This window comes from Zea mays, chromosome 7 (genome assembly GCF_902167145.1).
Source record: "Zea mays cultivar B73 chromosome 7, Zm-B73-REFERENCE-NAM-5.0, whole genome shotgun sequence".
NCBI lineage: Eukaryota > Viridiplantae > Streptophyta > Magnoliopsida > Poales > Poaceae > Zea > Zea mays.
Window position 1 is genome coordinate 75,873,044 of NC_050102.1, and position 72,089 is coordinate 75,945,132.

General features: G+C 42.9%; 1 long non-coding RNA gene across 1 annotated transcript; it reads left to right on the forward strand.

The window, feature by feature from the left end:
* Positions 1 to 11,244: 11,244 nt before the first annotated feature.
* Positions 11,245 to 33,867, forward strand: LOC103632466 (uncharacterized). The gene is made up of 10 exons (XR_004851444.1): positions 11,245 to 11,591; positions 23,751 to 25,757; positions 26,306 to 26,470; positions 26,629 to 26,672; positions 27,199 to 27,296; positions 27,390 to 29,297; positions 30,351 to 31,853; positions 32,168 to 33,220; positions 33,316 to 33,441; positions 33,527 to 33,867. It is a non-coding gene; the product is annotated as an uncharacterized lncRNA (long non-coding RNA).
* The last annotated feature ends 38,222 nt before the right edge of the window (positions 33,868 to 72,089 follow it).

Below are 72,089 nucleotides of genomic sequence, written 5' to 3' on the forward strand. Positions count from 1 at the left end.
AATCTAAGACATTTAGCTCACTACGCAACCTGCAAAACCTTTTCTCATTTAAAGGCTTGGTGAAGATATCGGCTAGCTGGTTCTCTGTGCTAATGTGATATATATCGATATCTCCCCTTTGCTAGTGGTCTCTCAGGAAGTGATGCCGGATGTCTATGTGCTTAGTGCGGCTATGTTCAACAGGATTATCCGCCAAGCGGATTGCACTCTCATTGTCACATAGGAGTGGGACTTTGCTCAGATTGTAGCCAAAGTCCCGGAGGGTTTGCCTCATCCAAAGTAGCGTGCAACACTGTCCTGCGGCAACATATTCGGCCTCAGCGGTGGATAGGGCAACAGATGTTTGTTTCTTAGAGCTCCAAGACACCAGGGACCTTCCCAGAAACTAGCATGTCCCTAATGTGCTCTTCCTATCAACCTTGCACCCGGCATAGTCGAAATCTGAGTATCCGATTAAGTCAAAGGTAGACCCCTTTGGATACCAGATCCCGAAGCAACGCGTAGAAACTAAATATCTAAGAATTCACTTAACGGCCACAAGGTGACACTCCTTAGGGTCAGATTGAAATCTAGCACACATGCATACACTTAGCATAATATCCGGTCTACTAGCGCAAAGATAAAGCAAAGATCCTATCATAGACCGGTATGCCTTTTGATCAACGGACTTACCTCCTTTATTGAGGTATAGATGTCCGTCAGTTCCCATAGGTGTCTTTGCGTGCTTTGCGTCCTTCATCCCAAATCTCTTGAGAAGATCTTGAGTGTACTTAGTTTGGGAGATGAAGGTGCCCTCCTTGAGTTTCATCACTTGAAATCCAAGGAAGTAGTTCAACTCGCCCATCATTGACATCTCGAACTTTTGCATCATCACCCTACTAAACTCCTCACAAGACTTTTGATTAGTAGAACCAAATATAATGTCATCGACATATATTTGGCATACAAAAAGATCACCATTACAAGTATTTGTGAATAGAGTAGGATCAGCTTTCCCAACCTTGAAAGCATTAGCAATAAGAAAATCTCTAAGGCATTCATACCATGCTCTTGGGGTTTGCTTAAGTCCATAGAGCACCTTAGATAGCTTGTAGACGTGATCGGGATACCTATCATCCTCAAAGCCAGGGGGTTGTTCCATGTATACCTCCTCCTTGATTGGTCCATTGAGGAAAGCGCTCTTCACGTCCATTTGGAACAGCTTAAAGGAATGGTGAGCAGCATAGGCTAATAAAATCGGAATTGATTCTAACCTAGCCACAGGAGCAAAAGTCTCCTCAGAATCCAAACCTGTGACTTGGGCATAACCTTTTGCCACAAGTCGAGCCTTGTTTCTTGTCACCACTTCATGCCCGTCTTGCTTGTTGCGGAACACCCACTTGGTTCCCATAACATTTTGCTTTGGACGTGGCACCAGGCTCCAAACTTCATTTCTTTTGAAGTTGTTGAGCTCTTGCTGCATGGCCAACACCCAGTCCAGATCCTGCAAAGCTTCTTCTACCCTAAAAGGCTCAATAAAAGAAACAAACGAGTAATGCTCACAAGAATTAGCTAATCGTGAGCGAGTTGTTACTCCCTTGCTGATGTCACCCAAAATCTAATCCACTGGATGATTTCTTTGGATCGTTGTTCGGACTTGAGTTGGAGGGGCATGTGATGCTTCTTCCTCCTTATCATGTTCTTCATGTGCTCCCCCTTGATCCTGCCCTTCTTCTTGAGGTACCTGTTCACCATCTTGAGTTGGGGGATGCACTAGTGTAGAGGAGGAAGGTTGATCTTGCTCTTGTGGTTCCTGTGGTCGCACATCACCTATCGCCATTATTCGCATTGTGGCCGTCGAAATCTCATCTTCATCTATATCATCAACTTGCTCTTTTGGAGAGCCATTAGATTCATCAAATACAACATCGCTAGAGACTTCAACTAATCCTGATGATTTGTTGAAGACCCTATACGCTTTTGTATTCAAGTCATACCCTAGTAAAAACCTTCTATAGCTTTGGGAGTAAACTTCGAATGTCTACCTTTCTTCACCAAAATGTAACATTTGCTCCAAAATACACGAAAGTATAAAACATTGGGTTTGTTACCGGTTAGGAGTTCGTATGAGGTCTTCTTGAGGAGGTGATGCAAATAGAGCCGGTTTATGGCATGGAAAGTTGTGTTCACAGCTTCCGACCAAAATCGCTCAAGCGTCTTGTATTCCCCAAGCATCGTCCTTGCCATATCAACTAGCGACCTGTTCTTCCTCTCTAGTATACCATTTTGCTGTGGTGTGTAGGGAGCGGAGAATTCGTGCTTGATGCCTTCCTCCTCAAGATATTCTTCAACTTGAAGATTCTTGAACTCAGATCTATTATCGCTCCTTATCTTCTTTACATTTAGCTCAAATTCATTTTGAGCTCTCCTTAAGAAGTGCTTCAGTGTTCCTTGGGTTTTAGATTTATCGTGCAAAAAGAACACCCAAGTGAAGCGGGAAAAATCATCAACTATAACAAGACCATACTTACTTCCCCCGATGCTGAGATAGACAACGTGCCCGAAGAGATCCATATGTAGAAGTTCCAGCGGTCTTGACGTCGTCATCACATTTTTGCTATGATGAGTGCTTCCCACCTGCTTTCCTGCTTGGCATGCTGCATAGGGTCTGTCTTTCTCAAAACAGACATTGGTTAGTCCTAACACATGTTCTCCCTTTAGAAGCTTATGAAGGTTCTTCATCCCAACATGTTCTAGACGGTGGTGCCAAAGCTAGCCCATATTAGTCTTAGAGATTAAGCATGCATCTAGATCGGCATTCTCTTTTGAGAAATCAACTAAATAGAGCTTGTCGTCTAATACACCCTTAAAAGCTAATGAACCATCACTTCTTCTAAAGATAGATACATCAATATTTGTAAATAAACAATTATAGCCCATATGACATAATTGACTTACAGACAATAAATTATACCCGAGCGATTCTACTAGAAACACATTTGAAATTGAATGCTCGGTCGTGATGGCTATTTTTCCTAAACCCTTAATGTTGGTCACTTGTTCTCAAATGCTACGAGTCAAGAACAAGGCAACACAAATGTTAATGGTTAAAGACCTTCATCCTTCGAAGCATTATCTCCCTTAGGATATAATGATCATCAGACGAAGGTTATGAAGGACATACCTTCATCATCTCAATATGTTATGAAAAGCATGAACATATGTTACATACAAAGAATATGAATAGTCATATTAAATCATTAGATCATTTATATTTTCATTATGTGATCATGAACAAACATTAACGATATTGAGTTACATTTATACCTTTGGCTTGAAAGAAGGTAAGAATCCAAGATTGACATGCAGGTGAATACAAGTCAGCGTGAACAGTACATGGGTACGATTCACCTATTTATAGGCACGGTACGCAACCTGGTCAAAATTACATTTATATCCTTGATATCTAATTATAATCATGACACAAATTATCAGGGACTAAACGGTCTTTTCCTCTTTAAGTCGGTGTTGCCCTTCATCTCAGACGTGTCATCATGCCAAAGCTCCCTTGATTACAACTTCGGCATATACCTTCGTGTTGCGCCTGCTTGCATATAGCCTTGCTGAAGGTGTTTTTTCTTAGAGGACCTTCGGCGGAGAAGAAGGCCCCCAACAGTAGCCCCTTCGCGGTGCTAGATTGTTTTTCGTAATGAGCTCGATCCACGAAAACTCGAAGGCTTTGGAATGCCGAAGGTCCGAAAAACACCTTCCCTGAGCTCGTTGCCGAGAAACGATTATAATATTCCGAGCGCTGAGTGGTCCACCGTTCAGCGAGTGCGGGTGACCTGGCGGTTCGTCTTCCCACCTGCGGCACTATATAAACAGACGGGTTGGTGAGAAGTTACCACAGTAGTCATTGCCATTGCATTGTTGTGCTGTTAAAAAAATTAACCATAGCCGAAGCTTTCTGCGCAGCGCTCTCAAGCGAGCACTTCATCATTTAAAGTAAACTTCGTCAGATGAGTTAGCTTCGTCAAGTTGTTAAAAACATTCAAATGGCCAGAGTGCGGTCAACTGCAAGGGTGTCTCGTGAGGGAGAAGGGACCAAGGTCACTTAGACAGCGCCAATTTCAGAAGTCATGGAATGATCAGGACTAGTTGTGACAGAGGGAACTATTAACGAAGGTACTCCTGATGCCGAAGCTGAACAGGTTGTTGCTGAAGAAGAAAATGTTGATGAAGTTGAGGAAGATTACAGTATTCTGATCCCCACAAAACCCAGCCATCTAGATTTTGAGAAATTTACTGTGTCCGAAGACGACATGCCCATGATGATGAAGCTTGGCTACTTTGGGGAAACTGAAAGAAAACTTGTCCGATTTGCCGGAGAAGAGACTACTCCTGCACCGAACAATGATGAAGTAGTGTTTTTTAAGAGCTTCTTCAGAGCAGGACTGCGATTTCCTCTGAATGAGATGATAGGGGAGGTACTAAAGAATTTTGAACTATATCTTCATCAGCTGAGTCCTAACGCTATCGTTAGGCGGCGTCTTCATCTAGGCCCTCCAAAGCCATGGGATGAACGCAAATGCTGAAGCCTTCTGCTGAGTGCACGAGCTGCACTACCAGACGAAGGTCAAAGCAGATGGCCTTCACGAAAATTTTGGATGTTATAATTTTGCGTATCGCAAGGATACGAAGGCATCAGTCCTCAGCTATCGTACAAAGTGGCCGACTGGCTAGAAAAATGAATGGTTTTACATGAAAGCTGATGAGAAAAAGAGAGGGAAACTGATGAAGATGGTCATGAGTCCGCTGTCTTTGAACTTCGGAATGACCAGGCCTCTATGCAACATGCAGCTAGGGTCGCCATGTCAGCTAGCTGAAGTAGAGTTCAGAGTGGTATCTGAGCAAATCAGTACCAGGGACCTGGTGCAAGAATATCTGGCTAACTAGACATATCCAACATCAAGCAGTTGGGGAATGCCGAAGATGAAAGAAACGAAGAAGAAGCATGAACTTCTTCGACTAGCTTATCGTTTCAAGTTTGAAAAACAGTTTAAAGAACCTTGCCAAGAATGGTTGGACATAATCGAAACAGTGTGTAACGAAATACTTGGGAATTATACAAAGAAAGAAGATCAATTGATGACAGCAGCCTTCGGCACCCGGCCAAAATGAAGTTTAAACCGCGTAATGGATGCTCTGAAATTTGAATACCCATATTATGAAAGACTTGATAAGGGTGCCGAAGGTGTAAAAAGAAAGAGAGTTGTCAGTATTCTGAGAAGGCAAGCTGCTAGAATGGTGAAGGAGGATGAGAAGGCTTCAAAGAAAAGAAAAACTACTACTGAGCCGAAAGCTGCTGCTGCGAAGAAAAGGAAGGCTCAAAGCCCAGAGCCAAAGATAACCGAGGCAGTAGAGGAGACGCCTTCGATGCCTCCTGCTGCCAAAATAACAGAAATTTTGAAGGTAATGACTGAATCTTTACTCATCAAGCTGCTAAGTCCTTTGGGGCCAGAACTGATGAAACTTTTACAGAAGAAGGATGAGCCTTTAGCTACAAAGAAGGAGGATGTACAAAAAACGAAGGATCGTTACTGTTATGCAAGCCATCAAACGGACGCCACCTTCGGCCTCGGCATCCAAAATAACACCTGTTGCAAGCGCCGAGGCCGTTGTCGAAGCTAAAACCTCTGCCGAAGCTACAGCTGCCACTGATGCTGCCAACCTTGAGAGCACATTGTCTGGAATTGATAAAATGTTACTGAATATGGCTGCGGAAGAAATAGGTGAGGCTGTAGAGAAGGCCATGGCCATGGCAAAGGGAAAAAGATTGTCGACACCACTTTGGAGGAAATGGACTTTGACCTTCGGAACCTGGTCGGTCAAGAATTATCTGAGGCTGAAAAGAAGGAGCTACAGGAATATGGTATATCCTGTGGCTACCAGCCAGGAGCCATGCTCTTTGGTGGAATCGATGAAGGGGCCCTAGGATGTATTCGAGACCGCGCCGGGGCAAAGATAATAGGCACTCTTTCGAAGATTGTCGGATTTCCGAAGCTTGAAGCTGACATTAGCGGCTACCGGCGACAACATATCGTCGGTAGTCTGTTCTACTCCAATTTCAAGATAAAAATTCTTTTTGCTAAGTTTCTTTTAATTTTGTGATGAAACAAAGTTTCCTGATGAAGTATTATTTCTACAGAGTATGCTGCTGAGTAAAGCACTGAGGATGCAACAAGACCTCGAAGACAAGAAAAACAAAATCATAATTGAGGGCTTGGAAAACAAGATTAAAGACTACGAAGCTTCTCTAGAGAAAAAAGACTTCCTGCTTCAGGCAATGGAGGGTTCACTTGCAGAAATTCAAGCCGAAAATGCTAAATTAAGCGAGGAACTTGTCCAAAAATCAGAGAGCTTCCAACAAGAGAAAAAAGATTTGCAGACAAAATACGAAGCTGAAGCTGACAAAAATACAAAGCTGCAACAATCTTTGAAAGAGCTTCAGAACATATGTTTGAACTTTGGCAACCGCTGTGTACAACGATTGAAAAGAGTCTTCAACTCAGTTGGAGCCAGCTTTGAAGAGTTTACCACTTCGGCTGAAGATATACCTAACACCTTCGATAGCCGGGCACGGTAACTTCTGTGCCTTGCTAGCTTCTCGTGGCACAGCTGTAGCATTTATGAAGGCTGGTTGCACGCACGGAAAAGCGGTGAATAAACCAACCTTCAGTCTGTCTTCGATAGACTTGGTTGACATCCCCAGCGAAGCTCGAAGCATTGGAAATAGATTTATAACTCAAATTTGGGCTAAGGGTGGGCGGGAGCTAGCTGGTGACGAAGCCCAAAGCTTGCTTCAGCCGGTATGAAACTTATACCTATTGCTTGCTTAGCTCTTATAATTTCTTTTTACCTTATACCGCTTGTTTGTCTGCAGGATGGTGGTGCCGAAGATTGATAATCCAAAGCACATGCCGAAGGCTGCTCAAGCTACTCTTTACGCCTGCCTGTATAGAGCTTAGAAGCATTTGTATTATCTTTGTAAAAGAAAATTGTGATCAGGAATTGAACAATACTTTGTACACTTGTCCATACCTTGTAATATATTTTTACCTTTCCATCCATGTATAAGTTGCTTTGATGTGGATGAAACTTTTATCTTTTGAGCCGAAGGCGAAAAACACCTTCCCTTCTTTTCGAACAGAACGAAGCATGCCAATGTAAAAAATGTGTATGTTTTAAAACGAAGCTTCTTCGTGCACATCGAAGCACTTTCGTCGAAGATGGAGTGTTTCTGTTCGTGCTTCATGTTATGATGATGATGATGATCCTACGAATGTCTAAATGAATGTCTATATGAATGCAATGAATGATATAATGTAATGTGCAAATGAATGTCCCAAACACACACGAAGCCGCACCCAGACTCTGCATCCCCTTAGGAACGACTTTTGAGTCTTTAAGCTCTGCATCCCTTTAGGAACGACTTTGGAGCTTCTTCACCTTATATTTCGGTGGCATTTAAGCTCTGCATCCCCTTAGGAACGACTATTGAGCTTCTTCACCTTCTATTTCGGTGGTATTTGGCTCTGCATTCCCTTAGGAACGACTTTTGAGCAGAAAACTTACTCTGCGCTCCCTTAGGAACGACTTTTGAGCTTCTTCACCTTCTATTTCGGTGGTATTTGGCTCTGCATTCCCTTAGGAACGACTTTTGAGCAGAAAACTTACTCTGCGCTCCCTTAGAAACGACTTTTTGTAGCTCTATCATGCTCTGCATCCCCTTGGGGACGTCTTTTGAGCTTCTCCCTGTTTTTTTCTTTTTGTAGTCGACGGTGCAAGCTCTGATTTTACATATTACATCTTTGGGGGATTTTGGCCCGTGTATTATGTAGGGCTAAATAAGAATGAAAAATTACAAGCTATGGCCCCATTAAAAACCTTTCTCCCCTCCTGAAAGGAAAAGGGTGCCATAGAAAAAATGGAAAAAGATTACATCAAATTACACATAGTACCGTCGAAGCTCATCCGCATTCCAAGATCTGGTTATGTCGTTGCCATCCATATCCTTCAATCTGTAAGAACCGGGTCTTGACGAAGATACAACCAGAAAAGGACCTTCCCACTTCAGTTGTAACTTACCCACTATATCTGGGTTGGCCACTCTCCGAAGCACCAGATGCTCTGGCTTAATGTTTTTCAATCGAACCTTCCTATCCCACCACCTTATTGTTTTGGCTTGATATTTATTGATGTGATCTATAGCCTGAAGTCTGGTCCCTTCTATAGTATCTTTTGTTGTTTGATAATCAGCTTCGTCTTCCACCGAAGTTGTTGTTCTTATTGATCATGTCTTTGCTTCTTTTGGTGTTATTGCTTTGTCACCAAACAGGAGCTTGAAGGGTGTAAATCCTGTTGACCTTGACATGGTTGTGTTGTGGCTCCACACCACTTTAATCAACTCATCTGGCGATTTCCCTCTGGGCTGGTTGAAGATTAACTTCATTATTCCTATCATTATAATGCTATTTGCTCTTTCTACCAGTCCATTTGATTCTGGATGCCTTACTGATGCAAAATGAATCTTTGTACCAATTCGGTCACAGAAATCCTTGAATGTTTCGGCATCAAATTGTGTTCCATTATCCATAGTTATTGCCTTTGGCACGCCGAAGCGGCAAACAATGTTTTGCCAAAAGAACTTATGTACTGTGGCCGAAGTTATTATGGCTAAAGGTTTTGCTTCGATCCACTTAGAGAAATATTCCACTGCTACAACGACATATTTCAAATTTCCTTGTGCAGGTGGAAATAGACCTAACAAATCCAGACCCCACCTTTGCAGTGGCGAGGTTGGCTGTATTAACTGGATTAGAGATGAAGGTTGCTTCTGATCTCTTGCACATCTTTGATAATTTTCACACTTTTGAACCAGATTTGCAGCATCCAAAGCTGCCTTCGGCCAATAAAATCTTTGTTTGAAGACCTTCCCCAGCAAAGACCTAGACCCAATATGAGATCCACATAAACCTGCATGTATCTCCTTCATCAGCTCTTGACCTTCGGTTCTAGATAAACACTTGAGTAGTGGAGAGCAGACTCCATGTTTGTATAAATCCCCTTCTATTATCACATATGTTCTTGTTCTTGCTTCCATTCTTTTATTATAAACTTCATCATCCGAAAGACAGTTACCTTAGAGGAAAGATATAATTTCAGTCCTCCAATCTTCACTATGTACATGTGATATTGCAAGTACTGCTCTCTCCATAAGTTCAATCGAAGGTGCTTTTATTGTCTCAAAGAATACTTCCGAAGGTAGAGGGAGTCCCTGCGCCGCTGACTTAGCTAGCAGATCTGCATGCTCATTTTCCCCTCTTGGAGTATTTTTTACAGAAAATCCTTCGAAAGAAGCCTCCAATCTTCGGACTGTATCCAAGTATTTTTCAAGCTTTGGATCCCTTGCCTTGCTGCTATTGTCTACATGGCCAGAAATAACTTGAGAATCAGTTTTAAGGACTGCCCTTCTTATTCCCATTGCCTTTAGCTTCTGAAGCCCCAACAGAAGGGCTTCGTATTCAGCAATGTTATTTGTACAACTAAAGTCCAGCCTTGCTGCGTAGCATGTCCTGACTTTAGAGGGCGCTACTAAAACAGCAGCCGCTCCTGCGTCGAAGGTTCCGAACCGTCACATAATACTGTCCAGGCTTCGGCGTGTTTTATTGCTTCTTCTCCCTGAGCCCCTGGCGTCCAATCAGCAATGAAATCTGCTAACGCCTGGGACTGAATTGAGGATCTATGTACATAATCAATTGTGATTCATTAAGTTCTGCGACCCATTTTCCAATTCTTCCTGTAGCTTCTCTGTTTCTTATTATGTCCTTCAGAGGTTGTGATGAAGGTACAATTATATGATAGGCTTGAAAATAATGTCGAAGCTTTCTGGAGGCCATTAGCAAAGCATATAGTACCTTCTCTAATTCTGTGTAATTTTGCTTTGATAAACTGAGTACTTTGGAGACGAAGTGTACTGGTGCTTGTCTTTTTCCTTGACCATCTTGCTTCTCCTACACTAATGCCGCACTGACTGCAGAATGGGATGCTGCCACATACAGGAGTAACGAAGTCCCTAATGAAGGTGGAGTTAAAGTTGTTAAGTCTATGAAGTATTGCTTTAATTCTTCAAAAGCCTTTTGTTGAGCCGGACCCCATTGGAAAATTTCGGCTGACTTTAGTATTTCAAAGAATGGCAGATTCCTTTCTGCTGATCTTGATATAAATCTATTTAACGATGTCAGCCTTCCTGCCAATCATTGAGCCCCCTTTTTGAATTTGGCGGCTCCATCCGAAGGATAGCTTTGATCTTACTCGGGTTAGCTTCGATTCCCTTCGTTGATACCAGACAGCCAAGGAACTTGCCCTTCTTTACTCCAAATGCACACTTTTCAGGATTTAGCTTAAGACCGGCTTGCTTGAAATTGGCAAACGTCTCTTGCAAGTCAGCAATATGATTCTCTTGTTTCGTACTTTTTACTATGATCTCATCAACATAAGTCAGCACATTCCTGCCTATTTGAGAGTTGTAGCACCAAAAAAATCTTGCTTTGGGTTTAGTAAAGTTTTCCAAAAGAATCAAATTAAAGAATCTTTGGATGAATAATTATGCTATAGAAAGTTATTCTCCCTAAAATAGATGAATGGTAATATTAGATTCTTGGTAGCTCAACATTTGGATTTAAACTAAGACCTAGAATTTAACTTAATTATATAAACATAAATGTTCCCAACTAATTAATTGATGATATTATTACTTTATGGATTAAGTGTTCACAAACCTTCTAAAAAAGAGTAAAGGTATTTTCTATTGAAATAAATTAATAATTAGTACGGAGTTTCTAAATGAGCTAATTAAATTTAACTATGCAAGAATAGTTTTTAAACAGATAAGGTATGTATCTACATTACGTAGTCAAGCATTTGCCTAAATAATATAATAAATAAACAAAATACAAGTTTGCATTATGCTGAAATTCTAAGTGTGCATTTAATTTCAAAACTTTATTTGAACTTATAATATATATATATATCATACAATAGAAATAGAAATAGGAAACACAAAAAAAAGAAAAGGCTTATCGCAACCATCGGCTCTAATGGTTGAGCGGCCGAGCTTCTTCCAAGCCACAAAGCCCACCCTAATGTTTCTTTTCTTTTCTTTTTTTCCACTGCCACGCTGATGTCAGCATGCAAATCATCCGCTGTTTGCCCATTGCTTTCTCTCCAGCGTAACAACTCTTGCCTAAATCCGTTTCAACAGAACCCGTATAATCCGCCTGGATCGCTGCTAATCATGCACAACCTGACAGGAAAAAATCTATATAAAGTGCCATGCCCTCTGCTCTCTGCATTCCATGGCCGTCGGACTCCACAGCACTGCAGCCACGTCCGCCCCTGTCTCCGCTCCAAATAGCATGCTCCGCATCAGCATGGATCCGCTCCTCTCATCTCTCCTTCCTCCCCATGCGCGCGAACAGCCCCTCTGCTCGGCTCCCTGCTCCCACGGCCGCTTCACCCGTCGGCAGTGGGCCTCAGCACTCCAATCCTCGGTAAGGATCTCCCCCATCTAGTTCGCTTGCTCATTACGGCGTGTGGAATATTTTTGTTTGGTACCTTGGGTTGCAGATCAGTATGCCCCGATGAACTACGACGTCGTGGAGCTCTGCTGTTGACCGCTGGGATGATTAGAGAAAGAAGAAAGGGCTCTGGCTGTTGACTCCGTGATGTGCGGCTAAGATTGAAACAACCCTACCCCTTGGTTCACGTTACATCGCAGCCGTTGATCCGTTTATCAATGATCAGAAACTGATCTCCTGTATTTTAAAATCTCCACCGTTGATTTCCGATCTTGCGGTTGATATTACATACCGGTTCAGATATGTGGGCTTCTGATCTGAGCCCCTGATTTGCGATCCAACGGCTATGATCTGCCCATACCCCTTCGGCCTGGAGATCTTTCTAAAGAACCCCTCGGCTTATTCCAAATAAACCCGCAGTCCTGTCTGTAGGAATCCTGAGTCTCATGAATTTTCGCATAATAACCCATGTGTCTCTCTGTTATTTGCACCCAATCCGGAAGCTTAGGAAATTCAGGAAAATAATTTAGAAAAAGGTTTTTGTGTATAAACATATATCCATAACTTATTTAATTCTTAGAAATTCCATTTTAACTCTTTTTAATCTGTTTCAGTTGCAATAATTTTGTTTTAATAATGTCTATCACCTAGTACCTTTGTTTAACCATGAAACTTGAATTAAAATTGTTCATTTGAATTAATCTATTCTAGGTGCTAAATAACTCAGAAATTCATAACCCAATAACCGTAACTCTGTTTTGATCCATTCTGGTTGCATTAGTCTCACAATAATATTTATTAACATCTGGTAATTTTGTTTTGTCATGAGATATAGGTTAAAATGTTGCACTTAGTATATTCTATATTTAACCACGTGGATCTTCGGGAAACCATAACTTCATAACTGTAACCCCAAATTTAGCGGTTCTCGATCCCGCGATCTCGTAGCAGCGCGTAGATTATTATTACGCAACTTATTCTTATGTTTGATGTGATGTTAATTCTGCCTATACCATGTTTGTCTGTATTGCTACGACTAGTAGTAAGGACACGAGTCACCTAAAGATCATCCTGGTACCTGGAATCTCAAGTCCCAGGCAAGTTGTACCCTTGATCACTTCCTTTTTACCCAGTCATGTTCTTATTAATCATAATGATCTGCATAGGTTAATTTTGATGGGATCCAATAGGTTATCCTAGATTTGACTATCTTTATACATTGTTTCACAACTGGTTTTACTACTAAATTTTTGGGTAGTACATGCTATTGCTTTATGTGGTTTTGGGTACAGAGATATTCACTACTCGTGATTACACTTTTTATTATCTGTTCATGATAAGATCATTATGTTATTGGGAACATGGAGAACCACTCGGGAAAACAGTGCTACCACAAGGGTTTAATGGGACGCCCATGGCTGATTAACTAGGAAAGCTAGTGGATGACTACCTTACCCGAAAGGGGCAAGGGCAATAGGGGAGTGGTCAGTGTAGGGAAGTCCTTGGTTGATTTTGCTACGATGGCGGTCAGGCGAGGGACTCCTGCACTGGAGCTTCCTGTAAACTTTAGCGGGTTTTCTAAAGCTAGTGGAACTTTGTAAAGGCCTCGTAGTGTTACCCTGCCTCGCCTCCTGGGTAGAGGTGTATGGGATTGGCCGTCTCTTGGTAGATGGGTAACATGACTTGTGGGTAAAGATGTGCAACCTCTTTAGAGTGTAAAACTGGTATACTAGTTGTGCTAACAGTCATGAGCAGCTCGGACACTCACATGATTAATTTATGGAACTAAATTCAATTTGCCATATGCATTGCATCGCAGGTGATGTTGTTACTTTTGTTCCACTACTTAATTGGGTTGGTATTTACTTATACTTAGTAACTGCTAATAAAATTTTGACCAACTTTAAAAGCAATGCTCAGCTCTAACCATCCTCTTTGGTAAGCCTTACACTTCACATGAGCTCCCACCTTTGGCGACTTCATACACATTATTCCCCACAACTTGTTGAGCTATGAACGTATGTGAGCTCACTCTTGCTGTCTCACACCCCCCCACAGGTCAAGAATAGGTACCGCAGGATGAGGCACATGGGGGATGCTGTGACGAGTTCGTGAGAGGTCTAGGCCGTCGTCTCCCAGTCAACTTTGGGTTGCTGGACCGTTGTCTCCTTATAATGTAATCATTTATTTATTTTGTACAGAACTCCTATTATATAGTAAAGATGTGACATTCGATGTTGTGCCATGATTCATCATATGTGTGAGACTTGGTCCCAGCACACCTGGTGATTATGTTCGTGCCCGGGTCTTGGTGCCTCGAAACCCGGGTGTGACAGAAGTGGTATCAGAGCAATGTTGACTGTAGGATGAAACCTAGATAGAACTGGACAACCATTGTCTACTTACCTTTGCTACTCTGATTCCTTTCTAAACTTTTCTTAATCTTTTCTCATCTATTTCCGCTTTACTCTGATTATTCTTACCTTTTCCTTCTAAAGACAAATGTGGATTTCACACTTTAAAATCTTGTACCAAAAGTGACCAATAGGAATAGGAAACCTAATCTTAGGAACAAAAACAAAACTATTTTTATAGATATATGTGCGCTTGAATGCATGTTCATTGTTATTATGATACCTGCTTGGTTTGGTTCTTTGATTGAGTGTGATGAGTTGTGGAGTATGCCCGCAATTGCATCTATATATACAAAAAAATGTTTATAAGATAACTAGACAACCTAGATTATCTCCCCTTAAAATATATTTATCTTAATAGATTCATCTCATCTTGAAAGATTCTATCTTATCTAGACTCATCTTGTCCTAAAACACTTTGCTTATCCCACCCTAGTATAACAACCATGATCTAACCCAACCTAAGAGGTAAAGTAAATCATGATCAACTTATCTCATGTTTCAAAATCACCTACCTATCTAGACCGTCTAAATCCAGTTGGAGACACCAAGATCGAAGTGGATCAACCATGTCAAGGAAGATAGGAGTCAAGTAGATCATCAAATGAGTCAAGATCCACCATCCGTGATGGAGTCTTTCCTTGCCCTAATCTTTCTAAAAGGGAAATAGGGTCAAACCTTTTCCTAAATGATTTTGGTGGTTGAATTGCCCAACATAAATTATTGGACTAACTAGTTTGCGCTAGATTATAAGTTCTACAGGTGCCAAAGGTTCACAACAAACCAATACAAAGTCCAAGAAAGAGTTCAAATAAAAAGAGCAAAAGACAACCGAAGGTTGTCCTGCTCTGGTGCACCGGACTGTCCGGTGTGCCACCGGACAGTGTCCGGTGCACTAGGGAGATCAACTCCAAACTGGCCACCTTCGGGTTTCTGGGATTGCCTCTCTGCTATAATTCACCGGACTGTCCGGTGTAGCACTAGACTGTCCGGTGTGCCAAGTGAAGTAACGGCTACAGCGCCAATGGTCGTCTGCAAAAGGTGAACAGTGAGCAACAGTGCGCGGACTGCGCGCGCAGAAGTCAGAGCAGGCGCAGATGGCGCACCGGACAGTGAACAGGACCTATCCGGTGCACCACCAGACTGTCCGATGGCCCCACATGTTAGAGCTCCAATAGTCGAACCCTAACGGTTGGGTGACGTGGCTGGTGGCGCACCGGACTGTCCGGTGCGCCCTTCGACAGCAGCCTTCCCCAACGGCCACTTTGGTGGTTGGGGCTATAAATACCTCCAACCACCAACACTTCAAGGCATCCAAGTTTTCAGCCAACACGTTCAATATAAGAGCTAGTGCATTCAATACAAGAAACAAATAGATTGAATCAAAATCTCTCCAAGTCCCAATTCCACTCAAAAGCATTAGTGACTAGAAGAGAGATTTTTGTCGTGTTCTTTTGAGCTCTTGCGCTTGGATCGCTTTTCTTCTTCCTCTATTCTTGCTTCCAAGTTCTTTGTAATCAAAGCAAGAGACACCAATTGTGTGGTGGTCCTTGTGGGGACTAAGTGTCCCAATTGATTGAGAAGAGAAGCTCACTCGGTCTAGGTGACCATTTGAGAGAGGGAAAGGGTTGAAAGAGGCTCGGTCTTTGTGACCACCTCAACGGGGAGTAGGTTTGCAAAAACCGAACCTCGGTAAAACAAATCACCGTGTCATCCGCCTTATTTGCTTGTGATTTGTTTTCGGCCTCTCTTTCGGACTCGATTATATTTCTAATGCTAACCCCGGCTTGTAGTTGTGCTTAAACTTTATAAATTTCAGATTTTCCTATTCACCCACCCCCCCCCCCCCCCGCTCTAGGCGACTTTCAATTGGTATCGGAGCCCGGTACTTCATTAAGAGCCTAACCGCTCGAAGTGATGTCGGGAGCTCACGCAAGAAGGAGATGGTGACCGGCGAGAAGCCCGCCACAAGCCACGGGAAAGCTCCATCGGGAGAGTCCGGCAACAAGAAGAGGGAGGAATCACTTCCCCGCGTCAAGTCGCACCGGAGTGGCGACAAGAAGAAGAAAATGAAGAAAGTGGTCTACTACGAGACCGATTCTTCGTCGCCTTCCACCTCCGGCTCCGACACGCCGTCCGTCACTTCTAAGTGCCATGAGCGCAAGAAGTTTAGCAAGATCCCCTTACGTTACCCTCGCATTTCCAAACGCACTCCTTTACTTTCCGTCCCACTAGGCAAACCACCGGTTTTTAATGGTGAAGATTATTGTATGTGGAGTGATAAAATGAGGCACCATCTAACCTCACTCCATGCTAGTATTTGGGACATTGTTGAATTTGGAGCATAGGAACCATCCGTGGGGGATGAAGGCTATGACTCGGACGAGGTAGCCCAAATCCGGCACTTCAACTCCCAAGCCACTACTATACTCCTCGCCACTCTAAGTCGAGAGGAGTATAATAAGGTGCAAGGGTTGAAGAGTGCCAAAGAGATTTGGGACGTACTCAAGACCGCGCACGAAGGAGACGAGGTGACCAAGAGGGAAACGATCAAGGGGAAACTCGGTCGATTCATGCTTCACCAAGGAAAGGAGCCACAAGCTATGTACAACCGGCTCAAGACCTTGGTGAACCAAGTGCGCAACCTTGGGAGCACCAAATGGGATGACCATGAAATGGTCAAGGTTATTCTTAGATTACTTGTTTTTCTTAACCCTACTCAAGTTCAATTAATTCGTGGTGATCCTAGATATAAATTAATGTCTCCCGAGGAAGTGATAGAAAAGTTTGTGAGTTTTGAGTTGATGATCAAAGGCTCCAAACAAATCATCGAGCATGGCGCCACCTCCACACCCGAGGTGCAACTCGTTGCCTTCAAAGCAACGGAGGACAAGAAAGATGAGTCTACATCAAGTAGGCTCCCCATCGACGCCTCCAAGCTCGACAATGAGTAGATGGCTTTAATCATCAAAAGCTTTCGCTAAATCCTCAAGCAAAAGAGGGGGAAGGACTACAAGCCCCGCTCCAAGAAAGTTTGCTACAAATGTGGTAAGCCCGGTCATTTCATTGCTAAATGTCCATTATCAAGTGATAGTGACAGGGGCGATGATAAGAAGGGAAGAAGGAAGGAAAATAATAAGTATTACAAGAAGAAGGGTGGTGATGCCCATGTTTGTCGGGAGTGGGACTCCGATGAGAGCTCCACCGACTCCTCCTTGGACGAGGACGCCGCAAACATCACCGTCAACAAGGGTCTCCTCTTCCCCAACGTCGGCCACAAGTGCCTCATGGCAAAGGACGGCAAAAAGAAGGTAAAATCTAGAGCCTCCACTAAATATGCAACATCTAGTGATGAGGAGAACTCTAGTGATGATGAAGATAATTTACTTGCCCTTTTTTCCAACCTAAACATGCAACAAAAGGAAAAATTAAATGAGTTAATTGGTTCTATTCATGAGAAGGATGAACTCTTGGATAGCTAAGAGGACTTCCTAATTAAAGAAAATAAGAAGCATGTTAAGGTTAAAAATGCTTATGCTCAGGAAGTAGAAAAGTGTGAAAAATTAACTAGTGAGCTAAGCACTTGCCATGATGTTATCTCAAACCTTAGAAATGAAAATGTCAAATTAATTGCTAAGGTTGAGAAGTTAGATGTTGGTGATGATTCAATTGTTAGTCTTAGAAATGATAATGCTAGTTTGATTACTAAGATTGACAAATTGAATGCATCTCTCTCTAGCCTTAAAATTGAGAATGAAAAATTAATTGCTAAGGCTAAAGATTTAAATGTTTGCAATATTTCTATTTCCAATCTTAGAGATGAGAATGCTATTTTACATGCTAAGATTGATGAACTAAATGCTTGCAAACCCTCTACATCTACTATCAGTCATGTCTCTATTTGCACTAGATGTAGAGATATTAATGTTGATGCTATTCATGATCACCTAGCTTTCATTAAACAACAAAATGATCACATAGCTCAACTTAGTGCTAAGATTAATGAGCATGACTTAGAAAATGAAAAATTTAAATTTGCTAGAAGCATGCTCTATAGTGGGAGACGCCCTAGCATTAAGGATGGCATCGGCTTCCAAAAGGGAGACAATGTCAAGCTTAATGCCCCTAAGAAATTGTCCAACTTTGTTAAGGGCAAAGCTCCCATGGCTCAAGATAACGAGGGTTACATTTTATACCCTGTCAGTTATCCCGAGCACAAAATTAGGAGAATTCATTCTAGGAAGTCTCACTCTGGCTCTCATCATGCTTTTATGTATAAGAGTGAGGCATCTAATTCTAGACAATCCACTCATGCTAAATTGCCTAAAAAGAAATCTCCCACAGCATCAAATGAACCTAATATTTCATTTAAGACTTTTGATGCTTCTTATGTGCTCACTAACAAATCAGACAAAGTAGTTGCCAAATATGTAGGGGGCAAACACAAGGGTTCAAAGACTTGTGTTTGGATACCCAAGGTGCTTGTTTCTAATGTCAAAGGACCCAAGACCATTTGGGTACCTAAGAACAAGGCCAAAATTTGTTTTGTAGGTTTATGCATCCGGGGGATCAAGTTGGATAATTGATAGCGGGTGCACAAACCACATGACAGGGGAGAAAAGGATGTTCTCCTCCTACGAGAAAAACCATGATCCCCAAAGAGCTATCACATTCGGGGATGGAAATCAAGGTTTGGTCAAAGGACTTGGTAAAATTGCTATATCTCCTGACCATTCTATTTCCAATGTTTTTCTTGTGGATTCTTTAGATTATAACTTGCTTTCAGTTTCTCAATTATGCAAAATGGGCTACAATTGTCTTTTTACGGATATAGGTGTTACTGTATTTAGAAGAAGTGATGATTCAGTAGCATTTAAGGGAGTGTTGGAGGTCAGCTATACTTAGTTGATTTTAATAGAGATGAACTCGACACTTGCTTAATTGTTAAGACTAACATGGTTGGCTCTGGCATCGCCGACTAGCCCACGCTGGGATGAAGAATCTTCATAAGCTTCTAAAGGGAGAGCACATTTTAGGACTAACAAATGTTCATTTTGAGAAAGACAGGATTTGCAGCGCATGTCAAGCAGGAAAGCAAGTTGGTGTTCATCATCCACACAAGAACATCATGACGACTGATAGGCCGCTCGAGCTACTCCACATGGATCTATTCGGCCCGATCGCATACATAAGCATCGGCGGGAGTAAGTACTGTCTAGTTATTGTGGATGATTATTCTCGCTTCAGTTGGGTGTTCTTTTTGCAGGATAAATCTCAAACCCAAGAGACCTTAAAGGGATTCTTGAGACGAGCTCAAAATGAGTTCAGCTTAAGGATCAAAAAGATTAGAAGCGACAACGGGACGGAGTTCAAGAACTCTCAAATTGAAGGCTTCTTGAGGATGAGGGCATCAAGCATGAGTTCTCTTCTCCCTACACACCACAACAAAATGGTGTAGTAGAGAGGAAGAATAGAACTCTACTTGACATGGCGAGGACCATGCTTGATGAGTACAAGACTTCGGACCGGTTTTGGGCGGAAGCAGTCAACACCGCCTGCTACGCCATCAACCGTCTCTACCTCCACCGAATCCTCAAGAAGACATCGTATGAACTCCTCACCGGTAAAAAACCCAATGTTTCATATTTTAGAGTCTTTGGTAGCAAATGTTTTATTCTTGTTAAAAGAGGTAGAAAATCTAAATTTGCTCCTAAGGCTGTAGAAGGTGAACAGTGAGCTATAGTGCGCGGACTGCGCGCACAGAAGTCAGAGCAGGCGCAGATGGCGCACCGGATAGTGAACAGGACCTGTCTGGTGCACCACCGGACTGTCCGGTAGCCCCACATGTCAGAGCTCCAACGGTCGAACCTTAACGGTTGGGTGATGTGGCTGGCGTACCGGACAGTGTCCGGTGGCGCACCGGACTGTCCGGTGCGCCCTTCGACAGCAGCCTTCCCCTACGGCCACTTTGGTGGTTGGGGCTATAAATACCCCCAACCACCAACACTTCAAGGCATCCAAGTTTTTAGCCAACACATTCAATACAAGAGCTAGTGCATTCAATACAAGACACAAATAGATTGAATCAAAATCTCTCCAAGTCCCAATTCCACTCAAAAGCATTAGTGACTAGAAGAGAGATTTTTGTCGTGTTCTTTTGAGCTCTTGCGCTTGGATCTCTTTTCTTCTTCCTCTATTCTTGCTTCCAAGTTCTTTGTAATCAAAGCAAGAAACACCAATTGTGTGGTGGTCCTTGCGGGGACTAAGTGTCCCAATTGATTGAGAAGAGAAGCTCACTCGGTCTAGGTGACCGTTTGAGAGAGGGAAAGGGTTGAAAGAGACCCGGTCTTTGTGACCACCTCAACGGGGAGTAGGTTTGCAAGAACCGAACCTCGGTAAAACAAATCACCGTGTCATCCGCCTTATTTGCTTGTGATTTGTTTTCGACCTCTCTTTCGGACTCGATTATATTTCTAACGCTAACCCCGGCTTGTAGTTGGGCTTAAACTTTATAAATTTTAGATTTGCTTATTCACCCCCTCTAGGCGACTTTCACTTTCACACCACAACTTTCTTTACTTCTACCTAATAGGTAAAACATAAGTATAATGCACACATGTTATCCTAATAACCTACTAGTAAACCTTTGCTTCTTGAACTGATAGGAAACTAAAAGCTAAACTGCAAATTAAAACTTATTGCATCCCTTTTCTTACTAATCTCGAGGACGAGATTATTTTTAAGGGGGTAGAATTTGTAGCACCAAAAAAATCTTGCTTTGGGTTTAGTAAAGTTTTCCAAAAGAATCAAATTAAAGAATCTTTGGATGAATAATTATGCTATAGAAAGTTATTCTCTCTAAAATAGATGAATGGTAATATTAGAATCTTGGTAGCTCAACATTTGGATTTAAACTGAGACCTAGAATTTAACTTAATTATATAAACATAAATGTTCCCAACTATTTAATTGATGATATTATTACTTTATGGATTAAGTGTTCACAAACCTTCTAAAAAAAGAGTAAAGGTATTTTCTATTGAAATAAATTAATAATTAGTACGGAGTTTCTAAATGAGCTAATTAAATTTAACTATGCAAGAATAGTTTTTAAACAGATAAGGTATGTATCTACATTACGTAGTCAAGCATTTGCCTAAATCTCTACTACTCTATAAGAGCATAGTGTAGACGTTCACATTTTAGTGGTGCACGGTTCTGCCTGTGTCGCGGATGGAAGGTCCCGCGATTTCTTGTCGCGCGGATGGAAGGTGCCGCGGATCCCCCACCCTCCTCCCCACACCGCCTCTCCCTCTGCATGTGCTCCACCTCCTCAGCCGCCGACAACCACGTGTCCTTGGCTCCTCGCCTCCCCGACCATCCTCCACCGTGCCATGGTTGCCTCCTCTCCTCTCACCTCCTCATCTCCCACTCCTCCCAACGCAGCCAATGGTGATAGGGATGGGGTTGGGTGTAGTGCGGTGCCGCTCGATGCGCTGTTCCTCGCCCACGCTCGCCGTAGCAGGCTTCATCCTCGACGATGACGGCGACGGCAGATCCTCTTCCACACACCCGACGGCGCCTCCACCTCTCTGGGTTCCCCTCTGCTCCTCGTGCGCCGCTGTAGAGCAACCACAAAATTAGGGTTCCGTTCTCGATCTGGTCGGCACTCTCCCTCCGCCGCCACCACACCTCGCGTGGCATCCTCCGCGGGCGAGGCACAGTCGGGCCCTCGCCGCTCATATCTCCCCTTCCATCCACCACGCCCCCATTTGGGCTCCACATCTCCCCTTCCATTGGTGCTCCTCCATCGCCGCCCCGCAACGATCCCCTTCATCGCTTCCCCCGGTATAGGTGCCGAAGCTGCCATCCTAGATCTTGGCCTCCAACGCGAAAGGGTTCCGTTCTCGATCTGGTCGACACTCTCCCTCCGTCGCCACCACACCTCACGTGGCATCCTCCGCGGGCGAGGCATAGTCGGGCCCTCGCCGCTCATATCTCCCCTTCCATCCGCCACGCCCCCATTTGGGCTCCGCATCTCCCCTTCCATTGGTGCCCCTCCATCGCCGCCCTGCAACAATCCCCTCCATCGCTTCCCCTAGTACAGGTGCCGAAGCTGCCATCCTAGATCTTGGCCTCCAGTGCGAACCCCTTGGTGGCCGCCTCGAGTTGCGCGAAGGTGAACTCCCCAGGGGGTCCTTGAACGATGACGGTCCGCTGCGCTTCCGCGTCATCACACGCGACAGCTGGCACCAGAATAGGATGCGCGCCCGCGACCCGTACGGGCTCCCGCCTGCCACAGCGCCCCCGACGACGATGTTGTGGTTGTTCTAAGCAGCGCCTGCGCTCGCGGCGGCAGCGCTGATGTTGTGCTGCATCGAGTTGTGCACTCGCATGTTGCTGCCGAAGCCGAAGACGAGGCAGCACACGAGGGAGCAGAGCACCACGAAGCTGCCCATCACTGTGGCTGCCTGAACCAGGTGAGTCTCCTCTAAATTCTTTTATGCTTTTTGAATGGATTGATCAGAGGTAGGCATGTGGAGGTAGCGACGGAGACCGAGCTGGTGGTGGGAAATTTGGAGGCGGTGTCTTTTATTTTCTGTACTCTCGCTGCCCTTCCTCGCTCCTCTCCCTCGCCCACACGCCTACAAATGGCCCCAGAAGAACACCAAACCCGCGTCGCCTCCGCCTCCACGCTGCTCGGCGCGCCGCGACCTCAAGTTCGCTATTGTGCCCGTCGTCGCCTGGATGCTGGTTGGCGCTCCGCGGACTCCAAGCCCGCTGTTGCGCCCACCACCGCCTCGACACTGCTCGGCGTCACTCCCTTGCGCTACTGCCACCGCCACATCAGACTTCTGCATGCCGTTGCCAAGGTGAGATGCTAAAGCATTGGGGACCTCGCCGTAGCAGGCTTCATCCTCGACGACGACGACGATGTGCTCAACCTCGGAACAAAACTCGGTCACCTGACTGATCACCCCACCAGAAGATTCAGCGCACCATTCTACCGTCTTTGTGGAGTACTATTTTTTTGTATTTCCATTTATTACAGCAACTATGTCTTCAAAACATAAGACATTATGGATTCTTATCAAGTAAAACCAATGTATATTAAATATGTTGACTAAAATATATTAATTCACTTCTTTGCATTTATCTCAGATGAAATGAGAATGCATATGATTGTTGATCAATTTTTTATATCGACCTTGTCTAGCATCAGGATGCCTAATGGCCTTTCTGTTTCTGCAGTTTGATCAAAAATCACATGTATACTTTATCTTAACACATACTCCTGGTCTCTTAGAAGTGTGCAATTTGTACCTTTAATTTGTTGCAGAGCTATTGCGTAGTATATGATGATTGAGGATATCCATAAACAAATTTGCATACACAATATTTTTTTTGAATTGACCAGTATTGAATTAGGTTCTGTACTTTTCAAATTTCTCATCATTTTATTTTCATTGTGTTGGAAGTACATTCCCTTCTTTATTTCCATTTTGTTCGATATATGTTTGTTTACAATGGAATATGGTTCCGTTTACCTTTTTTTTGTTTGGTGAGCATTTAATTACTGTTTCATATTATATATCTTGTTTATTGTTCGATTAGTTTGGAGAAGTTATTCCATTTGAATTGCTTGACAGTATGAGTGATATGTTTTTATGTTTAATTGAACAATCTAATTGTGCTACTGTGTTTGTTGGTAATGCAGACCACACTGAATTATTTTCCTAATTGGTGTTGCTTCATGCTGTCAAAGAGCTTGGACTTAATGTTTCTCGGACAAGCCTTGGTTTTCTTCTGAGCCTATGTGTGAAAGCAAGGAGATTGCGACGTGCCCAACAGATCTGGTCATAATATGAATATGCTGGTCTTCCACACAATTTGCTGACTTCTTTGAGGTTGAATTCTTTTTACATAAACCAAGAATTTGTAAAGCATTTTCTACATAATGGTACATTTGTGGATTGATTTTTATTGTGGAGCCATGCAAGATTTTGCTTTATGTGATATCTATTACATTTATGCCTCTTTAGGATGTGTACAATTAAAGAAATTTAGCTATTTCTAGGCCCCCATGTGTTATCTTCTGTAACCAGTTTTTTTTTGCAAAACCGAATATAGGGACAAAAAATTGTTATATGGACTATCAAATTGTTCCTAATTCAATATACTATATAGCATCAAGCTGATAATAGTGAAACACAGTGGTGGTAGACAACATATCTTTCCAGCTCCTTACCTTGATAGTGAAAATGATCTTTTTTCAATAATATCCCCTAGGAGCACATAGTTAATATGCCTAACATGTTACAACTGCTCGAGCGAAAAATGAAATATAAAGGGTTGCAGAAATGTGCAGAGCCTATGGGCAGCCTGCAGAAAGGCCAAATCACCATACTGAAGCAGGTTCACCTATATTCCATCATGATGTGGAGGTCAAGAACATGCTGATTTTGGTCTCCCAAGGCTTGCTCCAGCAACAACAAGCTCATGTCTTCACTGTTGTTAAGGGCACCTCATTAAGTCTCATAATGTCAGTCACATTGAAAATGTCAAACTTAACATGCTTTCTTTTATGGTAGTATACCATTACCATTTGGCAAGATTAACTTGATCTGAAATATTTCCTAGCTCACAAATTAACTGGGTTTAACAATTGTGCTTGTGAGAATGCTTGTCCACTTGAAGGCGGTTGCTCTTTCAGCTTGTGCTGGTCCATTGGCTAAAGAGGTGTAGTGGCCTTTAACTATTTATTGTGCTGGTCCAGTAGTAACTGAGATTATTGTTGCTCAATTTATATGGCTAGACTATGACGACCACACATAACCCATTTACCTGTATATAAACTCCACTGGAACTATGGTAAGCAGTTGTTTGAATATTTGAAAGATAAGAAGTTATGTCATTTTTCATATGTTTCTGATGCATATTGCCATATTTGTGTAACTACATCTTCCGTGCTGTAACAGGACGAAAATAATGAGCTTGTTGCATCTGAAACTGATGCTTATGCAATTGATGATTTATCAATGTAAGGTTGTATCTTCTAATCACTAATTCATAGATTGGTACCTCTAATAAGCTTTGGTACAATAAGGTTTGGTTCAGCTTCTCATTTTTTCACCCCACGGAACCACCCTAGCCAAAGACAGGTATGTGCATGATGTTATTCTTGGTAGCCTATAATCATCTTTGCCTCAAAGTGCTTCTATAGGTAAATGAATGTAGTGCATGTTTTTATTTTTATTTTCTGCTCCAACTGTTTTCTAAGCTACTTCCTTAGTGTTAGTTCACATGCATAAGTCATCTGCAGAAAGTGTGCTTCTTCCTAACCAACTGTATATGCTATAAATTGTCTTCTAATTTCAACAGCATATTGTTGTTGTTCTATATATCAGGGTGACTATTCCATGATTTCTTTATCCGGGAGGGTATGATTTTAGCGTGCATGCTTATTCTTTAGGTGTTCTTTACTAGGATGTCATGTTATTTGTATCTCATAATTGTGTTGTTACTAATATAGGATACCCGTTCGACTGTGTTTGACTGGACCATTCTGATGTATCCTCAAATATTTTTCTTTTGTTTTAGATCTATGGTACAAACCGGACACATGTTTAAGCCTGATCTTCATGCAGGAGAAGCATCCAGTAGAAGGAACCCTAGCGGTCCTGTGAACCAGAGCGACCGGTACGCACAATGGCTACACGAGACCGTATCCTTGCCTTGTAAGCTAAACTTCCCTTCCCTTCACCTCCTGTATGGTCTAGGAACATTCAACGCTGTCATGTAGTGCTCACATATCTCATGAGCTTTAACCATGCATTACCTGTTTCTCCAGATGCATAGCACTAACTGGTCTGGGGAAAGGAGATCACTATAAATATCTATAATTAGATCCCTGCCTCTTGGACCTCCACTTGTTGATGACATGATCAAGGACATAAATTGATCACTGCAAATATTGTCAAATACCCGACTAAAGAGAGGATACAGATATAAACTCTTGGGAACTTTCTTTTAATTTTTACAATTATTATCTATAAAGTATGGTAAACTGTTTTGTCCACCTTTTCTCTTGGCCTTTTTACTTATTAAATTAAGAGTAGTACAACTTGATATGTTATGCTAGATATATATACCCTGAAGTTAGTTAAGATCACCTGTCTTTTACTTGTGCTCTCCTGCTAGGTTCCAAATTCAGATCTTGCTTCTCGGTCAATAAACCACTATATACAGAACTTTTCTTATCAAAAGTGTTAGATCGTTAGGGAGGTACACAAGTGCAGCCACCACTGTGACGTCCTTGATGTATCGGCGCCACAACGAGGACCTAGACGTATTGCCACCGCTGCTTTGGAGAAAGCAGAGGCAGATGGCAACATCGTGGCGCTGAAGAACTACCACAACACGTAGTACTACGATGAGGTCGGTATCTTCACACTATTGTAGAACTTCACTGTCATCTTCGACACCTGCAGCTCCAACCTCTGGGTTCCCTCCTCCAAGTGTTATTTCTTGGTATGCATGATGTTCGATTCTATGGTTGAGACTATTTTGCTAACTATGCACTTCTGTGTATGTAGCTGTAAAATGAAGAGCGTCTTTTGGGTTTTTGCTGAGAATAATGGTTTGTGATCTCGACCCTCCTTGTGTTTTGTATTTGGAGACCTATGGCGTATTTCTAATATATAGCAATACTCTTTCAATGCATCACTTGTGAGTGTGACGGTGCATTTACTTGTACTAGACAAGGTTGCACTTAAACATTCGTTTACTATAGGTATCATATTTATTTTAATTTGCAAATCCATTCTTTAGCATCCTATTTTAGATAACATTGTGAAGTGGCTGTAGCATCCTATTTTAGATAACATGACAAGATGAGTGAAATAAATTAAATGCTTCTTCCATTTCTACCTTCATGATTCAATATTATGCCTATTCTATTCCATCTATTCCAAATTATATCAGGCAAAAATTTTCTAGATGCATAGTTTTCTTATACACCTAGCTACATACATAGCAAAAGCTAAAACAATTTGTAGGCACCATGTAGTCCTTTCATTTGGTTGGTTTGTTTTGCTATAAATCTGTCGTTATTTTTCTAACTGCACGCACCACTTCTATTGTCGGCCTTATGGCTGCTCCAATAGGGAAGAATGTGCATCTTCAAAGGAAGGTGAACTTCAGAGTAAAAGCAGCTAATGAGTTGTAGTTCAACAAGGATGGCTCAGCTATCAAGAAGCTCCAGGTGAGCTCCACAATTTTTTATTTTATGATGATACAATGATGTGTTGTTGACCCTTAACCAGACGCTAATCGTTTCTTTTTCCCTACATTTTAGAGTGGAGTCAATAAGCTTGTTACTGCAATTATAGGATGATTATTGAATGAAAACAAAATTTTTAATAGTAATAAGGTTTTTTTTCTATCAAACACAATCAAGATTTGTTAGCTTGCTTGCTGCTGCTTAGATCAATATTGGTTTCTCACATCAACTATGCTAATGTTGAGGTGATAATCAGTCCTTCACTAGCATAAGGATGTATATGCAGACTAATTTTTGTCTCTGTTGCATGGCATTTGTGTTGTTGTATACCGCTCAAGTATTGCTTATGAGCTTGCTTGAACTTTATCCTGGAGCCTCAAGAGTTGTCGTTGATCAAAGCTACTTGTATCTTTCTTTCAGTGTTTTGCTAGAACTCATAATGTTTCGAGTTTGCAGAAGGATGAAGCATAGAAAGTTATTGTGTGCATCCATGGTTGTGGTCTTGAACAGGGTTATTTATGTGAAATGATGGAAGCGCTTAATGTTCCATTAGCAGATACACCTGTGAGTAGCTCATTTGTTCTTCGCGTTCAACACTGAAATGTAACCATATGCATTCTAGACAAAGATATATTAGGTTCGTAAGATAAACTGGTGTGCACCATATACTTGACAAACTAAATTGGGCATTAAATGTGTTGTTAGTGTAACACTGGATTTTAAGAAATGTTATACCAAAATTCGTGTTGTTCTTTTAGATTACTATGAGAGAGTGCTCAGTTAATATAATTGACTGACCTTTTTTAGTCTGTTATTCATTAAATTTAACTTCATGTATTGGTTTACTGTCCCCAAGCGCCCCCTGTGCCCGGCACCACCATCCAAGAACCCAAATCGCGCTGCCTCCATTCTCCCATCTCCTCTCTTCGCCACTCCTCCTCCCTTCCGTAGTAGCGAACTGGTGATGTTCTTATGGACTCTGAAGCTTTGTTTGCCCAGAATGGTAATTTTGTTGTATTCTATTTTACAGGATAAAACCGAGCTAAGCAATTGTCCTTCATCTCAGTGCTAATTTATGGGTTTCTATATTTTTCGGAAAAACGGTTAAACGTCTAGCATAGAGTATATTGCTACTTAACAATAACATTCAGTTATTGTTGTATGGCACCAGTGCTTCATAGTAACATATAGTATATTGCTACTTAAAAAATGATTGCCAGTTTTCACAACACCCATTTAAACAAGGTCTACATATGTGATATATAGAAACCATAGCAACACACGTATATAGAAGTTAGTATGGTACTAATGGTTGTAATGTGGTGGTTCCGTTGCAACGCACGGGCACACACCTAGTAATATAATAAATAAACAAAATACAAGTTTGCATTATGCTGAAATTCTAAGTGTGCATTTAATTTCAAAACTTTATTTGAACTTATAATATATATATATATCATACAATAGAAATAGAAATAGGAAACATAAAAAAAGAAAAGGCATATCGCAACCATCGGCTCTAATGGTTGAGTGGTCGAGCTTCTTCCAAGCCACAAAGCCCACCCTAATGTTTCTTTTCTTTTCTTTTCTTCCACTGCCACGCTGATGTCAGCATGCAAATCATCCGATGTTTGCCCATTGGCCATTGCTTTCTATCCAGCGTAACAACTCTTGCCTAAATCCGTTTCAACGGAATCCGTATAATCCGCCTGGATCGCTGCTAATCATGCACAACCTGACGGGAAAAAAATCTATATAAAGTGCCATGCCCTCTGCTCTCTGTATTCCATGGTCGTCGGACTCCACAACACTGCAGTCACGGTCGCCCATGTCTCCGCTCCAAATAGTGTGCTCTGCATCAGCATGGAGCTGCTCCTCTCATCTCTCCTTCCTCCCCATGCGCGCGAACAGCCCCTCTGCTCGGCTCCCTGCTCCCACGGCCGCTTCACCCGTCGGCAGTGGGCCTCAGCACTCCAATCCTCGGTAAGGATCTCCCCCATCTAGTTCGCTTGCTCATTACGGCGTGTGGAATATTTTTGTTTGGTTCTTTAGGTTGCCGGTCAGTATGCCCCGATGAACTACGCCGCCGTGGAGCTCTGCTCTTGACCGTTGGGATGACTGGAGAAAGAAGAAAGGGCTCTAGCCGTTGACTCCGTGATGTGCGGCTAAGATTAAAACAACCCTATCCCTCGGTTCGAGTTACATCGCAGCCAATGATCCATTTATCATCGATCAGAAACTGATCTCCTGTATTTTAAAATCTCCACCGTTGATTTCCGATCCCGTGGTTGATATTACATACCGGTTCAGATATGTGGGCTTCTGAGCTGAGCCCCTGATTTGCGATCCAACGGCTGTGATCAGCCCATACCCCTTTGGCCTGGAGATCTTTCTAAAGGACCCCTCGGCTTATTCCAAATAAACCCGCAGTCTTGTCTGTGGGAATCCTAAGTCTCATGAAATTTTGCGTAATAACCCCTGTGTCTCTCTGTTATTTGCGCCCAGTCCGGAAAATAATTTAGAATAGGGTTTTTGTGTATAAAAATATATCCAGAACTTATTTAATTCATAGAAACTACATTTTAACTCCTTTTTAATCTGTTTCAGTTGTAATAATTTTGTTTTAATATTGTCTATCACCTAGTACAATTGTTTAACCATGAAACCTGAATTAAAATTGTTCATTTGAATTAATCTATTCTAGGTGCTAAATAACTCAGAAATTCATAACCCAATAACCGTAACTCCGTTTTGATCCATTCTGGTTGCATTAGTCTCACAATAATATTTATTAACATCTGGTAATTTTGTTTTGTCATGAAATATAGGTTAAAATGTTGCACTTAGTATATTCTATATTTAACCACGTGGATCTTTGATAAACCATAACTTCATAACTGTAACCCCGAATTTAGCGGTTCTCGATCCCGCGATCTCGTAGCAGCGTGTAGATTATTATTATGCAACTTATTCTTATGTTTGGTGTGATGTTAATTCTGCCTATACCATGTTTGTCTGTATTGCTACGACTAGCAGTAAGGACACGAGTCACCTGAAGATCATCCTCATACCTGGAATCTCAAGTCCCAGGCAAGTTGTGCCCTTGTTCACTTCCTTTTTACCCAGTCATGTTCTTATTAATCATAATGATCTGCATAGGTTAATTTTGATGGGACCCAATAGGTTACCCTAGATTTGACTATCTTTATACCTTGTTTCACCACTGGTTTTACTAATAAATTTTTGGGTAGTACATGCTATTGCTTTATGTGGTTTTCGGTATAGAGATATTCACTACTCGTGATTACACTTTATATTATCTGTTTATTATTTAATGTTCATTATAAGATCATTATGTTAATGGGAACATGGAGAATCACACAGGAAAACAGTGCTACCACAAGGGTTTAATGGGACGCCCATGGTTGATTAACTAGGAAAGCTAGTGGATGACTACCTTACCCGAAAGGGGCAAGGACAGTAGGGGAGTGGTCAGTGTAGGGAGGTCCTTGGTTGATTTTGCTGCGATGGCGGTCAGGCGAGGGACTCCTGCACTGGAGCTTCCTATAAACTGTAGCGGGTTTTCTGAAGCTAGTGGAACTTTGTAAAGGCCTTGTAGTGTTACCCTGCCTCGCCTACTCGGTAGAGGTGTATGGGATTGGCCGTCTCTTGGCAGATGGGTAACATGACTTGTGGGTAAAGATACGCAACCTCTGCAGAGTGTAAAACTGGTATACTAGCCGTGCTCACGGTCATGAGCAGCTCGGACACTCACATGATTATTTTATGGAACTAAATTCAATTTGCCATATGCATTGCATCGCAGGTGATGTTGTTACTTTTGTTCCACTACTTAATTGGGTTGGTATTTACTTATACTTAGCAACTGCTAGGACTAGGCATAAAACCCGACACCCGAATCCCGAACCCGAAAAACCTGAACCTAAAAAGCCCGAACACGAAAAACTCGAAATCTAATTTGGGTATAACCTTCCGGTACCCGAAATTTTATAGAGAATTTCGGGTTCATTTACCCGGTACCCGAATAGTAAACTAGTACCCGAATACAACACAAGGAACAAGGCCCAATGGCCCATTACGGACAAGCAAAAGCAAGGCGGCATGCGCATGCCTGACTCCTGTCCAGAGGCCTCCAGGCTCGGCTCCAGTGGTCCAGGCGAGTAGCTAGGCGACCTGTCCATCCAATCCAACCCTAGCTAGCAGCAGCCACCACCGTCGAGCAAGGAGCACCAGTCCACGGTCCGCCACCGTGCCACGGCGCTGTCCAGCTACTGCCGACCACCCTGCACCGAGCCGCGTACGGCGACGCCCCGCTGATCGCCGTGCCGACCGCGTGACTGTCAGGCGCGGAGGCGCCCAGGCTGATTTGCCGTGTGAGCCACCCAGGCTGATTTGCGCGAGCCCAGCATGGTGCCACGGTGCACGCCCGCGACCTACGCTCGACTGCCCGGTGCTGAGCTCGTGGTGTAGTGAAGCCAACATTGAAGAACGGCACCAACATCGGAGGAATATTACAACGTATGTGCTAAGTGCTCAGTGCTTGGTTTTTTTGTTATAGCAGATTTGATCTAGCAGATTTTTGTTCTAGTAGATTTGTTCTAGCAGATTTGATCAGTAGAAATATTAGTTCTTAGTAATTTAATATGATCTGATCTAGCAGATTTTTGTTCTAAGTCTAACACATTTGTTCTAGCAGATTTGATCAGTAGAAATAGTAGTTCTTAATATGATTTGATCTAGCAAATTTTTGTTCTAACACATTTGTTCTAGCAGATTTGATCAGTAGAAATATTATTTCTTTAATTCCTTACTATGTGTTTCCTTTTTAATAGATGCCTGAACCTGAAGACATATTGGACAAGGGCATGGAATCAGTGGGCATTGGCACTCTAGAAAATGATGGGACACAAACACAACCATCACAATCACAAGGGGCTGCTGATCAAGAGGTGATTGACCTTGACAAGGATTGTGCACAACAGGAAAGGAAGAAGATGGCACCAAGATCAGATGTGTGGAACCATTTCAGCAAGATCAAAGATGATAAAGGCATTATGATAGCTGCAAAATGCAAGTATTGCCATCGCAACATGAAAGCAGACTCCAAGGGACATGGTACATCTGCCTTGAAGAGACACCTTCAAAGTTGCAATCACAATCCTAACAATTTTGAAAAAGATGGAAAGCAAGGATATTTACAAGCAATACAAGGGGAAGGTGTTTCTACTTGGAGGTTTGATCAAGATGCGCTTAGGGAGGCCTTCGCTGAGATGATTATTGAAGATGAGCTGCCTTTTGCTTTTGGTGAAAAGCCTGGCTTCAAGAAATTCATGTCTAAAGCTTGCCCACGTTTCCAAGCACCATCTAGAAGAACAGGTGCTAGTTAGTTTGGGCAGCTATTAACTCTTGTGTCCGTGAGCTGTTTGAAGAATACAAAAATATTTATGCTCCAACTGAAGTAACAACTGAAGTAACTGATCCTAGTGAAGCAAAGGGTGGTAGAGGAGGCAAACTTAGAGAAGTAATTGCCAAGAGGATGAAGATGACCAACTATTCTAGTAGCACAATGAAGTCAGAACTTGAAAAGTATCTAACTGAAGAGACTGAAGACACTGAGACAAAGATTGACATAATTTTTTGGTGGAAGGTAAATGCACATAGGTTTCCTATTTTAGCTCACATGTCCCGTGATGTGCTTGTTATTCCTATCTCAACAGTGGATGCAGAGTCTGCTTTTAGCATGAGTGGACGTATCTTAGATGACTTACGTACATCGCTAACTCCTTTCATGCCGGAGGAACTTGTATGTACCCAAGACTGGTTGAGAAGGACTACTCCAATCAACATCCAAGAGAATATGGAGGAATTAGCCATGATTGAAGCGGGTATAGTCAATATTCACCATTGTAGTGTAATTCATGTAATTGTTATATTAAGTTATTAACTACATCTTTGACTAGTTGAATTCATTTTATAATAGATTTAATTGAAGAATTTGGTGGGAAAGGAAAAGGGAAAGAAAATCCTACCACTTCCAAGTCTCAATCAACGCCAAGCAGCAGTAGATGTCCTCCCTCTAAATCTGATGAAAGACCTGCTACTTAAGGTTTGAAAGCACTTATGTTTTACTTTATCCTTAATTTCTTTGTGTGCTACTGCTTACTTCTATGAGCAAAATGTTTGACCTGTAGCCTTTCATACATTGGTCATGCAATGGAGGATTGGAGTCTGGAGGTTGTAGCTTAAAGTTACAAGATCACAAAAAGCCTGGAGGTTGCAGCTTACCAGTCCACGGTCAGCAAAGAGTTGTGTGAGGCTGTGAGCTGTGTGTAATAACTTGACAGTTGAGAACTTGAGACTGTATGTCTGTATGTGTGATTTGCCTGTAGCTGTCTATCTGTAGCATTTTATTGCCTGTAGGCTGTAGCTGTGGACCTGTGGTGTTTTATTGTTGTTGTTGTGCTGTCTGTAGTTGTGTTAAATGGATTTATTGTCTAGATTTATTGCCTGGAAAGACATGTTATTGTTGTCATTTCTTTCCTGTGTAGGAGTATAACATGCCTGCAGTTTATTGCTGTTTATAGTTGTCCAAATTTATTGCCCAAAAGTACATTTTATTGTTGTCTACATTTTAATCGGGTAACCGTAAATTACCCGAACCAGAACCCGATTTTTTGAGTACCCGAATTTTCAGGTACCCGAAAAAATCGGGTCGAGTTCGGGTTCGACTGTTCAATACCCGAATTTTTTAAAACCCGAAAAACTCGACACGAATTTTCAAGTATATTCGAATGTCCAGTCCTATTAGTAACTGCTAATAAAATTTTGACCAACTTTAAAAGCAATGCTCAGCTCTAACCATCCTCTTTGGTAAGCCTTACACTTCACATGAGCTCCCACCTTTGGCGAGTTCATACACATTATTCCCCACAACTTGTTGAGCTATGAACGTATGTGAGCTCACTCTTGCTGTCTCACACCCCCCCACAGGTCAAGAACAGGTACCGCAGGATGAGGCGCATGGGTGATGTTGTGACGAGTTCGTGAGAGGTCTAGGCCGTCGTCTCCCAGTCAACTTTGGGTTGCTGGACCATTGTCTCCTTATAATGTAATCATTTATTTATTTTGTACAGAACTCCTATTATATAGTAAAGATGTGACATTCGATCCTATGCCATGATTCATCATATGTGTGAGACTTGGTCCCAGCACAACTGGTGATTATGTTCACGCCCGGGTCTTGGTGCCCCAAAACCCGGGTGTGACAAGAGTGAAGGACCTTGGCTGTCATTCTGCTGAAGCTTTCTCCAGCATTCTTGAGCCCCTTAGGCATCCGAAGGTAACAATAAGTACCACTGGGAGTTATGAAGCTTGTCTTTGGCTCATCTTCTTTCTTCATCTAAATTTGGTGATAGCCCGAGTAGCAGTCCAATAGACTCATGAGTTCCGAAGAAGCTGCTGCATCTACAAGGGAGTCTATTCTTGGTAAGGGGAACTCGTCCTTCGGACATGCCTTGTTGAGATCTGTGAAATCAATACACTTTCTCCATTTTCCATTAGCCTTCTTCACCATAACACTGTTGGCTAGCCATTCTGGATATGTTACGTCTCTGATAACGCCAGCATTGAGAAGTCTCTTTACTTCATTCCGAGCACCTTTGGCTTTATCTTTAGACATTTTCCGAAGTCTTTGTTTCCTTGGCCTAAAAGATGGATCCACATTGAGTGAATGTTCAATGACATCTCTGTTAACACAACAGAGATTATTAGTTGTCCAAGCGAAAACATCTTTGTTATTGAATAAAAATCTTAGCAGAGTCTTTTCTTGTTCATCAGATAACTGAGATCCCAGCAGTACCCTTTGATCTACTATATCTTCACACAGGAGCATAGGCTTTGGCTGATCTGCCGAAGTGGCCTTCTCTCTTTTGTGTTTATATTGTTGACAAGCTTCGGTTCCATCTATGTTATGGATCGCCTTTGAATCCGTCCAACTCCCTTCAGCCTTCCTGGCAGCTTCTTGACTCCCGTGAACAGCAATGGGCCCTTGTTCCGAAGGTATCTTCATGCATAAGTATGTTGGGTGAAGTATAGCTTCAAAGGCATTAAGTGTCCCTCGACCAATGATTGCATTGTATGGGTATTCCATATCGACGATGTCAAAGACAACTTGCTCAGACCTTGTGTTGTGAACATATCCGAAGGTAGCTGACATTGTCATTTTGCCAAGTGCCACAATCTGTCTTCCTCCAAAGCCACACAGAGGATGTGTAGCATCATGAATCTTGTCTTCTGGCTCTTGCATCTGTCTAAAAGCCTTTGCAAATATGATGTGCGCTGCACTGCCTATGTCAACCAAAACATTGTGAACCAGAAATCCCTTGATAACACAAGATAAAACCATGGCATCATTGTGAGGATAGTCTTTAAGCTGAAGATCCTCCTGGGAGAAGGTGATTGGGATATGAGACCACTTGGATCTGATGAAGGGTCCTTCCACCCCAACATGCTACACTCTTCTCTGTGCTTCCTTCTTCTACTTCTTGTTAGCTGGCTCTGAGCTTGAACCGCTTGTGATTGGGAGCACCAGCTTCGTGACCAAAGGTGCTTCAGCTTGATCGTTGTACGAAGCCATTATCACAATCAGTGGAAGTGAGTTCACCAGAGGTGGGCGCCAATGTTGGTCACTTGTTCTCAAATGCTACGAGTCAAGAACAAGGCAACACAAATGTTAATGGTTAAAGACCTTCGTCCTTCGAAGCATTATCTCCCTTAGGATATAATGATCATCAGACGAAGGTTATGAAGGACATACCTTCATCATCTCAATATGTTATGAAAAGCATGAACATATGTTACATACAGAGAATATGAATAGTCATATTAAATCATTAGATCATTTATATTTTCATTATGTGGTCATGAACAAACATTAACGATATTGAGTTACATTTATACCTTCGTCCTGACAGAAGGTAAGAATCCAAGAGTGACGTGCAAGTGAATACAAGTCAGCGTGAACAGTACGGGGGTACTGTTCACCTATTTATAGGCAGGGACGCAACACGGTCAAAATTACATTTATATCCTTGATAACTAATTATAATCATGACACAAATTATCAGGGACTAAATGGTCTTTTCCTCTTTAAGTCGGTGTTGCCCTTCGTCTCAGACGTGTCATCATGCCGAAGCTCCCTTCATTACAGCTTCGGCATATACCTCCGTGTTGTGCCTGCTTGCATATAGCCTTGCCGAAGGTGTTTTTTCTTAGAGGACCTTCGGCGGAGAAGAAGGCCCCCAACACTTAACCTTGCCTTGGTTCCCATCTCCAAAAATGATAGTATCTTGGGAATCCATGTTCTTGACATAGGAGGTGAACATTTTCTTCTCCCCCGTCATGTGGTTTGTGCATCCGCTATCAATAATCCAGCAAGAGCCCCCGGATGCATAAACATGCAAGGTAATTAAGCTTGGGTTTTAGGTACCCAACTCTTGTTGGGTCCTGCAAGGTTAGTTACAATAGATTTTGGAACCCAAATGCAAGTTTTGTCTCCCTTACATTTAGATCCCAATTTTCTAGCAACTACTTTGGCATTTTTACATGACAATAAAAAAGAAGCATTACATGTTTGATACATGGTAGTTGGACCAGTGTATACTTTCCTAGGTGCATGAGGAATAGTATGATTACGCCTAGGCCTGCTTCTACCATGAACATATGTGGAGCTAGATGCAAACATAGCATGAGAATTATGATAAGTAGGTAAAGCAACATGATTATAACACTTATCATGATGTGCAACATTGAAAATTTTCTTGAAATGAGCATAAAGATAAGCATGGTTCTTTTGATCATGTGAAGAATACGAGCTACTAGCCATAGGAGCCTTCCCTTTCTCCTTGTTGAGACTGGAAGTCCTTTGGCTTGTTAAGTTCTTTGTTTCTTTTTGGAAACCAAGTCCATCTTAATTGAGGTGTGTCTACCAATGGTGTAGGCATCCCTGTCAAATTTGAGTTTCTCATAATTATCTTTGCAAGTCTCAAGTTGAGCATTAAGACTTGCAACATCATTGTTTAACTTAATAATGGTAGAAGCATGTTCATTGCAAGCATCAACGTTAAAATTGTGCATCTATCAACATGCTCTATGGATGAACTAGCAGAATTTGCTTCTTCTAACTTAGCATTTAAATCATCATTTAAATTCTTTAGGCTAGAGATAGATTCATTACAAGCAGATAATTCAGAAGTCAATAGTTCATTCTTCTTAGTTTCTAGAGCAAGGGCTTTTTGAACATTAATGAATTTATCATGTTCTTCATAAAGAATATCTTCTTGCTTTTTCTAGAAGCCTATCCTTTTCATTAAGAGCATCAATTAATTCATTTATTTTGTCTACTTTAGTTCTATCTAATCCTTTAAACAAATCAGTATAATCTACTTCATAATCAGACGATTCCCCATCACTAGAAGAAGAATACTTGGGGGTATCTCGAATACGTACCTTTTTCTCCTTAGCCATGAGGCACGTGTGTCGTTCGTTGGGGAAGAGGGAAGACTTGTTGAAGGCCGAGGCAGCTAGTCCTTCATCATCGGAGTCGGATGAGGAACAGTCGGAGTCCCACTCTTTTCTGATGTGTGCCTCGCCCTTTGCCTTCCTGTAGTTCTTCTTCCTTTCCTTCTTCACATGCTTCTCTTGTGCCTGGTCATTATCGTTATTGGGGCATTGTGCTATAAAATGACCAGACTTACCGCATTTGAAATAGGAACGTTTTCCTCTTGATTTGTTCTTGTTAGGGTACTCCTTGCATCTTTTTAAGGCACGTGAAAAGCGTGGTCGAGACGAAGACTGATGTTGCTCCGAAGCTACGCGCAAGGGAGCTTCGGCGCAATGGCGGAAAAAGGCCGACTTAAAGAGGAAAAGACTATCTAGTCCCCATTGGGTTGTCCATAAGTCAATAGTAAATATGAAGGGCATGAATGTAAATTTACACAGGCTGCGCCCTGTGCCTATAAATAGATGAACAGTACCCCCATACTGTTCACGCTGACTTGTATTCATTTGTGCGTCTCGCTTGGACTTTTACCTTCTGTCAAGCCGAAGGTACAAATGTAATTCAATATTGTTCCTGTTTATTCATGTTAACATAAAGAAGATATATTAATAATGTCATATGATTATTCATGATTGTCTCTTATATTTCATATGCTTCTTCTTTCATTAACTTACACTACGATGATGAAGGTATGTCCTTCATGACCTTCGTCTAAAGATCATTATACCCTAAGGGAAATAATGCTTCGAAGGACGAAGAACTTTTAACCATTAACATTTGTGTTGCCTTGTTCTTAACTCATAGCATTTGAGAACAAGTCCCCAACATTGGCGCCCACCTCCGGTGTACCCACTTCCACAACCTTCGGCAAAGCACTAACCTTTGTCATGCCGCCGAAAAAGATAACAGTGCCAGGGGCTGCTGCACTACAGCCACTAGACACAAACCAGGAGACTCTCTCTCTCCGAGAGGCTCGAAACCAGAAGAGAAAGGCCATCAATCCAACATTCCAGGAGGAGGAGTTGGACCAAGAGATTAGGGACATGGAAATCATCCATGAACAAGTGCAAAGGAAAAAGGAGAAGATGGCTCGGCTGGACGATCATCAAAGGAAGATCGATGAAGCAACTGAGGAAGTGTGCCAGCTTGCTCAAGATGACCAAGATAGAAGGCCACAACACAAGGAGCTTCGTCAAGAGGGCTTATTCAACGAAGATGGATGGTATGATGATTTTAATCATGATACCTTTACTTTTGATGATGCTTCTCCCTTGGCAGCAGAATTGCAGGCTATCCCATGGCCACAATCCTAGAAGCCACCCCAGCTAACCATGTACGATGGGCACTCGGATCCAAAACAATTTCTGATGAGCTATGAGGCAATAATATCCTCATACAGAGGCAATGCAGCTGTCATGGCTAAGTCCTTCGTCATGGCAGTCCGGAACGTGGCCCAGACATGGTATTCTTCCCTTCGGCCAGGGACAATCACGTCGTGGCAAAAGCTTAAGGACATGCTGGTGACCAGTTTCCAAGGCTTTCAGACGAAGCCAGTCACAGCTCAGGCCCTGTTCCAGTGCACGCAAGACCATGCGGAATACCTTCAAGCGTATGTCTTAAGGTTCTTGCGATTAAGGGCACAAGCGCCCACAGTGCCCAATGAAATTGTCATTGAGGTCATGATTAAGGGTCTTTGGCTAGGACCTACGGCCCAATACTTCGCTAGGAAGCCCCCACAAACACTGGAGAAGCTGCTTCAGAAGATGGATGAGTACATCCAGGCTGACAACGACTTCCGCCAAAGAAGGGAAGAAGCTTACAGCTTCTCGGAGATGACCAGGGGCTTCGGAGGAAGAATCCACCAGAGGCATGTCAGGTCAATTCACAGCTCCAGTCAAAATGACAACAAAGGAAGCCAGCTTCAGAGGCCACAGTACACCTCACAATCTTCGGGGCAACAGCCACTACAGGAAACTGGTTAAAGAACGTGGGTGAAAAACCGTCGAACTTAATGTAATAGGCCGTCGAACTTACCATAAGAACGTGGGTTTACCGACGAATATAGCCGACAACGATTTTTGGACGAACTTAGAGAATTAAGTTCGACAGCCCCGCCGAACTTAACATTAAGAACGTGGGTACCGTCGAACTCAACATTAAAAACGTGGGTACCGTCGAACTTAACATTAAGAACGTGGGTTGTTAAGTTCGACGGGGCCGTATAATTTTTTCCCGTAAGTTCGACGACACCCACGTTCTTACATTTAAGCTCGACGGGGCCAAGTGGTCGTCGAACTTATGGGTCCTGCGTGGGTCGGCGAGGGCTGCCCATTAAGTTCGACGGTACCCACGTTCTTAACGTTAAGAACGTGGGTACCACGTTCTTAACCTTTTTCCAGAAAAAAATAAAAAATACAGAAATGAAAAATTAGACACACATAATAACACATGCAACACAGAATATCACATACAATACAGATTTCAAACACATGGATATATGTACATATCACAAATTCACACAAGTCCAAATACATAAGTTCACAAATTCACACAAGTCCAAATACATAAGTTCACAAATTCACATAAGTCCAAATACATAAGTTCACAAATTCACATATGTTCACATCCATAGTTCACATTTTTAGTTCACAAGTTCAAACACACAAGTTCAAACATTAGCTCCATCGCTCTCGATCAGGACATCGGATTGTTGATCGTAGCTCCACCATTAGAATTGAGACATCTGTCCGCAAAGTCAGTGTGAGGGGGAGGAGTCACTTGATGAGAGCCGGAATCCTACAAAATAAACCAAAATTCTCATAAATATACAACTAGCATTAAATCACATGTACACCAAGATATAGGAAAGCATGATAAACATCTATCCTAGCCTAAAGTGCTGGCATCACAAGAAACAAGCAGCAGTGGAGTAGTCCCAAAAAAAGAAGGCCAATTTGTTGCAGCGTCAACAAGTAGCAAGCAGCATGACATTGAGGGAGTTTCTGTTGGATAAATTACTGAATGGGTAATTCAAACAACAAGGCCCTTTTCTAATTACTGAATGGGTAAAGCTTCGCCTTAAGATGATAAATAGCGCTTACATGTATACAATAACTACATACTTCTAGAGTTCTAGTAAAGTGCCCATGCTAATGATACGATAAATCTACTTTAGTTTGAATTCAGAGGCAGAGCCAACAGAGCGATGTTTCAATTCAGATTTAGTGTCAGTTTAGCAGTGAGGCAAGCGATGTTTCAGTTTATCCCTATTTCAGTTCAGCAATGATGCCAGATTCAGTTTACCAATTGATTTGTAGTATATGTCAAGCAGAGTTGGCACGTTTTAATTTTTAGTCAGTGACATAATTGGTGCAAGAATCACATGGATGAGACTAATAGTCTGCTTTAGGTTGTTCTGATTACAGCACCAGGTTGATTTGTTTAGGTTTGACTATAATCGTGAGCCAATAGTGGTAGTACTAAATGTTGTTGTAGAAACTATAGTGTCCAGTTCCTTGTATCTGGTAGGTACAAGTTCATATATCTCTGAAATAGATCCAACACCAAAGCAGGTAGATGATACTCCCAACTGACGCAAGAGAAGTAGAACATTCATTTGAAACGTTATGCTATTTTAGTCCTAAAATGAAACATTCAATCAAATCTGTGTAATTGTATCTTATCCCCGGTTTTGTATCGTTAACCTTGTGCAGTTTCAGTAGTTTAGACTAGCTAACTTTTTTTCAATAGTAGTTATCTCCTACACGAGATTTATGCATGAAGTAAACATTCCAAAACAGATCATGACTGACGGCAGCAGGGAATCATATACAGTTACTTCTTAAGCATAAGTTGTACAAGTATGACGGCCTGTAATCAGTGGAGGATATCAGGTGATGGGAGCTAGTGCATACGAATAAAATTTATTCGACGAAATCAGGTGATGGAGCTGACAATTTAATGTAGTGATCACGAGAATAAAATACAAAAGGAATAGTTACAGCCATGATCATGAAACAGACATCAACAATAGCAAACACTGACAGATAAAATACAGAATTTGTAACCAGTGACATAATTTGTAGTATATGTACCACAAGGATGTATCTCAATTGTTGTTTTCACTTTTTTGCTGATAGTTTGGACCTTTCTTCTTGAACTAGTCATATGCCCCAGAATGGAGTTAATATATTACCAGAAAGTGATTTAAGAGTTAATTGTTGCCCCATGTCCGTATTGACACACACTGAATCTGTAGTTTGATTTCAGGTAGTTTCTGTAATACTCAATCATTGGCACAAGAGCTCAGGTAGGTGAGAATTGAGAACTAGCTCAATATGACAAAGGCACCAGTCAACAGATTGAAAGCACAACGACACAGAAATCACTAGGAACTGACTGATTATGGTAGCAGATGCGTTATTAGTAGAAACTGTTGAGGAACTGACTGATTACCAACAGAAATCACTAGGAAAATGGTGCACTGTGGCCCCCCTCTGAAAGTGACTAAATCTAGACGATAAAACCAATCTACACTTAGTTTATTTAGGAGGAAATCAACTAGCATTGAAATCAACTAGCATTAAATTCAGGAACGTACCGCTGGTGATGGAAGTGGCTGTGTTAGCCATGGAGGGCGTCCCCAAGGCCCCATTGGATGTGTAGGATATCCCCATGGTGGTGGCAGCCAATATCCCATACCTGGTTGTGGAGGAGGAAGAATCTGTCCTCTAGGAGGCATCAACCACTGAATGTCCATCTGGTTTCCTTGTCCGGTCTCAGAACCCTATAACCAAATAGAACTATGCATGATTATAATTGTAAATTAAAGTAAATATACTACAAAACTATACATGTGTTTCGTTGGTGTTTGGGATCTGTCCAGATTGTGACGGATTGGTGAACTGGGGTCCCATTGGAGATCCCATCTTAGCACTATACATCTGCAAATACAATAAGCTTAAGTTTTATTTTAAACTAATGTATACAAAAGTTTCATATCACAAGACTTCATTAATCAAAACAAGAACTAACCAAATCTAGTTACCCACACAAAATAGACAAGCACTAACCAAATCTAGTTACTGAGAGCACCTAGAGGGGGGTGAATAGGTGATCCTGCAATACTTAAAACTTAACACCACAAACTTGATTAAGAGTTAGAACAGTGAAATCAAGTGAGTAGAGAGGAGAGCTCTTGTGAAGCACAATAGACACAAAAAGGACAAGCACAAGAGACACGAGGATTTATCCCGTGGTTCGGCCAAGTACAAAACTTGCCTACTCCACGTTGTGGCGTCCCAACGGACGAGAGTTGCACTCAACTCCTCTCAAATGATCCAATGATCAACTTGAATACCACGGTGTTCGTCTTTACTTTACTCTTTCCCGTTTGCGAGGAATCTCCACAGCTTGGAGTCTCTCGCCCTTACAATAAGAATCACAATGAAGCACTAGAGTAAGGGAGGGAAGCAACACACTCAAATCCACAGCAAATACGCACACACAAGATCAAGACTTGAGCTCAAAAGAGTATCACAAGGTTCTCACTAGAACGGACCTCAAATCACTAAGAATGTCGAACAAGTGTGCAAGAATGAAGTGTGAATGATCAACAATGCTCAAAGGTTGCTTGGTATTCTCCTCCATGCGCCTAGGGGTCCCTTTTATAGCCCTAAGGCAGCTAGGAGTAGTTGAGAGCATTCCATGAAGGCAATTCTTGCCTTCTGTCGCCTGGTGCACCGGACAGTCCGGTGCGGATTTCTTTCCTTCTTTGGTGAAACCGACCGTTGGCGGTTCAGAGCCGTTGGCGCACCGGACACTGTCCGGTGCACACCGGACAGTCCGGTGCCCCCTTCTGACCGTTGGCTCTGCCACGCGTCGCGCGCGGATTACGCGGCCGACCGTTGGCTCGGCTGACTGTTGGCTCACCGGACAGTCCGGTGCACCACCGAACAGTCCGGTGATTTATAGTCGTACGCCGTTAATTGCTTCCCGAGAGCAGCCAGTTGACAGACACCGGCCTGGCGCATCGGACACTGTCCAGTGCACCACCGGACAGTCCGGTGCACCCACACCGAGCTGTCTTTGGCTGAACAAAGCCATCTCTTTTCCAACTTGATTTCTCCTGTTTCCAGCACTTAGACCCAATACATTAGTCTCCAAAATAATGTACTAAGTCTTAGAAACATACCTTTTTACTTGATTTGCACTTTGTCCATCACTTTGCCTAGATTAACATAAGTCCACTTGTGTTGACACTCAATCACCAAAATACTTAGAAATGGCCCAAGGGCACATTTCCCTTTCAATCTCCCCCTTTTTGGTGATTTATGCCAACACAATAAAAAGCAACTAAAGGAAGTGCAACATCAATACAAATTAGAACTCAAAATTGTTTTGATTCAAATTTGGCATATATGGATCATTCTTTGCCACCACTTGGTTTGTTTTTGCAAATCAAACTCAATTTCCTATCTCTAAGTCAAACACACTTGTTAAAACATAAAGAGAGATATTTCAAGAGAAATTGATCAAAGATTCAAAAACTCCCCCTTTTCCCATAATCAAGCCTTCTCCCCACAAGAGACCAATGTTTTGACAATAAGAGACAAACAAGAGTATTTAGACAAACAAAAACTCTAACTCTACTTTTTCAAAATTCTCAAGTGGTAGCTGATCCATTTCTTGCTTTGGCCTTATTTTCTCCCCCTTTGGCATCAAGCACCAAAACAGGATCAATTTTGGCCCTTTAACCCCATTGCCTCACCAAAATCTTCAACTAAGAGTAAGAAGGCAATAAGAGTACAAAGATGAACTTGGAATCAGTTACTCTTTCATCGAAGTGCAGTGGAAGTCTTGCATGGTCTAGGTCCACCTTTTCCCTTTCAAACTTCCTTTGAGACTAAATTAAGCAAACTCAAGCACACAGTTAGCCTCAAAGGTTCAAGTTGTAGCACATCTCCCCCTAAATATGTGCATCACTTGCAAATGGACTTGTGAGGTCCGGGGAGTGCTTGTACAACTTGAGCACCATAAATAAACAACAAAATGCATTAAGGAACATGATCAAGGCATAAAACACATGTATGCTATAAATCAATCCAGGTTCCGCGAATCTAAGACATTTAGCTCACTACGCAGCCTGCAAAAGGTCTTCTCATCTAGAGGCTTGGTAAAGATATCGGCTAGCTGGTTCTCGGTGCTAACATGAAACACTTTGATATCTCCCTTTTGCTGGTGGTCTCTCAAAAAGTGATGTCGGATGTCTATGTGCTTTGTGCGGCTGTGTTCAACAGGATTATCCGCCATGCGGATAGCACTCTCATTATCACATAGGAGTGGGACTTTGCTCAGATTGTAGCCAAAGTCCCTGAGGGTTTGCCTCATCCAAAGTAGTTGCGCGCAACACTGTCCTGCGGCAACATACTCGGCCTCAGCGGTGGATAGGGCAACGGAGGTTTGTTTCTTAGAACTCCACGACACCAGGGACCTTCCTAAGAATTGGCACGTCCCCGATGTACTCTTCCTATCAACCTTACATCCAGCATAATCGGAGTCTGAATATCCAATCAAATCAAAGGTAGACCCCTTTGGATACCAGATCCCGAAGCAAGGCGTAGCGACTAAATATCTAAGAATTCGCTTCACAGCCACTAAGTGACACTCCTTTGGATCGGATTGAAATCTAGCACACATGCATACACTAAGCATAATATCCGGTCTACTAGCACATAAATAAAGTAAGGACCCTATCATAGACCGGTATGCCTTTTGATCAACGGACTTACCTCCTTTGTTGAGGTCGGTGTGTCCGTCGGTTCCCATTGGAGTCTTTGCGGGCTTGGCGTCCTTCATCCCAAACTGCTTGATCAAGTCTTGCGTGTACTTTGTTTGGGAGATGAAGGTCCCATCCTTGAGTTGCTTCACTTGGAACCCAAGGAAATAGCTCAACTCGCCCATCATAGACATCTCAAACTTTTGAGGCATCACCCTGCTAAACTCTTCACAAGACTTTTGGTTAGTAGAACCAAATATTATGTCTGTTGGGGACTTGTTCTCAAATGCTATGAGTTAAGAACAAGGCAACACAGAAAATGTTAAACATTAAGATCCTTCGTCCTTCGAAGCGTTATTTCCCTTAGGATAACGATCTCCGGACGAAGGTCATGAAGGATCAACCTTCATCACTACAATATACATTAGTAGAAGACGAAGCATATGAAACATAAAAGATAGCGTGAATAATCATATAACATTATTCATTTAACTTTATTAACTCATCATAAAGAGATAGAAACAATATTGGATTATAAATGTACCTTCGGCTTGGAAGGAGATGAAAATACAAGTGTGACGCAAAAGCAAATGCCAAGTCAGCGTGAACAGTACGGGGGTACTGTTCACCTATTTATAGGCACGGGGTACAACCCATACAAAATTACATACATGCCCTTTACATTTGGTGATAATTCTATAGCATTCTATCGAGGTCTAAATGGCCTTTTCATCTTTAAGTCGGTTTCCCTTTTCTGCGAACATGCCGAAGCTTTCCTGCTTCACAGCTTCGGCACTGTGTCAACCTTCGTATCTTTTGAGCTTCTCCCTTTCTGATTCAAGTCCGAAGATACCTGTTCACACATTATACTCCAGAAACATTGTTAAATCATGTTTTTGAGGACCTTCGGAAGCCGAAGGCCCCCAACAGTAGCCCCTCGCAATATTAATTTGTTTGAAATAATAAATTCAGATTGCGATATGAACGAAGGCTTTATGCCGAAGGTCCGAAAAAACACCTTCCCTTTGCTAGAATAGCAACATTCAATGACAAGTGGGGTCTTTCAACTTTCAACGCATCAAGCGTATAAATACGGCCATACCGCAAACTTATTTTGCACGCTTTCTGGCCAACCACTCCTGCTCACTCATTTTTTAGCTCTTGTGCACTGTGATCTGCTAAGTTTTTAGCTTTGAAGCTTCGGCTTTTTAAAAACAGTTTTTTAGCGCTTCCGAAGATGTCTGAAGCTGCTAAGAAGGCTGCTGCTGAGATGAAGCTGAGTCTTGATGAAGAGAAGAACCTAGGGTTTCTTATAGCGATGTCGAAGTCCAACACAGAAAAGATTACCAAGGAAATTCTGGAGGGGCTGTCTGAAGATACTGGTGACAGTGAAAGTTATGATATGGACAGCGGTGGCGAAGACTCCGAAGATCGCCCCTGGCGACCAAGCCATTCAGTTTATGGTAAATCAACTATCAAAGAGAATCATCTTGTTAATATGAGAGGAAGGTATTTTCGGGATCTGTCCATTGTGAGGGCGGACGAAGGGGAAAAAACTTGTCCACACCCTGAAGAAAATGAAGTTGTGGTATACCGAAGCTTTTTGAAAGCTGGATTGCGATTCCCCTTGAGCAGCTTCGTCGTGGAGGTGTTGAAAATCTTCGAAGTCTATCTTCATCAACTTACTCCCGAGGCAATTATAAGGCTAAATATCTTCGTGTGGGCCGCGAGAAGTCAAGGTCTGAAGCCTGACGCAAGAAGCTTTTGTAATGTTCATGAATTATTATATGAAACAAAGCCTTGGGGCAAAGAACAGTACCATAACAATTTTGGCTGCTACAGCTTCGTTTCTCGGTCCGGGGCAAGCTGTCCCGTACCAACCTTTCGGAAGAGATGGCCCGGGGATTGGATGACAGAATGGTTTTATGTGAAGAATGACTTATCAGCACGAGAAGACATCAAAGGTATAATTATGCGTCCTATTTGGCAAAGCTTCGGCCTTCGGAGGCCGAAGGTTGAAATGAACGAAGCCGCCGAAGAGTGCCAAAGAGCCTTCGGCGTTGTCTGCTCTTTTATAGGAACAAGGGACTTAGTACAAGAACATATCGCCTTCAGGGTGTGGCCGCTTGCTGAAACATGGGAAATGCCACAAGAAACCATAAAAGAGGCCGACGAAGGTGAGCTTGTGAGACTGAAGTACACCTTCAAATTTGGAGATAAATTTATTGAGCCAGATGATGAGTGGTTGAAAAGCATTGACAATTTAAGTGATGAGCTACTCGGGACCTACTCGAAGGCTGAAGATAATGCAATGTCAGCAGCCTTCGGAGGCCGAAAAAAGAAGAGACTGAATCGGGTATTTGATGCCATCGGGTTTGTCTACCCTGATTACTGCTATCCCATTCGAAGGCAGAAGAGAAAAAACACAATCTCTGCAAAAGAAGAAGCTGCAGCTGCTCCTAGCGAGCCAGAACCGAAAAGGAAAAAGATAAAGGTTCTTACGCAACGGCCGCGTTATATTGAACCAGCTTCGGTGCCGGAGTTTACCGGGAAAACTTCTTCAGCCACCGAAGCTGAAAAACTAATCGAGCCAGCCTTGTTGCCAGAGATCGCAGAAACGGCTGAAGTGCCACCAAAGATAGAATCAGAACAATCAAACATTTTGTTGTCAGAAACAAAAGAGAAAACCGAAGCGCCGCTCACAGAAAAAATTGAGGAGGTAAGAGAAGCAACTGAGGGCTCCAAAACATCAGAAGTTTTGAGTCCTACAGCAACCGTTGGGACAGCAAAACACCAAAAGGGGCCATCAGTGACCCCAAAAAGGAAAAGAATGGTAAATGTACTAGACGTCTTGGAGACAATTAAGTCTTCAAGCACAATTCCAAAAAAGAGTGTTGAAGTTGCTGAAGCTTCTACTGAAGCTTCGGCTCAACAAGCTGAAGCTGAAGCTGGGCCTTCAGAGCCCTTCAAAGAACAACCTTTTGAAGCCGAAGCAGTAAAAATTCCGGAACCAATATTAGTTGAAGAAACGGACACCGTCATCCCCGAAGCACCTGCCGGCATGCATGATTACATCATACGACATGCTTCGGGGAAAAAGCTATCTGAGGAAGAAACTCATGAGGCCAACCATTATGCAAAGGAGCTGAAATATCCGAAGGGGGCAGTAATATTCAATGGAACAAATGAAGATGACTTCTTATACTGCCTGCCTGATAACAAAGAGCTATCCGTCTGCCGAGAGATGGCGAGAAGCATAGGCTTTCCGAAGCTTGAAGCTGGGTTAAGCGCCATGACGAAAGAGGATCTCGCAGACAGCCTCGCGTACAACAGCCTGAAGGTACGGGAATTAAACACTTGAGAAAAAACCCCCTTTTTTTTTTTTTTTTTAGGCAACTCATTCCTTTTTTCTTATATGAATTCTTTTTTTCATATAGGGCCTGATCCTAAGCAACGCGTTAAGAGCGCAAAAGAGCGCCGAAGATGAAAGTTATGAAATTGCGTTTAATAATTTACGCTCCGAAGTTATCAAACTGAGAAACGAAGCTTTGGAAAAAGATAAGATTCTGCTTACACTGGTAGATAAAGTGAGAAGAAACGAAGCTGCTTCAAAGGCCCAGGCCGAAGCTCAAAAACTCGAAATTAAAGATCTTCAGAAACAGCTGGCCAGAGCCGAAGAGGATCGCGCTCTTGAGGAAACGAAACGAGAACTTAGTGATTTTATGGTCAGCAAATTGGAATCAAGAGTTAAGGAGCTTCGCACATCTCAGGGGAAATATTATGTGAAATCTGTAGAATGTGTTAATAAAATTAAATCCAGCTTCGCCAGCGTAGGCGCTTTTTCCAGCGAAGAGAATTTCTCTCGAGGCAATCCCGAAGGTCCGCTGGAATGGATTAGCCACGAAGCAGAGGCCTTCGAAGAGATTCTGAACAGTCGTGGCGACATATGTGCTTTTTCGGGCGCCAGAGGAATTGCTTCCGTCTTAGAGAAGAAAGGTTGCGAACATGTAAAATTTTTAGCTCAATCCGAAGCTACTTTATCTACCGAAGACATCAAGGACCCCTCGGCCGAAGCGAGCGCAGTTGGAGGCAAATTTTTTACTGATATCTGGAACGACGGCGGCCGAGGAATGGCACGAGAGATCATTGAAAGAAGCGAAAAAGGCATTCACGATGCTAGAAGAGTAGCAGACGCTGCCGAAAGGAGTAGGGAGCCCGAAAGACAGTTAGGTACCAACTAGTCGTTCTTGTTGCGTTGTAATTTTCATTTTAAACTTTGCTCGCGATTTGTAAAAGTACTGAAGAAGTGTTCTCTACGCTCAGAAACTGTTGGACGATCTGCCGACCCCCACACAAAAGGGGATGAAGAAATTAATCAAATGGCCGAAACTATCATGGACAAGGTCGTTGACCAACTTCTGAATAAAGCTGCCGAAGCAGTATTGAGGGAAGATTAGGTGCTATTTGGAAAAAACATTTAAAGTGTAATCTATGCAACACTTTGTACATTTGAATGTAATATACAAGTCTCTTTTCATTATTGGATTCTTTACGATGCATGAAACTTTAAATACATACCACTTTTGAGCCTTCGGCGAAAAAACACCTTCCCTTCTTTTCATGCGTCGTGAAGAAGATAGCCTTCGTCAAAATTATTCTGATGAATGACATCGATGCCTCGTGAAAACATTTTCCGAAGCTATTTTCCGAAGCTATGCAACTTTGATATTGATCTGATAAAGTTCGCCCATGTTTCGTGAAAATATTCCCCGAAACTGTATTCCGAAGCTATACAATTTCAATGTCACTTTTTCAAAGCATCGCTTCGAAGGTTGAGAGTGTCCCCTTCTCTTGCCAAATGCGATATGATGTATGATGCTTATGCTATGCAAAATGATGTGATGATGTTATGTTATGCATGTGACATTTGTTCCGAAGATACACACAAAATATATTCGTAAGCTCTGCATTCCCTTAGGAACGTCTTTGGAGCTTCTTCGTCTTTTACTTAGACGGCATCAGCGTTGACTTTTCGCTGTAAGCCTCCCTTAGGAGCTTCTTCGTCTTTTACTTAGACGGTATCAGCGTTGACTTTTCGCTGTAAGCCTCCCTTAGGAGCTTCTTCGTCTTTTACTTAGACGGTATCAGCGTTGATTTTTCGCTGTAGGCTCTGCATTCCTTTAGGAACGACTTCTGAGCAGAAAACTTACGCTGCGCTCCCTTTGGAACGACTTTTTGTGACTCCGAAGGATTTTTAGTCCGAAGGTCCTTCTTGGTAACGGAAGAAATTTTAGGCTTCGGCAACTTAGGCCTGTGAATCAAATAAATTTTTCTCGTGGAAACAACGAAATTATTACATGGAAACTATCAATGTTTTTTGCTTCACAGAAAATAAAACTGAATAGAAAAGACTGCTATCAAAGGTAGGATATGTCAATAAATGTGCTTCGACTCTGGCACAGTGCTGTTGACTGTGCGAGCTTCGGACTGTTCTCTGAAGTCCCTCTGCTGTGGAGCGTATTGACTCCCTTCTGGCTGTTGACCTTGCTGCAATGGAGGTGGAGGCGGAAGCTGCTGCCAGGAAGCTTGAGGTTGACTTGCCGAAGCTACAGAAGCCGCAGGGTGGTTGTCTATGTATTGTGGGACATAAGGCGGATGAAACGAAGCAGTATGCATAACCTGCTTCGACTGAGCTTGTTGAGATGCAGCTTCGGCTAGTTCCTTTTGCTTCTGGATTGTAACATGGCACGTCCTAGTGGTGTGGCCCTTGCCCTCTCCACAGAATAGGCAAAACAGTCTCCTTGGCTGATCTCCGAATCTTCCGCCGAAGCCCCTGGCGCCTCTGCCTCTTGGAGCTGGTGGCCGAAAGGAAGTTTGTTGTTGCCCCGAAGCCTGTGAGGAGCACTGCGGCCTGTTTTGCTGACTCCCCTTGTCATCATTCTGAGTGCTGTGAATGGAACGGACATGCCTCGGGTAGTATCTTCCTCCGAAGCCCCTGGTCATCTCAGAAAATCTGAAGGCCTCCTCCCTTCTTTGGCGAAAGTCATTGTCAGCACGAATGTACTCATCCATCTTTTGGAGCAATTTCTCCAAGGTCTGAGGAGGCTTCCGAGCAAAGTATTGAGCTGCAGGTCCAGGACGAAGCCCCTTGATCATAGCTTCGATAACGATTTCATTGGGCACCGTTGGTGCCTGCGCCCTCAATCGTAAGAACCTTCGGACATACGCCTGAAGGTATTCTTCGTGATCCTGAATACACTGGAAGAGAGCTTGAGCTGTAACCGGCTTCGTTTGAAATCCTTGAAAGCTGGTCAGTAACATATCCTTCAACTTCTGCCATGAAGTGATTGTTCCTGGCCGAAGGGAGGAATACCAGGTCTGAGCAACATTCCTGACGGCCATGACGAAAGACTTCGCCATGATTGCAGCGTTGCCCCCGTACGAAGACACTGTTGCTTCGTAGCTCATCAAGAATTGCTTCGGGTCGGAGTGGCCGTCAAACATGGGGAGCTGGGGTGGCTTATAGGATGGAGGCCAAGGAGTAGCCTGCAGCTCAGCAGACAGAGGAGAAGCATCATCAAAAACAAAATTTCCCTGATGGAAATTATCATACCAGTCGTCTTCGTTGACGAAGCCCTCCTGATGAAGGTCTTTCTGATGAGGCCTTCTGTTCTGCTCATCGTGAGTGAGATGGCGAACTTCCTCAGAAGCTTCGTCAATTTGCCTTTGCAACTCAGCTAGGCGGGCCATCTTCTCCTTCTTCCTCTGCACTTGTTGATGTAGCATCTCCATCTCTCTGATTTCTTGGTCTAGCTCTTCTTCCTCAAGCGTCGGGCTGACGGCTTTTCTCTTCTGGCTTCTGGCCTCCCGAAGAGAGACGGTCTCCTGGTTGTGGTCCAGCGGTTGTAGTGCTGCAGCCCCAGCCGCTGAAGCTTTCTTCGGCGCCATAGCGAAGGTCTATAGCTTCCGAAGGTGTTCACGAAGACTCGAAGTGGAAGTGAGTTCACCGGAGGTGGGCGCCAATGTTGGGGACTTGTTCTCAAATGCTATGAGTTAAGAACAAGGCAACACAGAAAATGTTAAACATTAAGATCCTTCGTCCTTCGAAGCGTTATTTCCCTTAGGATAACGATCTCCGGACGAAGGTCATGAAGGATCAACCTTCATCACTACAATATACATTAGTAGAAGACGAAGCATATGAAACATAAAAGATAGCGTGAATAATCATATAACATTATTCATTTAACTTTATTAACTCATCATAAAGAGATAGAAACAATATTGGATTATAAATGTACCTTCGGCTTGGAAGGAGATGAAAATACAAGTGTGACGCAAAAGCAAATGCCAAGTCAGCGTGAACAGTACGGGGGTACTGTTCACCTATTTATAGGCACGGGGTACAACCCATACAAAATTACATACATGCCCTTTACATTTGGTGATAATTCTATAGCATTCTATCGAGGTCTAAATGGCCTTTTCATCTTTAAGTCGGTTTCCCTTTTCTGCGAACATGCCGAAGCTTTCCTGCTTCACAGCTTCGGCACTGTGTCAACCTTCGTATCTTTTGAGCTTCTCCCTTTCTGATTCAAGTCCGAAGATACCTGTTCACACATTATACTCCAGAAACATTGTTAAATCATGTTTTTGAGGACCTTCGGAAGCCGAAGGCCCCCAACAATGTCATCGACATAAATTTGGCACACAAAAAGATCACCATCACAAGTCTTAGTAAAAAGAGTTGGATCGGCTTTCCCAACCTTGAAATCATTAGCAATTAAAAAGTCTCTAAGGCATTCATACCATGCTCTTGGGGCTTGCTTAAGTCCATAGAGCGCCTTAGAGAGCTTACACACGTGGTCGGGGTACCGTTCATCCTCGAAGCCAGGGGGTTGCTCCACGTACACCTCCTCCTTGATTGGCCCGTTGAGGAAAGCACTCTTCACATCCATTTGGAACAACCTGAAAGAATGGTGAGTAGCATAGGCTAACAATATGCGAATTGACTCTAGCCTAGCCACAGGAGCAAAAGTCTCCTCAAAGTCCAAACCTGCGACTTGGGCATAACCTTTTGCCACAAGCCTCGCCTTGTTCCTTGTCACCACCCTGTGCTCGTCTTGTTTGTTGCGGAACACCCACTTGGTTCCCACAACATTTTGCTTGGGACGAGGCACCAGTGTCCAAAGTTCATTTCTCTTGAAGTTGTTGAGCTCCTCTTGCATGGCCAACACCCAGTCCGGATCTAGCAAGGCCTCTTCTCCCCTGAAAGGCTCAATAGAAGAGACAAAGGAGTAATGCTCACAAAAATTAACAAATCTAGAACGAGTAGTTACTCCCTTGCTTATGTCACCCAATATTTGGTCGACGGGATGATTCCTTTGAATCATCGCTCGAACTTGGGTTGGAGGTGTCGGTTGTGCTTCTTCCTCTATCACATGAACATCTTGTGCTCCCCCTTGATCACACGCCTCTTCTTGATGAACCTGTTCATCGTCTTGAGTTGGGGGATGCACCATTGTCGAGGAAGAAGTTTGATCTTGCTCCTTTTGTTCCTGTGGCCGCACATCTCCAATCGCCATGGTGCGCATTGCGGGCGTTGGAACGTCTTCTTCATCTACATCATCAAGATCAACAACTTGCTCTCTTGGAGAGCCATTAGTCTCATCAAATACAACATCGCTAGAGACTTCAACCAAACCCGATGATTTGTTGAAAACCCTATACGCCTTTGTATTTGAGTCATAACCTAACAAAACCATTCTACAGCTTTGGGAGCAAACTTAGAATTCCTACCTTACTTCACTAGAATGTAACATTTGCTCCCAAATACACGAAAGTAAGACACATTGGGTTTGTTACCGGTTAGAAGTTCATATGAAGTCTTCTTGAGGAGGCAATGAAGGTAGACCCGGTTTATGGCGTGGCAAGCCGTGCTCACGGCTTCCGTCCAAAACCGTTCGGGCGTCTTGAATTCACCAAGCATCGTCCTCGCCATGTCTAGTAGCGTCCTGTTCTTCCTCTCTACCACACCATTTTGCTGTGGTGTGTAGGGAGCGAAGAACTCGTGCTTGATTCCTTCCTCCTCAAGATACTCCTCCACTTGAAGGTTCTTGAACTCGGACCCATTGTCGCTCCTTATCTTCTTCACTTTGAGCTCAAACTCGTTTTGGGCTCTCCTTAGGAAGCGCTTGAGGGTCCCTTGGGTTTCCAAATTATCCTGCAAAAAGAATACCCAAGTGAAGCGGGAAAAATCATCAACTATAACAAGACCATACTTACCTCCTCCTATGCTTAGATAGGCGACAGGTCCGAAGAGGTCCATATGAAGTAACTCCAGGGGTCTTGATGTTGTCATCCCATTTTTGGCCTGATGAGAGCTTCCCACCTGTTTACCTGCTTGACAAGCTGCACAAGGTCTATCTTTTTCGAAAGTTACATTAGTTAGACCTATCACGTGTTCTCCCTTTAGAAGCTTGTGAAGGTTCTTCATCCCCACATGTGCTAAACGCCGATGCCACAGCCAGCCCATGCTAGTCTTAGCAATTAAGCATGCATCTAGACCGGCCTCCTCTTTTGCAAAATCAACTAAGTAAAGTTTGTCGTCTAGTACACCCTTAAAAGCTAATAAACCATCACTTCTTCTAAAGACAGACACATCTACATTTGTGAATAAACAGTTGTATCCCATACTACAAAGTTGACTCACAGACAACAATTTATATCCAAGCGACTCAACTAAGAACACATTAGAAATAGAGTGCTCGGATGAAATAGCAATTTTTCCTAACCCTTTCACCTTGCCTTGGTTCCCATCACCGAATATGATTGAATCTTGGGGATCCTTGTTCTTGACGTAGGAAGAAAACATCCTCTTCTCCCCCGTCATGTGGTTTGTGCATCCGCTGTCGATAATCCAGCTTGAGCCCCCGGATGCGTAAACCTGCAAGGCAATTTAGGCTTGGGTCTTAGGTACCCAACTCTTGTTGGGTCCTACAAGATTAGTACAAATAGCCTTAGGGACCCAAATGCAAGTCTTGTCTCCCTTACATTTGGCCCCTAATTTCCTAGCAATTACCTTCTTATCCTTTCTACAAATAGCAAAGGATGCATTGCAAGCATAATAAATTGTAGAAGGTTCATTCATTACTTTCCTAGGAACATGAACTATATTTCTTCTAGGCATATGATGAACAACATTTTTCCTAGCCAAATTTCTATCATGCATAATAGAAGAACTAGAAGCAATCATGGCATGAGAATCAAAAGCATCATAGCTTTTATAAACATTCCTAGAATGTCTCCTATCATGATACATGAAAGCATGGTTCTTTTGAGCACTACTAGCCATAGGGGCCTTCCCTTTCTCCTTGGCGGAGATGGAAGCCTTATGACTTGTTAAGTTCTTGACTTCCCTCTTGAAGCCAAGACCATCGTTAATTGAGGGGTGTCTACCAATCGTGTAGGCATCCCTTGCAAATTTTAGTTTGTCAAATTCACTCTTGCTAGTCTTAAGTTGGGCATTAAGACTAGCCACTTCATCATTCAACTTAGAAATTGAAACTAGATGTTCACCACAAGCATCAACATTAAAATCTTACACCTGTTGCAAATTGCAACATGTTCTACACAAGATGTTGATTTATTAGCTATTTCTAACTTAGCATTCAAATCATCATTTATGCTCTTTAAGCTAGAAATAGAGTCATGACATGTAGACAATTCACAAGAAAGCATTTCATTCCTTCTAATTTCTAAAGCAAGGGATTTTTGTGCCTCTACAAACTTATCATGTTCTTCATACAAGAGATCCTCTTGCTTTTCTAATAACCTATTCTTATCATTCAATGCATCAATTAATTCATTAATCTTATCAACCTTAGTTCTATCTAGGCCCTTGAATAAACATGAATAGTCTATTTCATCATCGCTAGATTCTTCATCACTTGAGGAAGCGTAAGTACTAGTATTATGAGTGCTTACCTTCTTTTCCCTTGCCATGAGGCAGGTGTGATGCTTGTTGGGGAAGAGGGTCGACTTGTTGAAGGCGGTGGCGGCGAGTCCTTCGTTGTTGGAGTCAGACGACGAACAATCCGAGTCCCACTCCTTTCCATGGTGTGCCTCGCCCTTAGCCTTCTTGTAAGCTTTCTTCTTTTCCCTCTTGTTCTCTTGTTCCTGGTCACTATCATTATCGGGACAATTAGCGATAAAATGACCAATCTTACCACATTTGAAGCATGAGCGCTTCCCCTTCGTCTTGGTCTTGTTGGGGTGCTCCTTGCGACCCCTTAGCGTCGTCTTGAAACGCTTAATGATGAGGGCCATCTCTTCGTCATTGAGTCCCGCCGCCTCAACTTGTGCCACCTTGCTAGATAGCACTTCCTTGCTCCTCGTTGCTTTGAGAGCAACGGTTTGAGGCTCATGGATTGGGCCATTCAACGCATCGTCAACGTATCTTGCCTCCTTGATCATCATCCGCCCGCTTACAAACTTTCCAAGTATCTCTTCGGGCATCATCTTGGTGTACCTAGGATTCTTACGAATATTGTTCACAAGATGTGGATCAAGGACAGTAAAAGACCTTAGCATTAGGCGGACGACGTCGTGGTCCGTCCATCGCGTGCTTCCATAGCTCCTTATTTTGTTGACGAGGGTCTTGAGCCGGTTGTACGTTTGGGTTGGCTCCTCGCCCCTGATCATTGCGAATCTTCCAAGTTCGCCCTCCACCAACTCCATCTTGGTGAGCATGGTGACGTCGTTCCCCTCATGTGAGATTTTGAGGGTGTCCCAAATCTGCTTGGCGTTATCCAAGCCGCTCACCTTATGGTATTCATTCCTGCACAATGAAGCTAGAAGAACAGTAGTAGCTTGTGAATTTTTGTGAATTTGCTCATTAATGAACATGGGACTATCCGTACTATCAAAGTGCATTCCATTTTCTACTATCTCCCATATACTTGGATGGAGAGAGAACAAGTGGCTACACATTTTGTGACTCCAAAATCCGTAGTCCTCTCCATCAAAGTGGGGGGTTTACCGAGGGGAATGGAAAGCAAATGAGCATTGGAACTTTGCGGAATACGAGAATAATCAAAGGAAAAGTTTGAATTAATCGTCTTCTTTTTCTCATAGTCGTTGTCGTCATCCTTTTGGGAAGAGGAAGATTCGTCGCTGTCGTAGTAGACTATCTCCTTGATGCGCCTTGTTTTCTTCTTCCTCCCGTCTTTTCTTTTGTGGCCCGAGCCTGAGTCAGTAGGCTTGTCATCCTTAGGATCATTGATGAAGGACTCCTTCTCCTTATCATTGACCACCATCCCTTTTCCCTTAGGATCCATCTCTTCGGGCGATTAGTCCCTTTCTTGAAGAGAACGGCTCCAATACCAATTGAGAGCACCTAAAGGGGGGGTGAATAGGTGATCCTACAATACTTAAAACTTAACACCACAAACTTGATTAAGAGTTAGAACAGTGAAATCAAGTGAGTAGAGAGGAGAGCTCTTGTGAAGCACAATAGACACAAAAAGGACAAGCACAAGAGACACGAGGATTTATCCTGTGGTTCGGCCAAGTACAAAACTTGCCTACTCCACGTTGTGGCGTCCCAACGGACGAGAGTTGCACTCAACTCCTCTCAAGTGATCCAATGATCAACTTGAATACCACGGTGTTCTTCTTTACTTTACTCTTTCCCGTTTGCGAGGAATCTCCACAGCTTGGAGTCTCTCACCCTTACAATAAGAATCACAATGAAGCACTAGAGTAAGGGAGGGAAGCAACACACTCAAATCCACAGCAAATACGCACACACAAGATCAAGACTTGAGCTCAAAAGAGTATCACAAGGTTCTCACTAGAACGGAGCTCAAATCACTAAGAATGTCGAACAAGTGTGCAAGAATGAAGTGAGAATGATCAACAATGCTCAAAGGTTGCTTGGTATTCTCCTCCATGCGCCTAGGGGTCCCTTTTATAGCCCCAAGGCAGCTACGAGCAGTTAAGAGCATTCCAGGAAGGCAATTCTTGCCTTCTGTCGTCTGGCGCACCGGACAGTCTGGTGCACCACCGGACACTGTCCGGTGCGGATTTCTTTCCTTCTTTGGCGAAACCGACCGTTGGCGGTTCATAGCCGTTGGCGCACCGGACACTGTCCGGGGCACACCGGACAGTCCAGTGCCCCCTTCTGATCGTTGGCTCTGCCACGCGTCGCGCGCGGATTACGCGGTCGATCGTTGGCTCGGCTGACTGTTGGCTCACCGGACAGTCCGGTGCACCACCGGACAGTCCGGTGCTTTATAGTCGTACGCCGTTAATTGCTTCCCGAGAGCAGCCAGTTGACAGACACCGGCCTGGCGCACCGGACACTGTCCGGTGCGCCACCGGACAGTCCGGTGCACCTAGACCGAGTTGTCTTTGGCTGAACAAAGCCATCTCTTTTCCAACTTGATTTCTCCTGTTTCTAGCACTTAGACACAATACATTAGTCTCCAAAATAATGTACTAAGTCTTAGAAACATACCTTTTTACTTAATTTGCACTTTGTCCATCACTTTGCCTAGATTAACATAAGTCCACTTGTGTTGACACTCAATCACCAAAATACTTAGAAATGGCCCAAGGGCACATTTCCCTTTCAGTTACCCACACAAAATAGACAAAAATCTTACCTGCATCAGCATTCCCTGCATCATCTGAACTTGTTGAGATAGTTGTTGAACTTGTTGTTGTTGTCTTAGTTGCTCATCAAGCTCTGATTCCCTCGAAGTTGAAGTTCGAGATCTACTCCCCACCGAGGAAACAGACCGACGACCAAAGCTATCGTGACTCACAACCCCATCACCGATCCCCAACCTAGAAACGTTTTAAGTTATGAACCAATAGTTTTTATATATCACAACTTTGATCTTATCATACCTCCCATGTGGTAGCCCACCACCAGCAACATATGTTGCATCCGGATCGAAAGGTGCCTCCCTCCAATCTAGATCATCGTCTCCTGCTTTCCTCCTAACCTCCTCGGCATAACGAGTCTACAAAACAATTTATGTTAATTATAAATGAGTCACAAGTTAATTAAGAATAGACAGTTATTATTTACACCTACCAGCTTTTCTGTCGCGTTGTCGTCACATAAAACTTCTGGATGCTTTGGATCTGGAGTTCTGGACCTCGGTGTCCCTCCATGTAAACGTCAATGAATCGGGGTTCAACACCATCACGAGCCTCCTGCAGTAAGAGACATAATGAAATATACAAATTTGTCAGAGGGAAAAAGACTAAATGTTACTTAGCTCGTCATACCATTTGTTGTGATTTCCCAATAAATCCATCTGCTCCAAATCGATGGAGGCCCGGTTTGCTCTTCCGGTTCAAACGATTTCTATCTGAAATCACTTTGTACTCATCTGAGGCCCAGTACTCGCAGAGCTTGACCCAAGCTTCAGGATGAGCAGTGAGCCAGTCCACTTCACTTTGTTTGTACTCCTTAGCTGTCAAGTGGATTTCACATGCCTGCTTGTTGGTCATTCTTTGACCCTTCACTTTCTTGAAGTACACGGTAACAGATTTGACCCGTTCATCTGACATTGAACCATTTATAACTTTTCTAGCAGCATTGTGGAATACACGTTTTGCAAGTTCTTCGTTAGCTGTTTCGTCCAATCTAAATTGTTCCTAGAAAATGAAGAAGCAATTAAATTCATTTATAGACGCCCGCGGTAAGTAAATTTAAAAGACATAATAAACTCACCCAAAACGATGACCACACTGTGTCTTGGTGAGTACGGTCGGGTCCATATGGTTTGAGGCCCCAGTGAGCCCAGTGATACGCCCCTATCTCTGCCCCGTTGAATTGTACCACCCCTGGATAGTGAAAACGAGCTATAGATCCCAGCACTGTGTTAACTGGTGTCCAGTGACCTTTGCCACTCCATGCCACCTCCATCAAGCTCCTCTCTCCTGTAGGGTTTATGACCCTACGTTGGTCCAAGGGTTGTGTCGGTGGAACTCTAAGGGACCGTCGAAACCTACAAAATTGTAAATTGTGCATTGGTAATAATCTCAATCCAACAAAAAATAGAACTCGTCGTCAAAATAAAATTACCTGAAGTTCGTTGCATGTGTTGTTGTAACAACCTCGTCATCGGCCTCTCCATCGTAGTCCTCCCCATAGTCATCATCATCACGCATCGGTGAACCTTGGCGTGCCAGCTCGTCCTCCTGCCTAGGTGCATTGTGGTCTGCCGCGTCGCGCGCTTGCTCAAATGCATTTTGGTCCTGCTCTAGCATAGGTCCACTTGAGCCTATCGCCTCACGCTCTGGCTCAAGTGCATTGTGGCTTGCCACCTCGCGCTCTTGCCCAGGTGCACTATGGCCTGCCACCTCGCGCTCTTGCCCAGGTGCACTATGGCCTGCCACCTCGCGCTCTTGCCCAGGTGCACTATGGCTTGCCACTTCGCGCCCCTTCTCCTCCATGCAACCAAGGAGCTGCTCTAGTCGTTGCCTTGACGTTGTAGAGCCCTACAAACATAATCAACAATGAGATATATCAAGTACTCGAAAATAAGGTGATAATACTATTACATATGTAGAAGAAAAAAAACAAATTAAATACCTAGAACAACATAGAGGATGTATCCCCACCACCTGAACCCCTAGTCGACCGTGACCTCGAGGAGTCACCACGGTCTCCGCGCTTCTTCCCTTTGAGCTTGTCCATGACCCTCATCATCTGCACAAATTTCATTACAAGAATTTAATTATATATACTTTTAGTATTGAAATAGGAATGCATATACAAGAATTTAAATATATATACTTTTCAAAAATCATCGGCATCACAATCTGCTTCAGCAACACGCTGCTCAATTATTTCAAGTCTTTGTTGTTTTTCAAGAATTATGTGTGACTTACGAGTCCTAGCCCTAGAAGGACCTGGTTCTTCTGCCATCAAATCTATGGCGAGACTAGCTACTTCATTGAGCCCTAAATCCTCAGATATAGTAAATTCTCTATTTTCTGACAGATCGCCTTCTTCTTGATAAATATTAATAGAATCATCATCTTCGTTATTTGTGTTGTAATAATCATATCATAACGGATGGACTTCAGGATTAATTTTGTATACAACCCAACAAGACTTCAAGTTTTCATGAGGATATGTTAGATAGTACACCTGTTGCGCTTGATGTGCAAGCACAACATTGCTATAATCGCTGCCTTTAAACCGTGATTCATGCTTTACCTCCACAATTCCAAATTCATTCTCTCGCGTTTGTTGAGGATCAAACCATTCACAATCAAATAACACAAACATGAACTCTTTGGCCCCACCAAGAGTGTACTCCGTTATGTCTTGAAGAACACCATAATAGTCATGAGTGCCTTCGTCTGCATTTGTGGCAGTTGCTACTACTCCACTGTTTGTCGTGGCTGCCTGTGGGCGGATTTTTTCTAATTTTGATGTTTGAAAACGGTATCCATTAATATCATAGCGGCTATATTTTCTTGCTTTCAACTGACCATGTGATATCTGTCGCAAATCATCCGAGACTAGAGAGTCAAGTTTCTTACACTACATAGAGCAGAAAAAAAGATATAGGTAAATAGCAAGTCGTATGTGCAAACTAAGTAAACAAAGGAAAATTATAAAGAGATAATTACATGCTCGTGGAACCATTCAACGAAACATGGACCTCCGTTCATCCCTTTCATACGTAGATTATCCAGTTCCTTTGGTGTAGGTTTGTGGCCAACTAAATATATGGAATCAAACATTTCAATGTATGGATCAAGTTCCTCCATGTTGGTGTACAAGTAGAGCATGGTGAAATTACGATCTCTTATGTCAACATAATGTGCAGTAGAAGCCCCGACCCCTTTCCCCTTCCAGAGAAAAACACTAAGGTCAGTCGAAGGACCTTCTTCTTCAGTATGATACTGTGTTGACTGAGCATTCACGTTGTTAGTGTGTGATAAATACTGACTTGAGAAGATTGTGATCTCTTTAGCTGCAAAGGCCTCTGCGATACACCCCTCAACCCTTGCTTTGTTCCGCACAGTAGCTCTAAGTTTTTTCAATTCTCTTTCTTGACTATACATCCATCGGAACTGCACTGGTCCTCCTACCAATGCTTCATAAGGTAAGTGCACTAGCAAATGTTGCATCACATTCATAAATCCAGGCGGAAATACTTTTTCCATCTTGCATACAAGCACCGCGATTTGTTTCTCAAATTGAATCATCAATTTCTTTGAGATATGCTTAGCACATATATGTCTATATATGTAACTAAGTTCAGCAATCATCTTCCACAGAGGAGGCTTCAAATAGCCACGGAACATTATCGGCATAAGTCTTTCCATCAAAATATGGTAATCATGAGCCTTCAAACCATTTAATTTATTAGTGTTGAGGTTAACAGTATGTTTTATGTTAGCTGCATAGCGGTCTAGAAACTTCAACATTTTCAACCATTGAAATACTTCTTTTCGCTCTTCCAGCTTTAGACAATATGGAGCTCGTGGTGTCCTCTCCTTTCCATTAGGATTTAATTTGACCTCAAGGCTAGGGCGATTGCAAAGATTAGCTAAATCCTTCCTGGCATTGATGTTGTCTTTTGTTTTACCCTTAATGTTTAGACACATGCTTATGATGCTTTCAGCAACATTGCGCTCTTGGTGCATCAAATCTATGTTGTGTGGTAAAATCAATACCTTCGCATACGGAAGTTCCCAGAGAAAAGAAATATGAGTCCAGTTGTGATCTTGACCATAGCCTTCAAACTCATGACCTTCTGCAGCCCATTGAAGGGCACGATGTTGTATCATGATATCTTCACCCATTAAACGTTTTGGTGGACCGTCTTTAACTTTTATGCCTCTTCTAAATGACTTCGTATCATTTCGAAACAGGTGATTGGATGGAAGAAACCGTCGATGACAATCAAAGAATGAGACCTTTTTACCATGCTCCAATCGATATGCTTGTGTGTCCCCCATGCATAAGGGACAACACAGTCAACCGTGAACACACCAGCCAGACCAAATACCATATGCAGGCAAATCATGAATTGACCACAAATATACAACACGTAAGGTAAATTCATGTTTTAGATGACCATCATAAGCCTTTACCCCTACCCATAGCTCTTTGAACTCTTCAATCAACGGTTGCATGAATACATTGATCTTCTTTCTAGGATGTTTAGGCCCTAGAATAATAAGGGCAAGAAATATGAACCCTTCTTTCATGCATTTGTTGGGAGGGGGTTGTAGGGCATGATGAAAACCGGCCAACAAGAGTATGAAGTTGAACTGTTGTCGTAAGGAGTGAAACCATCAGTGGACAAGCCTAGACGAACACTCCTAGCATCTCTTGCAAATTCTGGGTCAAAATGATCCAGAGCCTTCCAAGCATCGCCATCTGATAGATGCATCATAATGTCTGGGTCTTGGATCTCACGTTCTCCTTCCTTATGCCACAACATTAGCTTCACAGTTTCTGGGGTTAAAAACAGACGTTTAAGCCTTGGAGTGATGGGCATATATTGAAGTTGTTTAACTGCCACTTTTGTAGCAAAAGTAGCTCCATCCTCTTTTAGTACCTCCACATATATTGATTTACCACATTTCTGACAATGGGTGGCCGCTTCATATTCCTTCCAGAACAACATGCAATTATCTTCACACACATCAATCTTCTTATACTTCATCCCAAGACCGGACACAATCTTTTTAGACTAGTATAAGTCTTTTGGCATCTTATGGTTCGATGGGATGAGATCAATAATCAGATTGATTATATCGTTATAGCAATTATTCGAGAAGTTATACTTTGCCTTCATTGCCATAAGACGTGTAACCACCTGCAACACGGTCACAGTGGTGTCGTCATGCACTTTTTCCTCTGACACGTGAAGAAGCTTATAAAACTCCTGCACTTCATTTGGTGTAGCCTGTTCTGAGGCAAATGTTGGATACTCTCTACTAATATCATCCACCAAGTCATCCATCCGATCCTCCTCCTCATCATCAATTCTTTCTAACTCTGTGATATTCTGCTCTACTTCTCCATGTGAGTGCCACACAATATAGTTAGGCATAAACCCATTCTTGCAAAGGTGTTGCTCCAGTTCTTCGATCTTTCTCACATACTTAAAATTCCGACACTTGGTACATGGACACTTCACCACACGAGGTCCACCGGAAAATGCGAGATCCACGAATTGTTTTGCGACCCTAACCCATTCATTTGAGTGACCTAGAGTCACGCTATTGAATCCATCATACATCGCCCTTCTTCTATTGCCATCCATTTCCAAAACTAAATAACCCAATGTATAAAAAATGTGTAAATAAACATCATTAAGCATATAAACGTAAATCCAGACTGTGTATAATAACCCTATTAAAAAGAATCACTAGACATAAAAAATTGTTTAAGCAAACAATGAACCTAACATCAATTAATCTACAATGAACAAGAAATTATGCATCCATTGTAACAACTACCCAAAAATTCAGCATCAAATTTTAACTAACAAACTAACATCCTTAACCATATTGTACGAATGCTTTGTGAACATAAGAAAATGCAAAAGCTGGCCAAAGCTACAAAAGCTAGGGCTTGTCCTATCCCACTACCAACCACTTACCTGGGTCTGATGTGTCATGGCCTAGATATGCACGCCTTTTGTGTTCTCTATGACTATTCTAATAAACCAACAATCCACCTCAAACCAAAACCCCCAAATTTGGCCTCCCTGGATTTGCTATATCATCCCCCCAAGCCAGGTGATCTTAGCAAGTGGGACCCAGCTGTTGAATGTCCAACCTAACCCAGCTTTTGCACGGTAGTATTATTCTAAATTTTCTAACACATCGCCAATCCTTCCTTTTACTAGGCAATCAAGCTTCTAAACAATAGCACCAAAACCAGACTTTTCCTCCACTTGATATAATGGTGGTGGCCATATTGAATGCTTTGGATTTTTTTAATCAGGGTAATCAGAGAGCACTAAGCATATTTAACGCATAAATCAGCTAGGAAAAGCACCAGGCCTTGCAGACAACGAAGTGGAACGGAGGGGAGCCAAGAAGACCTACCGTGCAGGCCACTAACACAAGAGAAAAGGAGCGGAGGCGAACAAATTTCGGGACACCCCTGGCTCAGTGGAAGTGGATGCTGTCTGAATTGACTGCTGCTGCAGTCACAATGTGACAAAACATAGTCGGCAAATCATTACAGAAACCTCTGCATGGTAGTGAAATTCTATAATTCAGTATCAGACAGATTAGACAGAAATTGGTCCACCACAAGCCCCCACTGCGCCCGATGCAGGCCCCACAATGCCCTGTGTAGAAACAGCAATGTCGAGGCAGCTTCTTATTTGTGTCCCTCTCCACTCCCTCAATCAAACAAGAAACAAGATGACTCTATCCCTAGAATCAAACAAGCTATTCGGATCATCCCACTCCAAAAACTAGGGACATGACCATCCCATCCCTAGGTGATCTGAAACCAAACGGACCCTTAAGCTCTTCAAATAGCATATATGAAAACTAATATATTTACATTTAGGCATATAGTTGTATAATTTTTAAGTAGCATTAACCCTTACCAAAGGACATGTTGATCAAAACATTACAGATAATATACACTCATGTAGATTGATCTATAAAAAGGGAAATACGATAAACCATAAGAACAAAAGGTGATGAAAATAACCTTAGTAACTTTTGACACAAATACTTTTGATTCACTTGTGATTTCTGGAAACCGAGAAACTTCTGTCACCTTGTCAAACAATATGTAAGTGGGGAGATGATCTGTTCAAATGAAATCAAGTCAAGAGTTAATACTTGATAAAGCATATAAGACTGAAATTCAAGCACTCCAAATCTCCAACTCAAACAGATAATGGTAAACAATGAAGCAGATAAAATGAAGCCAAAAAATACCCCGGTCGCGGTGGAGGCGCGGCCCGGTCGCGGTGGCGGTGCGGCCCGGGCGGGTTGGGGCCGAGCTGGCGAGCCGAGGCAGCGGCGAGGCCCGCTCGCGGTGGTGCAGCCCAGTCACGGCGGCGCGGCGACGGCCCGGTCGCGGTGGCACGGCGGAGGCGTGGCCCGATCGCGGTGGCGGCGTGGCTCGCGGTGGCGTGGCGGCGGCGCGGCCGCTCGAGGTGGCGCGGTGGCGGCTCGGGCTGGCGCTAGGTGAGAGGAGCACGTGTGTGTGGGCGGGATGAGACAGGGGGTGAGAGAGAGAGCCGCGCGCGTGGGTTTTTTTTATTTAGGTTTTCAGGATTAAGTTCGACGGTGTGCACAAGCCCGACGTACTTAAGTTAAGAATGTGGGTACCCACGTTCCTAACACGTTAAGTTCGACGGTTTTTTCCAGGGCCCACGAACTTAATTTAAGAACGTGGGTACCCACGTTCTTAACATAACCCATGAACTTAACTCAAGTAAGAACGTGGGTACCCACGTTCTCAATTTTACCCATGAACATTTATCAGTTTCTTGTAGTGAGCAAAGCTCTTTCAGGCCACCAACTCCAAGGGGCAGAGGCGCTAGGGGCTTCGGAGGAAGATATGGGGATCAGCCCAGCAAGATCTATTGCTTATTCTGTGGTGAGGGCAAGGGCCATACTACAAGAATGTGCCAAATCACCATTCTGAAGCAAAAGGAGATCGCAGAAGCTGAAGCTCGACAGAATCAGCCGAAGCAGGTCTTGCACACCGCTTCGTGCCATTCTCCCTACATACCAGAATATGTGGGCAATCATCCTGCGGCTTCTATTGCTTCGGCTAGCCATTCATAGGCTTCCTGGCCACAGCTCCGACCGCCACCACCACTGCAACCTACCTATTCCTGAAGCCAGCAGCCAGAAGGGCGCCAGCACTCCCAACCGCAACGTGAATTCAGGGAGGAATCTGAAGCTCGCACAGTCAACAGTACTTTGCCAGAATCAAAGCACATTTATTGAGCGATATCCTACCTCTGAAATACTTTTATGTTCTATGTCATTCTGTTTTTCAATAAGGAATAAGCAATGTAAATCTAGTTTTAATTCCTTGTAATAATTCCACTTCCATCAGAATGAAATATATCTTCTTCAGACTACGAAGCTCAAAAATTGCCGAAGCTCAAAAGTTGTTCCTAAGGGAATGCAGAGCTAAAAATTGCCGAAACTGCAAAAAAAGTTGTTCCTAAGGGAGCGCAGTGTAAGTTTTGCCGAAGCTACAAAAAAGTCGTTCCAAAGGGAGCGCAGTGTAAGTTTTCTGCTCAAAAGTCGTTCCAAAGGGAATGTAGAGCCAAATACCACCGAAATATAAAGCAAAGAAGTTCAAAAGACGTTCCTAAGGGGATGCAGAACTTATACCACCGAAATAGAAGGCAAAGAAGTTCAAAAGACGTTCCTAAGAGGATGCAGAACTTACACCGAAAAATAAATGGTGAAGCCGAAAAAATAAACGGCAAAGAGATTACAGTCGTTCCTAAGGGAATGCAGAGATTGTGTGTTCCAGAGTGTGAGTATGTGTCTTCGACATCATTATCATTTTGCATCATATCATTTCTCATAGCATCACATCATACATCATATCGCATCAATGACACAAGAATGGAATACGAAGCCGATTTTCGGAAAGTATTGTCAAAGTTACACGAAGCAATCTTCGAATTACAGCTTCATCAGCCTGCACACAAAAGAGGGATCTCTCTTTCCGAAGCATGGATATCTTTATTTTTACAAACTACGGATCTTCTTTCTTTATGAAGCATGAAAAGAAGGGAAGGTGTTTTTTCGCCGAAGGCTCAAAAACGGTATGTATGTAAGTTTCATGCATCGTAAAGAAATAGATTATAATAATTTACATATTCAATCCAAAGTTACACACATAAAATATAACAGCTTCGTTACAATAAAAAGCACAATGTCCATTCTAGTGTCTCTTACATCGATCATTTAAAAATGTTTTTACAATAAGTGCTAGTCTTATTTCAGGATTTTCTCCGCAACTTCATTTAGCAATTTATTGACGACTTCGTCAACAATAGATTCAGCCATATTAATGATCTCCAGTGCTTCCTTCGTTTCTGGATCAGCCAGGGGATCGAACGGTTCCGACGGTGGAGAGAATTCAGCTGAAATAGGAAAAAATTAATCAGTCTGAAGCCATAAAAACCAATGCCGAAGCTAAAAGCCAAGAAACAATACCTATACGTTCTTCGCGCTTTGCAGCTTCTTCAGCTTGTCTCGCTTCTATCCGAGCATCATGGGTGTCTTTTTCACTTTTCTTTATAATTTCATGAGCCATCTCTGGGCCACCATTCACCCAGACATCATTATAGAATTTTCCGCCCATCAAGGTTGCTTCAGCTGAAGGATCCTTCGTGGTGTCTGTGGAGAAGGTAGCTTTAGCCTGGGCCATAGTCTTGATGTGATCACATCTCGCCTTCTCCAAGATAGCTGAAATCCCCCGTGCACCAGAAAATGCACAGACGTCCCCGCGATCACTTAAGATTTCTTCGAAGCTCTCGGCCTCCCCACTTATCCATTCAATAACGCCTTCGGGGTCGCCTTGTATGAAGTTTTCTTCGATAGAGTAGGTGCCCACGTTGGCGAAACTGGTTTTTATTTTCTTCACACAGTCCAAGGATTTTTCAAAGCATCTTTCCTTTGATGTGCGAAGCTCTTCAACGTTTTTCTCTAAATGATTTTTCCAATATTCGCTGATTTCTCAGTTAGCTTCTACGAGCGCGCATTTTTCTTTAGCTTCGGCTAGTTGCCTCCGAAGGTCTTCAATTTCAATCTTTTGGGCTTCGGCCTGGGCTTTGAAGCTAGCTTCATCTTCTTTGACTTTGTTAACCAGAGAGAATAAGATTTTGTCTTTTTCAAGACCTTCGTTTCTCATTTCAATTACCTCTGAACAAAGGTTGTTCAGGGCCATTGTATAGCCTTCGTCCTCTATATTTTTCTGTGCCCTAAGGGCATTACTAAGAATCAAGCCCTGCAAGTGGAGGAAAGAATAAGTATGACAAATAAAATACCTCATTTTCAAATTTATAAGTAGTTTTTGTACCTTTATGCTATTGTATGCTAAACTGTCAGCAAGTTTGTCCTTCGATAAAATCGAAAGACCGTCTTCCAGCTTCGGGAATCCGATGCTTTTACCTATCTCTCGGCAGACGGATATTTCTTTGTTATCCGGGAGACAGTATAAAAAATCTTCTTCGCCGCTACCATTAAACACTAACGCCCCCTTCGGATATTTCAATTTTTGGGCATAGTGTTGTGCTTCTAGCTTTTCTTCTTGGGATAGTTCTTTTCCCGAAGCATGACGAATGATATAGTCAATGTCTTTATCCAAAGCTTCAGGAGCAGAAGCTTCGATCTTTCCAGATGCAATTTGTTCTGTCGTCTTTTCTTCAGATGCGGCAGGCATTATTGCGATAGGCACTGAAGGCCTAGCTCCGGTTTTAGCTTGAATTTGCGTAGCTTCGGTTTCAGCTTGAACTTGTGCAGCTTCGGCTTGCCTAGTTTCGGTTTCAGCCTGCGATTTAGTTTCGGTTGGAACGACTTTCTTTACAAGAGCAGGACTCAAGACTTTCGTCGTTTCCAACACAACATCTAGCACGTTTGCCATCCTTCTCCTCTTAGGAGTGGCAGCAGAAGTCTTTTGTATCTTTAGCAGATCTGCCTCTATCGGAAGGCTCAGAATCTTTGGCGTTTTTGTTATCTCGTCAATCTTTGGCTCTTTAGCCTTTTCAGCCTTATCTTCGTCTGGCTCTGCTATATGCATCTTCGGCATTACAGCTGGTTCTTCAGCGCCATGTGCAGTCGAAGCAGTTTGTATTGTTTTGGCCGCTGAAGAGGACCCTGCGCCAAACTCAGGCACCATGGCCGGTTCAATGTAACGCGGCCGGTGGGTAAGTGTAACACCCTAAATCTATCAAATGAAAGCAATTCAATTGATATATTAATTTTCAATGGAAAGGAAAATATTTATGTTTTCAAATAAGGAAACATTGATATAAATGAATTGAACAATTTCTTGATTAGATAAAACTTTACCAAGTGTTAGATGCATTTATGTCAAGACATAAATTTTGTTTGATGTATCCAATTTGTGGATTTATGTTGGTGTGAAAATCTTATTTTAGAAAAATATAATGAGTTGCTAATTTTTTTTTTGTGAAATATGTATTTTGATATGTTAACAATATTCTTTATTTATTTGAATTTTTGGAATATATATATATATATATATTCTGATTTCAAAAGAGATTTGAGAAAAAAACAAAACAAAAAAAGAGAGAAAGCATGCTCGGCTTGCATGGCCTCCTCGACCATGCGAAGCAGGTAGCATATCCCATCTCTCCTTTGGATGACGTTTGGACCCATTCCTCTCTCCTTGACTCTATGGATGGTGGGTCCCACTAGGCAGCAGCATCACCACGCCATTTTGTTTTTGCTCGCACCAGACGCTGCCGCTTCAACGGACTCAGCCCAGTTCAGCTCTCTGCCGCCTCGCATCCACTGCTATGTAGAAAATGCCATGTCATCGTCGCGACCGCTCGATTCTCCTCCCCACTGCCCAACTTCTTCCCAGCCGCACCTCTCGCACAAACGCCGCCGTAGGCCGCTCGTTGCTTGCCCACACCTGCGACTGCTCGTGCTCTCAGATATAATAGCGTCGCACCACCCAGCTGAAACGCGCCACCGTTTCCCCTTCCTCCACTCGTGGCGACTGTTTCTTCTTCCCACTCGCGGCAACCATTAATGGCCATGACCGGCAGTTTCTCGTCTCCCAGACCTCTTCCCTGCTCGCCCGCTCATGCCCTTCCCCTATTAACAGTACCGCCATCGCACTGACTATTTCCCTTCCTCCCATTAACTCTAGCAGTTTCAATCTTACACCATGCAGCCATCAATGGCGTGTAACGTAGAGATTATAGAGCATTCAAGCGTGCACTAACTCGTCCTCTTCTCACTGGCGTCCATTACAATCTCCCTCGCCCTATAAAAACTGCATCACCAGATCGTGCTCGTGCCCATCCGCCCGCCTGGCAGCTCTTCCTCTACGCCTCTCTGGCTCTAGCCGCGCAGTCACTGTACTCGTGTAGGAAGCCCCCCTGCTCTCCCCGTCACTAGAGTTAGCATCCCAGGGCCTCGCCGATCTCCCGTCCCCTACTGTATCGTCCCCCCCCAGCCGGAGCTTCGTCCGAACGCTCACCGACGATCGCGCCGTTCCCTGCCCGTCGAACCCCCTGTCCCGGCTCGCTCCCTGCTCGTCGACGTTCATCCCTGCACATGAACGAAAACACAAGGTTAAAGACAAACCAAAACATTACTTTATTTTCTAAAGCATGTGTTGAATTAATTTATGAATTTGTGAATTATTGTTGTAATATTATGA